At 35.1% G+C, this 72,089-nt stretch overlaps 1 protein-coding gene across 7 annotated transcripts; it reads right to left on the bottom strand.

Moving 5' to 3' along the window:
• Positions 1–22,259: 22,259 nt before the first annotated feature.
• Positions 22,260–48,226, bottom strand: LOC124890414. 7 transcript variants are annotated; one of them, XM_047402256.1, is made up of 14 exons: positions 46,944–48,225; positions 46,123–46,855; positions 44,663–45,158; positions 44,118–44,269; positions 40,704–44,015; positions 40,357–40,569; positions 37,207–37,410; positions 36,875–37,078; positions 34,816–34,965; positions 26,427–26,792; positions 24,190–24,622; positions 23,996–24,086; positions 22,798–23,005; positions 22,260–22,739 (listed from the first exon to the last, which is right to left on the bottom strand). In XM_047402256.1, the coding sequence occupies exons 1-13, from the start codon at positions 48,029–48,031 to the stop codon at positions 22,801–22,803; spliced, it is 7,647 nt and encodes a 2,548-aa protein (XP_047258212.1). In that variant the 5' UTR covers positions 48,032–48,225; the 3' UTR covers positions 22,260–22,739; positions 22,798–22,800. The 7 variants fall into 7 exon arrangements, with proteins under 7 accessions (XP_047258212.1, XP_047258211.1, XP_047258213.1 ...); XM_047402255.1 differs by lacking the exon at positions 22,260–22,739 and having other exon boundaries at positions 22,749–23,005; XM_047402257.1 differs by lacking the exon at positions 22,260–22,739 and having other exon boundaries at positions 22,749–23,005; positions 26,442–26,792.
• Positions 48,227–72,089: the final 23,863 nt, after the last annotated feature.

Below are 72,089 nucleotides of genomic sequence, written 5' to 3'. Positions count from 1 at the left end.
AATTTTGTCAACATGTTATGATATAAGAAGTCAATTTTTAAATAGGTTAGTAATTGTAAAGATGCAATGGATGGTCCATCTTTTGTATAGGGTTCTCTGAATCAATAATCCAACGCAACTTATACAATAGATGGATAATAAGTTGCAACAGAACTACTACCAGTTGCACCATAATACCTAGTTGTTGCACCAGATTTCACATCTGTTGTGTAGCTTATTCTTCTGGGGTATATTAGAATGCTAGTTTAGGAAAAGTAAACTTGCCTTGTCCTCGTACTGCATACGCATATCTTTGATAATTTGGCAGTCTTGGGGGGGGGGGGGGGGAGGGGGGGGTTGGGGTAATCTAGTGCACCTGGCTTGGCATTCTTGGCCTATCGTAGATCCCTCTTCTATTTAGCGCCAAGTTCTGGTTATATGTCCACCTTCTTGAAGTGCCCCTAAACTTCAACAGCTTTTGGAGAGGGGGAAGTTGTAATTATTTTTATTTCCGATCGGAGAGTACGTCGCTAATTGTTCTTTTCTTCCTCCTAAACAACATTATAGGAGTGTATAGGTCCATTCATAGCATTACTATACCTTCCCTATTCATTGCGGGTTGGTTATTTGTCAGCACCGATTTAGCTTACGATGTGTTTGGAAGCCCCTCCTAACCAACATTATAGGAGTGTATAGGTCCCTCACCTTCTTGGATGGTATGACACCCCTCTTGTATTTGAATTCCTTGGTATCCTTAGAGATAGCCTCTACTTTTTCAAAGAGTTTATCCTGGCTGTCCTTGCACTCTTTGCATTTGCAATAAGAACACGAGGGTGAAGAGGGGTGGGAGGCACCTGTGTAAGGGTGAAAAGGGGTGTTTTCAAACATATTTATATTTTCTAGAGCATCAACATGCTCATCATCATGATTGGTAGCAGTATCAACATACCTGCCACCAACACCAACAACTCCACCAGAAGAAGAACCCGGATCTGCCTTAGTAGGTTGGTCATAAAGAGGCTCAACATTAGGCTGACCTTGTCTAACTGCTCTTCTTATGGCTGTGGCTCCATCCAATCTCTTCTTTATTAACTCCACCGTGATGTCTACTATAGTATCAATATAACCTAGAGTAATATAAGAAGTCATCACCGACTCCTTCTCAGTAGGCACGATCCATGGATGCACAACCTATAAAAAAGACAGATACATTTAAATCATATAATATAATAATTTTCACAGTTGGGTTATACACAGTCAACTTCTGTAATAGATTAATAATATGTTGTATCAGATTACCCATTATTGCATAGTTTGTAGTAGATGGTTAAAATCCATTTGAGTAGGGTTCAGAGAACTAGAGCAACACATGAATAATCTAATGCAAAATATCAATCATCTATCACAACAAATTACCAATCTGTTGCACCAGTTGCACAAGATGGGTAATCTGTTGGGTTACATATTATGAAACAGATGATTTGTATGTCACAATAGATTAATAATATGTTACATCGGATGACACATCTATTATATAATTTACGGTAGATAGTTAATTTGTTAGGAGTCGGGTTCAGAGAACCAAAGCAACAGATGGGTAATCTGATGCAAGTTATCAATCGTCTGTCACAATAGATTATCCATCTGTTGCACCAGTTGGCACAGGACGAGTAATTTGTCATAATAGATATCTCATCCGGTGCATCAAATAAACATTTGTTGCACCAGATATAACATCTATTCAATATCTTTCATTGAGTAAAATTATTTAACTTGAAGAAGACGTACTGCATCATCCGGAGGGTTAAAGAGATCAGCCTCCTTAATTTTGGTGTTGTTCTTTGTATCCAACCACCTAAACATTCTTGGATAAGAAACCTCATTCGGTTAATCCATTACCTACTTTCGGAGGGAAGGAATGGCTTCAAATGCCCAAGCCTAAAAAATATAAACATGAAGCAAGCAAAAAAAAGTCATAATAACTATATTCAATATAAATTAATGGATAAGTAAAAACAGTGATTAATTTTACCATGAAAATCAAGGGAAAGTAGTATAATGTGGTCGTCCCTGAGGATAGCTTTGTCAATAAATATTGGACAGTCAAGTAGAAGCTGTCATATCCCCAGGGATAGTTGTTGAAATTATCAAAATCCTTAGCATGTGCTAACAAATCATCTTCTATGACCTTGTTGACGTCTCTTGCCAATATAACCGAATGGGCAAACCAAAAGAAGCACAATTTCTCCCTGTACTGCTTTGGTATGGTTTTATCCATGAGCTCTGACAACAAATCCGATGCTTTGTAGCCACGTCGAGAAATGTCAAATAACCCATCTATTTTTTCCTTGCATTTTCTTGCCTTGAATTTTTTGTGGGGTGTTCCCTTGGCGATAAGTGGTTCTTCTGGACGATGGCATCTCAAGCCCGTAACTATGCCAAACTCTTGCAAGCCAAAACAAACTGGTATGCCACAGTATTTGATCTAGATTTCATCCATCTTTTTGGCCCCCTCCTTCGAATCTTTATCATCCCCCACGTACTTGATCCTGCGCTTGATAAAATCATATAGCATCCTCATATGGAAACGGGCAAGGGGATCCTCAGAAAGCTCAAGAAAGCATCCAAAGGAGCTCTTTTTAAAAAGCCGTCTATGTTTTCATTATTCATAATTTTCCTAAAATAAATAAAATTTCTCCCCATCTGACATTTAAGTACAAGTACACTAGTTAGTTCTTCATCTGCTTTTGGGTCATTTATCGGCATCGTAACTTGAAACCTATCAATACTAAAAATTTTGACAGGATCATGCTGGGATGTCGATATTAATTCATGCCCCATTGGTGATCTATTATCATCATGTCGATGATCATTCTCTTTCTCTTTCTCATTCTCTAATTCTTTATCTTTCTTACTTTTATTTTCTTCATCACCATCTATAGACCCTTGTCCACCTCCATCAACATTGTTTTCATATCATTCCTCAGCTTCACTTTTCACTGAGTGAGATTGTTCAGAAAGCTCCTCCGAATTCCTCTGTATAGTAGCCTTTTTTTGGGGTGGTCAGAAGTTGATCCACTTTCACTTTCTTTTCTTTTGGGAGACATATTTTACCTATAAACAACAGAAAAAAATTACATTACAATTGATGTATGCATAAATTTTTAAAAAAAAACATTATAAACACCACCAATACCGACACACCAACAGTCACCACCATCACAAACACCACCAATCAATGCCACAAACACCACGAATACTGACACCACCGACAGCCGCCACAAACACTACCAACCAATTCCACTACAAACACCACCAACCAATTCCACCAACATTCACCACTAATGCCATCACAACGACCACAAATACCACCACTAACAACAAAAACACTACAAATATCATGTAATAATACCATGACAGTCAACGAAACACTACGATAGAAACTAAGGTTTTCTCGAGTTCTTTCTATGAGTTTACTATCAAAACTCAAAATTGTAAATCCATTCTCAAAGATAATACAACTAAAAGATTTTTTCATTATTAACTTAAAAGCCCTTATTTTTTAGAAAAACTAACAAATATAGAACTCTTCTCAAACTCTGTTACCTATGACGACAGAGAAAATGACTGATACAAGCAAGAACAAAGTCGAAAATAACACTTATGTGGTTGGAAATGAGAAGAAAATCAATTTGTTATGAAGGGTAGAGCAATTTTTTTAGTAGTTGTTGTCTATACTGTATAATTAAGTGAGAAAGAGAAAAGAGCGAGAACTCAAGATTTGAATTGATAAAATATTTTTCTCGCAAATGGATGATTTGTATGGGTTGATTTGTATTTTAGAAAAGAATGACAAGTTTTGAAAATGTTAATTTAGTCCGAATTAATCTTAATTATTTTTTAAATTATAAAAGATATACGTAATTTTTAACCCTCTCATCATGCAATTTCAAAAAGACTCAATTAAAGTTGTAGTTGACCCTATGAACTCACACCTGGTCAGATTAATCAATTTAGGCATTAGACTCTAACATATAAACTCAATTGAAATTGTATAAAAATAAATGTTCAACCTGTTGCATCAGATTATGCATCTGTGGTAAATTATCAATCAGATTAAGTCATTTGTTGCAACAGATTATGCATTTGTTGTAAATAATCAATCAGATTAAGTCATTTGTTGCAACAGATTATGCATTTGTTGTAAATAATCAAATGGATTTTCATATGTCGCAACAGATTACCCATCTGTTGTAAATTATCAAATAGGCGCTGCCATATGTTATAGTTGACCCTATGAGAACTCACCCCTGGTCCTAGATTAATCAATTAAGGTATTAGTTAAACATATGAGGTAGTAATAAATGGTTCAACTCAGAGTGATCAATCGACGACTCTGGTCGGGAGAAACACAATACCGTCTCATCATGCAATTGTTGTAGTTGACCCTTTAAGAACTCACCCCTGGTCCTAGATTAATCAATTAAGGTATTAGTCTAACATATGAAATCAATTGAAATTGTATAAAAACAAATGTCCAACCTGTTGTAATAAATTAACCATCTTTTGTAAATTATCAAACAGATTAAGTCATTTGTTGCAACAATTACTTATTTGTTGTAAATTATCAAATAGATTAAGTCATCTATTACGATAGATAACCCATTGGTAGTAAATTATCAAATGGATTAAGTCATATATCACAACAGATTACCCATCTATTGTAAATTATCAAATAGGCGCTGCTATCTATTGTAGTTGACCCTATAAGAACTTACTCCTGGTCCTAGATTAACCAATTAAGGTATTATTCTAACATAAGAGGTAGTAAGAATCGGTTTAGCTCAGAGTGATCGATTGATGACTCTGGTCGAGAGGAACGCAATACTGTCTCACCATACAATTTTCAAAAGACTCAACTGAAGTTATAGTTGACCCTATGAGAACTCACCCATGGACCTATATTAATAAAATAAGGTATTAGTTGAACATATTAGGTAGTAAGAATTATTTGAACATATTAGGTAGTAAGAAATAGTTCAGCTCAGAGTGATCGATCGATGACTCTGGTCGAGAGGAATGCAATACCATCTCATCATATAATTGCCAAAAGACTCAATTGAAGTTGTAATTGACCCTATGAGAACTCACCCTGGTCCTAGATTAATCAATTAAGGTATTAGTCTAACATATGAAATCAATTGAAATTGTATAAAAATAAATGTTCAACCTGTTGCAACAGATTAACCATCTGTTGTAAATTATTAAATAGATTGAGTCATTTGTTGCAATAGATTACTCATTTGTTATAAATTATCAAACAAATTAAGTCATCTGTTGTGATAGATTACCCATCTATTGTAAATTATCAAATGGATTAAGTCATATGTCGTAACAGATTACACATCTGTTGTAAATTATCAAATAGGTGCTGCCATCTATTATAGTTACCCTATGAGAACTCACTCCTGGTCCTAGATTAACCAATTATGGTATTAGTTGAACATATGAGGTAGTAAGAATTAGTTTAGCTTAGAGTGATCGATCGACGACTCTAGTCAGGAGGAATACGATAACGTCTCATCATGCAATTGCCAAATGACTCAACTGAAGTTATAGTTGACCCTATGAGAACTCACCCCTGGTCCTAGATTAATCAATTAATGTATTAGTCTAATATATGAGGTAATAAAAATTGGTTCATCTCAGAGTGATCGATCGATGACTCTGGACGGGAGGAATACGATAACGTCTCATCATGCAATTGCCAAAAGACTCAATTAAAGTTGTAGTTGACCCTATGAGAACTCACCCCTGGTCCTAGATTAATCAATTAAGGTTTTAATCTAACATATGAAATCAATTGAAATTGTATAAAAATAAATGTTCAATCTGTTGCAAAAGATGTCTTTTCTGATGGATTTAATCAAACAGATTATGTCATATATTGCAAGATATTACGCATCTATTGTAAGTTATCAAACAGGTATTGTATCTGTTGCGGTATATGAACGAAATTTGGAAATTTTAAAATAGAAATTGTCATTTGTTTCACTTAGATGCTTTAAGACTCTTTTTAATGCAATTTAGGTATTTCCTGTTCAAAATAAAAAAGTTAAAATACTAAGGCATTTAAAAATATTACTTGGATAACTCAAAAATCTCCTGATTGAGTAATCTTATCTGGTCTTTTCAATGTCACCATCTCCTCGTGCCCCTCAAAAGTTATTAATGAATATTTAAAACTCATATCTAGAAGAATACTCCCTCCTTCAGCCATAAAGTAAGATTCAACTCACCTATCACTTTTCTTTATTCTCAATTCTCTTTCTTTCCTTTTTTTCTCTCTTTTCTCTCTTCTTTTGGATGAGGATCCTTTCAGATCTCAATTGATCAATATCTTTTCTCGACTGAACTGGATGTTCTGATCCCTTTGCTTTTTTCACATTATCGGTATGGTTCACTATTGCTCTTTTCATCTCATTTTCTTCTTTGTGTGTCATTTAAATTAGATATTTACATCTGTTGCTATTAATGATTTACCCATTACCAGTATCCTATTTATTGAGAAAATTAGAGAAAAGGTAGCATTTAAGTCTTGAATGAACGAACCATTATTTTCATTAAAATATGTGAAAAAAAGTCATATGTTGGGAGAACTTAAAAAGCCTTGTTATCAGTATAGTTTGATGAATCATCTGTTGGAACAAATGGAGCAACTATTTGAAGAAATCAAACCAGTAGCAAGGCTGATTTGATTTATTCAAACAGATGAACCATCTGTTGCAATATGTCATCCATCCATTACAACAATACCTCATCAGTTGAGCAGATGGGTAATCTATTGCATCAGATTGATCATCTGTTGATTCACTCAATTTTGTGTTATCCTTTTGTACAGACGAAGAAACTGTTTGAAGAAATCAAACCAGTAGCAAGGCTGATTTGATTTATTCAATTAGATGAACGATAAGTCATCCATCTGTTGCAACAAATGCCTCATTGGTTGAGCAGACGGGTAATCTATTGCATCAGATTGGTCATCTGTCGATTCACTTAATTTTGTGTAACCCTTTTGTAATGTTCTTTTTATTCTTCTCTTGTTTGACATCAAATGTATTTCTCTTATTTGTAGATAAAAGAAAGTGAAACTGGATCCACTTTTGCCCGACCAGCATTAAAGGCTAGACTAAAGATGGGTTTGAAGAAATAAGCTGCTTGCAGATAGAACCACTTCATATATGGGAGATATGTATTACTGATCAACCTATCGTGAAAAAAAACATCCAGTACAATGATTTTGTGAATGTTTGTTCTTTACCTGTTAGGCGTTAATCCTTCAAAAAAGATATGGCATTTTACAGTTAGGATTGTTAGGTTCGAACTGGTAAGGCTGAGGGACCAAGTAGGTGGTATCGATATCCTATTATAATTTAATGACCGTTTATGCTCATATTTTTGTGTCAAGTTTGGGGAAGGGTTTAAGTTTTTAGTGGCAGTGTAAATATCCAATAGTGACTGGACCGGTTTTAATGGCTCAATAGACTTCTTGAAAGGCCTCCAAAACCTCGCACTACAGCAAACAACGATGGAACTAATAGAAATTCTCCTGGTCTAAATTTATATAGATGGGTTGCTGGAGGAGACTATTATACAGCAATAGATTCTTGGGAGAATACCTGTGCAGGAAGGGGGAGATTAAGAAGGCCATATATCATCTCAGACCTTGTTTAAGAGGAAACACGGGGTACGAAGAAAAATGTAGCAAAATTGGATGATGAAATTGACATGAAAAATAAAAAAACTGGATGAGCTGCGAATGTGAAAGTGTATCAAAAAATGAAAATCCATCATTCGTTGAAGAAAAAAAAGAACGGTCAAGGGGACTGGAGCTGGTCACTTTGCTAGAGACTGCAACTAGCGAGCGTGGCCTCAATGAAGACACACAAAATGCAGGACCAGAACTCTAAGAAAGCAGTTTTGCGAGCACGGAAGGTGGTAAGATTGTCGGTCAGAATTGAAACCTGAACCAACTACTCCTGAATTAAAAATACGGGATCAAACTAAGGTGGCAATTTCTCAAGTTAAAATTGTATCCCATGCCTCCTATTTATGGCTCTGGTCAGGTCAAATGTAGTAGAAACAACAAGGCATGGGATTTCTACCCAACTTCAAAACTTTTTATTTCTACTGCCATTGACCTGATCATAGCTACAAACAGAAGGCATGGCATGCAAGTTAGACTTCAGAAATTGACACCACGGCTTTCCATATTTTTAATTCAGGAGCTGTTGGTTCAGGTTTCAATTCTGATCGACAATCATATCAATTTACTTTGCTTGCAAAACTTCTTTCTTAGAGTTTTGGTCTTACACTTTGTGAGAGTTTTCATTGAGGCCACGCTTGCTAGTTTCATTCTCGATCAAAGTGTTCAGCTCTAGTCCTGTTGATCATTTTTCTTTTTTTCAACAACTGACGAATTTTTATATTTGGATACACTTCCACATTTGAAGCTCATCTCGTTTTTTCATTTCTCATGTCAATTTCACTGGCCAGATTCGCTAAAATTTTCTTACTTGCTTCCCTGTGCTTCCTCTTAAACAAGTTTTGAGATGATATATAGCCTTCTCCACCTCTCTCTTACCGCACATGTATTCCCCCAAGCACCTTCTGCTTATAAAATTATCCTCCAGTAATCCATCCATATAAATTTGGACCATGGGAATTTCTATTGGTTCCATCATTGTTTGCTACAGTGCGAGGCTTCGGAGACCTTTCAAGAAGTCTATTGCACCATTAAAATTGGTCCAATCACTATTGAATATTTACACTGCCGCCAAAAACTTGAACCCTTCCCTAAACTTGACACAAAAATATAAGCATAGACCGTCATTAAATTATAACAGGGTATCAAAACCACCGTCTTGGAACCCTTCGACCTTATCAGTTCGCACCTATCAAACTAAACTGTACAATGCAGAATCTTATTTGAAGGATCAGTGTCTAATCGATATAAAATTGTATTCATAAAATCATTGCACTTTATGTGTGTCTATCGCGGTATCCTGATCAATAATACATAACTCCCACTTATGAAAGTGGATCCATTGCATGCACCTTATTCTTTCTACCCCATCAAGACATATCAGACAGTTTTGTTTATTTATCTGCACGCATGTGATGACTATTAAAGAAAGAGGTATGAAGAGTCATGACTTTTTATCTTAACATATTTAAAACAGGTGATGAATCGAAATCTCCATCTGTTGCAGTTGATGAATCAGTTGTTGGAAGAAATCAAAACATCTCCTCTAATATATGATCCATCTATCACAACAGATAATCCATATGTTGCAACAGATGGTAAATTATTTATGATAGACCAAACATTATTTATTCATCTGCACACATATCATTATTAAAAAAGAGGTGAAGAGTCTTGACTTTTTATCTAACACATTCAAAACAGCTGGTGAACCAAATCCTTCATCTATTGCAACTGATGAATCAGTTGTTAGAAGAAATCAAAATATCTCCTCCAATATATGGTCCATCTATCGCAATAGATAATCGATATATTACAACAGATAGTAAATCTGTTGCGACAGACCAGATAGTGTTTAATCATCTGCACACATGTGATGACTATTAAAAAAGAGGTAGTCATGACGTTTTATCTAACACATTCAGAACAGCTGATGAATCAAATTCTACATCTGTTGCAACTAATGAATCAGCTATTAGAAGAAAATAAAATATCTCCAAAAGATGGTCCATTTGTCACAACAGATAATACATATGTTGTAATAGATGTCTCATCTATTGCACATACAAACCATCTGTTTCAACAGATGGTAAATCACTTTTGATAGACCATCTGTTACACATACAGATAATCCGTTGCAACATATGGTAAATCTATTACAACAGATGGACGATCTGTTGCAACAGCTCAATAATAATAGTTGTTATCAAGTCTGAAAACTGTTTTGAAAAGGTGAGAAGTATTAATGTAAAATAAAAAGTCACAACTTTTCACAGAAAACAAAATGCCACCAGTTTGAATGTAATTAATACAATGGAGCTTAACAGTCGTGCCTTTTGGCCTGACACATCTAGATTCAATCCTCTATAAATAGGTTCATCCTTAATCTTCATTCTACTAAACTTTATTTATTTCTTGTATTATTTCTTTTCGTGTGACATATTCAACCATTTCTCTTCAAAGAGCATATTCCTTTCTCGTTGAGGTAAGTTTTTTTTCTGGTGTAAATCTACTAGTTGGTAGTATACGTTGTATTATATTTGGACTATTTTTCTTTACATTTGTCAATTCATATGTGTTCTAGATATGGTTGATCCTGTTTGGGATATTACTATTTTGTGCGACACGGTGTGGGGATGTCAGAAGCAGGTTAATGACCTACAGAGGGAGTTGTTCGCTGTGAGAGCGATGATGTTCAGAGAGATGCAAAGGCTGATGAGGGTCCTACTGCTGCGAGTTGATTGGCCAGTTGTCATTAATGATAATGATGATAATAATAATAATTAGAATTAGAATGTGTTTTTTCTTTTAGCATATGTATTTTAATTTTTCTATATCGAATCTATACCTAATGTATTTTATTTTTCTTTTAATAAAAAAATTATTTTTAGTAGACTTTGGCTTTTAAATTCTTATTCAATTTTCATTCTGTCTATTTCTTCTAAATATACATGTTAATGTTAACATGTCGATGGTTGGAGGTAAGAAGCAATTTTGAATCTAGTAGCAATAGCAATTTTGGCTTTTGAGTTCTTTCAACTGATGGACCATGTATTGGAACAGATTGGTCATCTGCTGGGTTTCTATCAACAGATTATCCATATGTTTGACAGATTTATTATCTGTTGGAGGAAAATATTTTAGTTTGATGGAACTGTGTAGTGTTCTTCCAGCTAATGTCCATCTATTGCCACAGATGGTTAATCTATTGAGAATAATTATGGTCTGTTGTATTATTAAGGTCATGTTTTGCCTCTTTTTATTGATGCACAAGTTATTAAAAAATATATTTTATATATAATAAATGATAACATTACGTTCACAACAATGAGATAAATATATAAAAGTCCACAACAAACAACAACACAAGTTTCTGCAATTACAACGATTATGGTGGATTACGATCCGGGCATATAGTTCTTTTGTGGCCAGCGCGCTTACATACGGAGCACTTGTTTCTTCTTGATGAAAATAATTCTTCGACTCCACACCTCCTCTTATATGATTTTCTTCCCGATTTGTTAATGCTTGGATCAATATATGGAGGAGGTATTAATCTCCCCAAGATCTCTGCAGGAACAACCCAAGATTCTTCGGGAGGCACCGGAGCAATATGTCCACTATATGTCATTTCATAATCTTCCTACGAATAACTTTAAGAGGAGTGCTCGTAAACTTTAGGTCCATATTTTGGACCGTATTGAGCTCGAAGCGTTGCCATGGCATGTGGATAGGGTACTTTGTCCAAGTCAACATCACCATGACCGATGATACTAAATTTGTAATCTGCTATTTTATGAGATAATAACCTCTATTCACCAAACTGACGTTCGTTAATATTATTTTTTGATTTCGAGAACAAATCGGGTTCTTTTTGGGCCCTTGAACTGCACACGCCTTTTGTCAAAAAATCGTCCATACTTCTTATTTATTACTTCAAACATAGCCTTGATATGAAATTCTTTTTCATCGCCAAATAATGAATTCACCGATTCAGCTATGTTTGATGTCATAATATTGTATCTATAAAAAAGAATCACTTAGTACGACATCATACTAAACTTGTAACTCAAACAAGACATTAAATTCATAAGAATGTACCTATCTGTCGGACAGAATGCCCAGCTCTATCTCTCAAAACCGACACGTACGAGAAGTTCTGCTACCTTGGGATTCACATCCGTTATTTGATTGAAATAGTCTAAAAACTCCTCTCTACTAAATGCTTTAGCTGCTTTGTAAAAAAGGGTCACGACCTTTTGTGATAGTTGGTCCGAATGTTCTCTCCAAGATGCCTGATGCAACAACCAAAGTTGAAATGAAGAAAATTAAACCCATCTTCGGAATACTTGGATGCCTATCCGAAACAAAACACAACTCTTCAGTATCTTCGACGCAGCTTTGCAGTTGTTCAAAAAAAATCCATAAGAGGCATCACATTCCTTGTCCGCTATACAAAAAGTGACAGGAAAGATATGATTCTCTGCATCCTGCACCACTGCCGCTAGCAAAACTCCATTATACCTGCTCCTCAAGAAGGTACCGTTGACGGCTATGCCTTTTCTCAAATGTCAAAAACCTTGAATCCAAGCACCATAGGATACAAAAAAAGTACTTGAACCTTCCATTTTCATCAACATGCAATGCCGTCTTACTTCCGGGATTTGTGGACTCAATCATGTAACGGTAGGCCTCCATATACATATGCTCGTGTGTCCCCCTAACCAAGTCCTTGACAATCCCCATGGCCGTATATATCTTCCAATAACTGACCAGGACACCCAATTCTGTAAGGAGTTAATTGTCCATAACCCTTGTTGAAGGGCCTTTGCCATTGGGAAAACTACTCCTGAAATATTCACCGAGGACCTCTGCCGTGGCGTAAGGATTTTGTCTCAAAATGTGCTCCGAACCACATGTGTGATGCTTTTCATGTTTATGAATGACGAATCTATCAGAAATTGCGTACTTCACCGCTCTCAACCACCACTTGCAGTTCGAATTAGCACATTTGAAGCAAAAGACACTGCTCGAATTAATCACCTTCTTTATTCTAACAAAAATTTTCAAGCAAGAAATAAACAAAGTGGTAGATAGTCATTCTTGTCCTTGAATGACATTCCAATAAAAAAGTCGGTCCCATCGTCTTAAAGATTTCCAGACTGTGTCAATTGAGAAGAACTACCCATCGTATTGGTCGCATCAACGGGCTAGGTGTTTGATCATTATCTGGAATATTCATGTCTAGATCATCCAACCTATAATCAAAGATGTTTTGTTGTTGATTTTTTTCTACGTTCTGGTTCTCATTCTCTCTCGTCTTTTCAACTGCGTACACCCTTAACATCGGCCTGGATGAATCACTAAGATAGGCACGCAACCGAACCTGATTGGTTATCTTGAAAGGCAGTACCCTCTGATTTTTAAAGGAGCTGCGCATGTAGCTGATGACAAGTTCTTCCGATTGACAATTCAGTCCACAATAATTGATGATTAAGTTCATAAAATCATCATACAAAACATCACTTTGGACTGTCGTAGCTATCGTCTCTAGCATTTTACCCTCATTTCAACGCCATACATATCGATTTCTCTTCTCGATCCATTAACCATGACAATCCACCCCTATTGTTATTGATCCCTCCAGTAGTGGTACCTAAATAAAGTCATTTGTTAAAAAAAGCGAATAGTGATTTCATAGTGCCGTAAATGAATCCCAACAGATGTGTGATCAGTCGCAACAGATTACTTACCTGTTGGGATTCATGTTACGCTCTTGAAACTGATTTCAACAGACGAGTCATCTGTTGTAACAGGTGAATCATATGTTGCAACAGACTATATATCTGTTGCAACAGGTGAAGCGCCTATTGGGATTGATGTTACAGTACTGAGGCACCTTTGAAGTTGATTCCAATAGATGAGTGACATGTTGCAACAGATAATTAACCTATTGCGACAAATGACTTACCTGTTGCAACAAACGACAATCTGTCGAAATCGAGGTCAGGTTTTATCGCAACAGGTTACTAATATATTAAAACAGATATTTACCGTCTGTTGGAATCAAGTTCAGGTTCTGTTACAATAGCTATTTATCCTGTTGCAATAGACTACACGTCTGTTGGAATCGAGTTCAGGTTCTGTTGCAACAGGTTACTAATTTGTTGCAACGGATTTTTATCATGTTGCACCAAATAACTAATCTATTGCAACAGATGGATCATATGTTGCAACAGATGACCCATCTGTTCGATTCATGTTACGGCACTATAGAACCTTAAACATGAATCCAACATATGAGTCTTTCTTTGAAATAGATTTGTTTAAACAGATGGCTTTTATGTTGCATTCATGTTCGCGTGCTATCTATTGTTGAAAAAACAGCCCAATAGCAGTTACCCAGATAACAAATTCAACTAAAATCATAATTTGACTTACCAAAGTCTCCTATGAAGTAATGCCTAAGAAATTGATCAAATAGCAACAGTAGTGGTAACAACAACAACAACAACGACAATGGTCAACAAGAAGAAGATGAAGATGATAATGAAGTAGAAGATGGTGATAATGAAGCAGAAGATGGTGAATAAGCAGCAGCAACAAAGAACAATAAAAATCGCTAAGAGAGAGAAAACAACGATGGATAGAAGAGAGAGAAAGACGCCTTTTTTTCACTCCGTTTTCCGTTATATTAGGTAAACATTTGGAACAAAGTATAAATTTAAAAACTTTTGTGCTATTTTTAAACTTACCAAACTTTTTTAATCCATAAAATAATTGTCATCTTCACTCAATAATTAAAATTTGTATCACCTACACCTTATTTTAAAATTGTTTTGTCACGCTCAAAGCCCTTTCTTTCTTTACCTTTTTTCTAGGTACATTTCTCTTTGCAGCAATGACCTAAGGATATATATTCGAAGTCTATTATTGGGTACCTTACAATGATGTCATGCTTTTAACTTTTGCAACACGTGTCAACAACTGAGCCAGATTTAGTGTGCAATTTTTTGTTTTACATCAACTGTAAATTTATAAATATATGTCTAAGGTCTCATATATCGACATGTGTCTGAATACTTAATTTTAGAAAGTTGAATGAGTCAAATATCATAACTACTCCCAGCTATTTTAGTGAGAAACTGAAGCTACATACATAAAAGGGCGTTTGTTAGAGGTTTACCAATTGGCCATACTGAAAACTCAAACAAAGGGGAAAGATCAAAGAAGAGAGATGGAACTTTCTAACTGCAAAGCACATTGATGGTTGACAGGCTAACCCTCCCTTTCACACACTGATAGGACCACTTCACCATTGAAAATATACTGTACTATTTTATGAATGTATAAAGTTATATACATCGTCGGTCTAAAATAACTTTTACAAATTCTTTTTAATTAAAATTTAATTTGTACAATATTATGCCAGCCAAATGATATTTATATGTAAGTTTTCTTTAATTGTAAATTTATAATCTTACAAAATAAAATAGGTTACTAAATATTACATATAAAAATGATTTGAAGATCAAAATAGATTCAAGATTTAACCCTTTACATGTTTAAATTTCAAATTTTATGCATACTAGTTCTTGCAATTTTGAACACCAAATGAATGGTTAAATCAAAAATAGAAATTTACCCGTCCCGTAAAGTCTCGCTTCAGAAACAATCTTTTTTTACACTATGTTAAGTAATCATCGCAATTTAAGTTGTAATATTACATGTTCAAATTTAGTTCGTCAATTGAGGTTTCTTTCTTTTTTAATTCACCTTAAACATATATAATTCGTTCGCCTGAATGACTATGAATTTAAGCACCATAAAATGGACGAGTTAAAAGTCTATGGTGAAAATGAAAAAAAAAAAAAAATTATTTCGAATAAGAGATTCCTACCTTCTCCTTCTTGCTGCACTAAATAACTTGAAAGTCTACATCTAATTCTAGTACGGAAAGCTTTTAATCAAAATGAAGGTCTAGTGAATTATGAAAGGTAAGATAACCTTGGTCATATATACAGCAGGGACGGTGGAATTTATTAGGAAGGTTAATCAATTTCATAAGCATTGTTCCTTTTTTTGCGTGGCAATATTTTCCTCCTTAAAAAACACGAGGGGTAGGTTTGGAGTCCATGCTGCATCACTAACATAAATTAATTCAATAAGTACTAGTTATTATGTATCTAAAAAATCATCATTGTCATCGTCATCGTCAGCGTCATTATTATCATTATCATGATCATTATAATTATTATTAGTATTAGTAGTATTAGTATTATTAGTATTATTATTATTATTACTACTACTATTATAAGCAATTACTTTTATAGGAAAGGTTAAAACTTTTATAAGTAGTTAGCAATGAGGTAAAAATGCTCAAACTAAGACCTCCCACGACTAGCTTATAATTCCCTCAAGTCCTATCATAACCTTTACTTGCTAGCTAAGATCCTAGTCAAATTAAATACCTACTCCAGTCCTATTCCTCGCCACTTCTAAGTACCCAAAGCCTAAACCCACCCATATTTCGAGCCTAAGTTCCTACTCATTTGGTTTCACATACACAAATTACATTGATCTTCCTCGTTTTAAGAATCTTAACTAACTCTATGGATTTTCCAATCAAAGACCTTATGTCCACAACCCCAATCTCAGCCAAGACGCTTCCTTCACCCACTTATTGCGCTCTTAACCCTCGCCGCCAATCCCATTCGAAAACATGAACTTAGTCTACCATCGCACATCAGAGCCACTAAAGCAGATGAAACTAAACAATGTATATACTAAAAAATACATAGAACAATTGTAAAGTCAGAAGTAATATACGCAACGAAAGAGTAGAGACGAGAAAATACAAATAAGAGGCATGCAAACAATTTGGACAGAGATTGCACAGAGCTACATAAATAAAGGCAGCAATGAACCAATAGGCAACTTCACGTAATAACATACAATCAACCAACAAAAGGGAGACCCAATTGAACAAGATACTTGGAAACAGAACAAGAAATCAACAACAAACTAGAAAATTGAACACGAAATTAGGAAATGGGAACAGAATTGAGCAACAAATTACCACAAAGTGGTGTCTCGAGAGGATAAAATGAACACAGACCTCACTTCTACCTCTTTATTGAGCAAAAAACTAGAAAATCGCACAAGAAGACACTTCAAAAAATGTTGGATTTGTGGAGATTTAATTGTGAGGATATCTATAACCTCCGCAAAACTAAATTAAATGTAGGGGATTAATGTACCGCCCGTTAGGTTTTTTTTTTCCCTTAAAAAATTTTGGCAGAAATTACTAAGTTAAACTAAACTATAAAATTATTTTACTTTGTGGGCGCATAAAAGTCAAATCCAACTAGGTAAAGCAGTGAAATATATATTGAAAGAATGGCAAACATTAGAGTTGTGTTTTTCGTACAACGAAGTGTCAACTCCAATTGCTAAACTCTCTTTTTGCTTATTAGAAAAGGGAATGATGTAAAATCCACAAGAAAAGACAAGTGATGTACAAACATAGAATAATAGAAGTACGTTTGCTTTTCTTTGTTGAGGTACGTTCAATGTTCACTAAATCAACACAAGAATAAGAAATTTAAAAAATCCAGCACCCACAATTCTTCAAGTCTTGAAACATCATTATCATTTGCAAACATAGGCGAACATTACGTTCAATATTTAAAATACATCTAGCTAATGAGTTTTCATTCTATGTAAATATAAAAGGAGTGGCTTTGAAATAAAATGAGATGGTGGTTATTATCCTCTTCCTCTTTTTTTTTTCTTTTTTATTTTTTTGGCATCATCAATTCATGACTTTAATTTCCTTTCTTGGATACTTCCTGTCGTTATTTTATTCCCTCTTTTGGGAACATGAATGTACAAACCTTTAATTTACTACTATTTCACAGTGACCACATCTCCACTCAAGTGCCTATATACTTCAATTTTTGGTTACATGATCAAGTCTCAACCATCCAATATTAGATGAATGGTCAAATATATACTTGATAATGTCTACAATTAAGTCATCACCTTAGGAATCTTGATAATTGTGGGTTCGTCTTCCCCTTTTATATCTCATTTATTCAGCAGAATTAATCATTTCCTAGAGGAGTCTTAATTAAACTATTGTGATCATGGATTGACTGAGCGGGGTCTTTTGCTAGTTGGTCAAACATGAGCAACTTTAATTTGCTGACTTGCACACTCATTAAATAAATAGTGGTTGCTGTGTCCAAAGTTATGGTATTACCATAGGGAGGAGCTGTGTTGTTAAAATGATGGGAAATGTAAAAACTGTTTCACTGGACAGAGATGACTGTCACAAGTATATAGGATGCACATATGTAATTGGTCTCTTGTGTCTCCAGTCCAGAAACGAATACAAGATTTGGAAGTTTCGATTATAGGACAGTGACCTCAAGTTATATTTTATTCATATGTTGTACGTATTTCATATAGCATATATCTAAGTCAAGGATACTGAGTCCAACAGAATACGTATTTTACACCCTACGCACTAGAACCCATATAATATTTAGTAGACACATATCACTGTCGATGCTAAATTTATGTTTCTCTTTTGCAATTTTGGAGATGTTAGATTCTTAAAAGATAAAAAGAGAAAGAGCTATGATTTCAATTAAGAAAGTACAACTTCTCTTTACCCAATTTCCCTACACCTCTAAAAAAAAAAAAGACAATACTAATGATTTGGTGTTTGGCCACCAGAGTTTCAAATAAGTAAATTTCTTTTATTTTCATGACCAAAATGCCTACTTAAATACTCAACTTTAACTTAGTAATTTGAAGTCCAAATAAATATTTATGATAAATTCTTATGTTCTTTTTATTTCCTTTGTAGCCTAGGTACATGTTATTTGGATATTCAAACTTGTTCTACTTAAATACTTAAACATGTGATAAAACATTCCTATTAGACACTTTCATACTAAATTTCTGAAGTCATTTTGAGCATGTTTTCAAGTGCACATTACCTAAATAAACCTTAATGGTGTATCCTAATTAAGGTTGATGTATATAATTAAAGAAGATGATATGTTTATTGTGATTAAGTTTAACTACCTGATAAAAGCTTAGAATATGCACACATTTTTTTCTCATAGTGTCGACTAGGAACTTTTATCATGTATTCAGATGCTCAATTAAATAAACCGTTGTTCACTTATCTCAATAAAATTTACTGAAAAATTTTAAGGAATACTGTATCTATTAGCCTTTATTTTATTTTATTTTTAGATTTAATATAAATATATAAAAAAAATTAAATACAATATTACAAATTCACTTTTAAAAAACTAAATTAACTTTGCTAATAAATTTGATAAATTAACCAAACATAAATTCAATTTCTGTCGTATGTTAAGTTATTGATAGCAATACAACTAAATAATATTTAGATAAACAAATAATGGATAATAAAAGTTATAAGTTATTATTGTTGAAAAATACAAGGGGAAGAGATGAATAATGTATGCTAATTAAGTGGGTGGTGCAAACTTACATAAAAAAATTAAATACAATATTACAAATTACTTTTATGAAACTAAATTAATTTTGCTAATAAATTAATCAAACTTAAATTCAATTTCTGTCATATGTTAAGTTATTGATAGCAATACAACTAAATAATATTTAGATAAACAAATAATGGATAACAAAAGTTATAAGTTATTATTGTTGAAAGATTCAAGGGCAAGAGATGAATAATGTATGCTAATTGTGTGGGCGGTGCAAACTTAAATTAAAGACAAAAACTTGAAAAAGGAACCAATTTTTGAAGAGTGAGATCGGGAGCAACAGAAAAGATCATCATTCATTTCAATAATAGCACAAAAGTCCATCTAGCCAAAATATGGCAAAGCAACTAGCGTAAGCAGATTTATCCATCAATACAATTGCTCTATTTTAATTTAAATGACCAAAATATCTTTGATGTGTTAGAACTGATGTATATTGATCTCTGCCTGCTGCTTTGGCACTGAAACTCCCTTTTATTATATATATATATATGTGTGAAAATAACCACAGAGATGATGGTCGAAATACTTATCGATCAGAGGATAATTGTAAAAATCAAGAAAAAATGTGCTTATTTATGATATACATAGCTGAAGAAGAAGTTGTACTATTGCAGGAGTTCACGTCAAAACCAATTGGTTTTCCACTATTCCAGCCTCGTCCCTCCGGCCTCTGCAACTTGTTTACCTCAGCTTTTGTCCCTGGTCCTTTATTTGATTTCGTTTTCTGTGTTCATGTTCTTTGGTAAATATTACCAAGTTTTGAGACCTTTCAATTGACTAAGAAAGTCATATGATGTCAGGGGCATTGTTAATCAACGCAATACAATTATTTGCCACTTCTTTATTCCTATAATACTTTATCTGTGCTCATATATTTTCATAAATCTATGCAATATTGAACATTTTTTTAACTTCAAAGGACGTGTGCAAGTTGATAGTTTCAAAATAATCTCGTTAAAAAAATATTTATTAGAAATTTATTTTACAAATTAGTCTTATCAATTATATCTTGAAAATATAAATTTGATTAGGGTTTGATCCTGGATATGGACAAAACTCTGTTGGGAGCGCTGCCACCTTAATGGGTCCTGCAACGCACGATCCGGATTAGTCGGGGTTCCAATGCGAGCACCGGACACCGGATGGGAAACCAAATATATATATATATATAAATTTGAGTATATACACTTTGTACCGTCAGTTAATGATAGAAATAATATTATAAAATATACTCCATAAAACTCTCTTGATTTTATAAATGGAATAATTAAACTAAAAATATATATTTTAAAAAAATGGGTAAATTATTTTAAAACGAAGAAGAGTGTATAAGACAAGCTCATGAGAGAATTTGGAGTACTTTTGCCGAGCAGTTTTGTTTGTAGTATTATGAGAATTTTGTACATAATTTGATAGGAAATGTTAGAAAATTTTAAAAATTACTAGTTTTAATAAGTGGTGTTTTAGATAATAAAAAAAGATATATATATGATGCCTTGTCACTTTTATTCTTCTTTAAATAATAAGAGTTTTGCATTCTCAAGAAATTATTAAGGAGTTATATTTTTTTATGATATTTATTAAGACCGAGTTAATAAAAATATTTTTTATTTTTTATGAATGAATAATATATTAATGGGTGTGTCTAAACTAAAACAATCACTTATTTAGAGATGGAATCGGAGAGAGTAAACCATACAAAACATTGCTGAATACATAGATGTATTGCACAATTAAAAGTATACTTATTGAGATATAAATGATTAAGATTCGAATAAAAAGTTAGATAATTACTCTGTTATTTTTTACTTGATCTCTTTTGACTTGATGCACCCATTAAAAAAATATTAATTAGAGGCGAATAAACCTATCTCATTAATGATGTTTTGAAATTTTATATTTCACCATTACTATATGTTTTAATACTAAGGATAATATATGAAGAAGTAATAAAACACTCTTGATTTGCAAATATGGACAAATAAATTGAAACATTTACTTTTAATGTATAGGTCAAATACAATGAAACAGAAGAAGAAGCTAAAATCTAAATGATCAAAATTTAGATTTTTATCAGACACAAATAAATAAAATATAAAACACATAAAAATAAAATTTCCCCCCATGTAAAGATCTATAAATTTTAATTTTACTCTTTCGTCGTTTCAATTTATGCGACACTATTTAACTAGGCATGAAGCTGAAAGAATGAAAGTCTTTGAAATTCATGGTCTAAAATAAACCTTAACTATTTGTGTAACATAAATCATTTTATTAAAAATAAAATAAAAATTTTAAAATTAAATTATTTTTAAATATAAAAAAGTGATATTTTTTAAATGAATTAAAAAAATAAAATATAGATATTAAACTCATACTTAGCAGGGGCGACAAGCCACTAGTAATTAGTCCCTCAAGTAACACTATTTAGACAAGAAATTAATGCCCAAGAGAATTTTAATGCATGTGATGTTTATTCTTTGTGTCAACAACATATAATTCCAACATCATTCGATCTAATTACTCTCTATCCAAACATTTTTTAATAGTACTAAAAACCCAAAAAACAAATGAAATCTTGAATGCATTGCATTGGTCGAGATACATTATGTTGCCCAAAAATTTAAAATCTCGAATACATTAGTAAATCTCAAAGACATACGTTGATCCCAATACATAGCGTTAGTATGTTGGTTTGTATATCATGATCACAATTAATTCATGATACATGTTGTCTTCAGATATATTACTATCTCAAATACTTAAAATATAAAATGAAACATAATTAACTAAAAGAGATGAGATATTATATCGATATGATAAAATAATTAGCGTTGTGATGTAAGTTTTTCCTTTTAAAAAAAATCACAAGATTTCTCATAACCAAATTAGATAATTCAACAGTCACCAAGAGAAGGTAAAATAGGTAAAAAATATATATATACATTACCAAAAATGTTAAAACTGTTAAATCTAGATTGTTTGCTTGTCAACAGAAAATAAATAAAAATGATAGGAAAAAGGTCTATTAAACAAGAACCTTCACCTAATGATGTAAAACCACAACCATGAAAATTTCCATGGACTGATACTCTCTAAATATGATCAAATTTTTAAGCAACCAAAAGATAACAAGGACACCTGAGGTTAGAATGTTGCTCTTAATAATATCCATACTTTCTCCTAATATTAGAGGATGGTGATATCAGTCCCTACCTAACGTCATATACGAGCCAAGAGTTCGGGGAGGTTGAGGGTGCTAGGGGCAAGAGATGATCAAAATATAATGTTATTTATAACCTTGTCGCTCCTATTTTCCCTTGGAAGAAATTGAATGACATTTTTCGGTATGCTTCCTCCATATCAAATAGACCCCATGTAATCTCATTACTTTGGTGAACCAAAAAAATTAGCTATACGAGTGATGAAAAAAACAAAAAAGCCACGGATTTTAGCTAAATTATGGGTTTGAATTAATTGAATTAATAATAACAAAAATAATTACTGAGGTTTAAGGATGCGTTTTTCCCAGTCAAAGACACCCAACTTGTCCACATCCTGGAAGGAAAGGAAGTGGGAGTATAATGAATTTCTTCCTAGCAACTTTGAGATTACAACAAGAAGCATTTCACATGCCTGATTTTCTTCCAATTTCTCTGCATCACTGAGCTCAGAAGAGTGATCTTTCCATGGCTGGTAAAATGACCTGTTCAAAAAGAGTAACACCAATTATGGCACTCCATTTATGTAATTTAAAGCACCAGTTAGTTTTCAGATTGTGGTATATTGGGGAAAAGAAAATATCAGCCTGTAACTAGTTCTACAAACCATTGATGTTTCTACTCTAACTAGTTCTACCCTACGCATTATTTATAAATGACTACCAACTTGCTAACGTCAGATCATTTAAACATCTCGACCTCAACAGTTTTGAATTACTTATTATTATTTTTCAATTTTTTTTGAGCCGAGGTTGTATCGGAAACAGCCTCTACCTTACAAAGGTAGGGACTACCCTCCCAAACTCCACTTGTGGGACTACACTCGTATGTTGTTTGTTGTACTTCATTATTTGCATGTTTTGTTTATGCACCAGACCTATATTCATCCACAGATGCATGTTTTGTTTATGCACCAGACCTATATTCATCCACAGATTCTTTGGGAGGATTGGATGTATTTGTGACAACTGACAAGCACGTGTGCGAGAGCTCAGTTACGGGCACGGACGGGTCTTCTTGAGATTTGGAAACCGTAGACTCGGAAGAAAGAATTTCAACTACAGGAGAACAATTCTTGTGGCAATATATCCCAACTCGAACATCAAATGGTGGCCAAGACCGTAAAACGAACACCACATGCCTGTGGTTGAACATAAGACTAGGCTGTGCATCGGTTAATCCCTGCATAATTATCAATCAAGTCTTTCACAGGCCAATAACCGTCTCTAACCACAAGCACTAGAGCAATCCTTGAGGTGGTGTACAGAATTCTAAGCAGCGACAGTAGTTTAAACAATGAGAGGACACCTCCCAAGCACAAGCACAGAACTTCAAAAGACCAGTGGAAGTACTTCACATTGGCATTCCAGGACCCAGGGGATGTGGGGGTGGTGGTAGGGATTTTGATTTCTTTTGATTTTTTCCTAGAAACAAAGTGTGTGTCTAGAAAGTAAGGCAGAGAGTCATATATGTACCATCTCCAGGCAGGATTGGCTTCAGCGGGGCACTTAATCTTGGAGAAGAGGGTTGCCAACTGAATTGCATCACCAGCTAAGATGCCTGTTTCTGTCAAGCAGCAAAAAGCATAATAAACAAGTTAGCCATTAGTTTGGAAGACAAGATATTGTCTTAAGCGCGGAAAGCAGTACTGATAAGATTACAAGTGTACCTTCAGAGGAAAGGCTAGAGTAAAGAAGCCGACAAAGTGCAGAAACGACAGACGGAAGCACTGTATAGTTTGTGCATTGTAGTTGTTGCAGAAAAAACATCGATGAGGCTAGAGTTTCTTCACATCCAAAAGTCCTGTTGGTACCATTACATCTTTTCTCATTCCACTCCATCAGAGAGTGCAGGTTGTCGAGCTTAGATGCGTCAAAAGAATGACACAAGTCCAAATTACTGAATTTGAGGGAATGCTTTCCTACAATCACTGATGCAGCCAGCCAACGAATAAGCTTTGATATCAGAGAATCATCTGTTTCTTCCTCGGATTGCAGTCTCATATTGCAAGCAAAATCTTCCTGCCCATGGACTTTTTCAATATTTGACTGCAAAGCAGTTAAAGTCGCCCAGCTAACAAACTTGGAAACTTTTTCCGTGTCCTGGAGACAATATAAAGACAACTGTTTTACAACTGATACGAATATAGAAAATAATACATAAACATCAAAGCAAGTGATCTCCAGAAAAGCAGAACTAAAGATTGATGGGCATAACTTATGAACTCATCAATTTACTAACTAATAGCATCGCAAGTCAGGACCTCATGGTCTAAATATATCTTGAACTCATGTACCAAGATTATAGATAAAGAGTTATTATTCAGCCATAACCAAATGTTTATGAAATAAATCAGTCATGACCAAATGTTTATGAAATAAAACATTGTTCATACATCATACTCGGGAGCTTTTAAAACTTCTTTTAAGCATGTACCATCACCATTATCTGAATCATGCCAAGCTGAAGCTCTACTTCACTAACCAACATACTGTACATGGCAGCAACAACCAATATTGCTGTATTTACATGTTCACCTGACCAAAAAGATTATTTTGGTCCATCTCATTTTTAGTGCATTCCATTTATTTTTCTTCTCTTTGTCTTCTCTAGCAACTAGAAAGCTCAAGCAATTGACATGTATGAATTCCAAATCATACATCAGATATTCTAGATTTTTTAAAAAAAAAAAATTCTCACTTGCTTAAAAGGTAGAATCAGAACCTGGGAAAGCATACAGAAACACAAGAACCCATGATTTGATTAACTTAATGAATTAATTTCAATATACAAGGCTTCGCAGTGTGGTGAGGTAACAAAGGAAGTTGGAAGGAAAAGTAGAAATGAGGAAAGCAGTGTAAGAACTAGGAAGAAAATGAAAGTGATTCATCGCTTGCATAGTCGTTAGTACACAAGTTGCTCCAAAACAAATTTTTCAAATGAAGCTTAAAATATCAATAGCAGTCATTCAGATTATCAGTGCTACCCATGATCAGACAATGCTTATCAATCACACATTGCGTTCCACTGTTAGCAACCAGAATCATGATGGCCACACTTGCCTCAGAACTCACTGCCCTCCCATTTTTTGTGTAAAATAACCACATCTTCGATTTTAAAAAGAACTTTAGAAGTTCTCCATATCACCAGAAGACTCAAAACAAATTCAACATTAATCAGCTAAAACAAAACCAATGAGAAGCAGCAACTTTGTAAGTCCGAAAACTGATCAAGCCAAGTGCAAAATCAGTGGTCATTCTAATGTGAAAGACCGTATAAGCTTGTGTTGTGGAATACAAATACAACAACAGGCTCAATCCATTCTGCATGCTGATGAGTGAAACATTGGTGCCATTTCATCGACAACAAGTGCATCACACTACAGTCCTGGGCATGAATTAACAGCTAGTCAATAGATATGTTATCTGGGAGAAATCCAGCATCATCGACAAATGTGATGGAAGTCACATCGAACCAGTACAAAGTCAACACTAAGGTTTTTTATCACATGCAACTGGGAGGTGCACTTGATAAAGTGTCAGCAAAAGAGGTTCTAGTCCCGCAGTCAGTGCTCACTAAAGGGAGCATGATATGATCGTTTAGGAACTATTCTGGAATTCAAAAACAAATTGTCTACTGGTATTTCAGCAATTGGTCACCCATGTCCCCCAGGAAACAACCTCTTGCTCATACTCACAGATATTTAAGAGACGAATTATACTTCTTCCATTAAGCGGATGAACAACTTATGCCACTGGACAATGGCAGAAATGAAAAAAAAAAAAAAAAGACTATAGCAGTTCCCCCAAAAGCAGTAAGCATCTCGTCTTGCACAAAAGCATTTTTTCAAAGTTTTCAAGGTGAACTGCATGTTTAGCTTGTCCTATCAACAGATATACAGCTTACAGGAGTGAAGGGTACCATTTGCAAAATATTTACTGGAGGAGTGCTCATAAGTACAGCTTCAAGTCCAATCTGAGCAACAAGACTTTGCCTTCCATCGCAGCATTCGTCAACAACTTCACAGAACTGAAGTAAACTCTCAACGGAGAGGGTGAAATGTGGTTGATAAACTTTCCTCTTTTGTGATATCCTCAATGCTGATCTCAATATTTGTAGAATCAGTTTAAGAAGTTGAGTATTTACTTTAAGCATTTCAACACCTTCAATTAGCATCTTGTACAGATTGCAAGAGAGTTCCACAAGCTGCTCCAAGGCATATTTCTGCATCCAGTCAACAGTGTGCCTCGATAAAACAACTTCATTTAGTGCCTAGAAAGAATTTGCGTTAGGAGAATATTGTTTAGCATTAAACAGAAAAGCTTTCAGGCAAATAAAACAGCTCAAAATGTAAAACTGTAAACAGCATTCAGCTAGAGAGTAATACAACAACAACAACAAACCCAGTGTATTCCCACTTAGTGGGGTCTGGGGGGGTAAGATGTACGCAGTCCATACCTCTACCTCTGATGAAGTAGAAAGGCTGTTTCCGAAAGACCCCCGGCTCAAGGCACAAGATATCACACAAACACATAGTAAAGCACAGAAGCAGATGACATAATATAAATACGGCACCCATAAGGAATATAAAACAGAGGAAAGCAGCTAGAGAGTAATAATGACTTTAATTTGAGAAAAGTACCATAAGGATCTATTTCTTTGGAGGGGCTGAATCATTATTTGATCTATTGACGGCAAGAAGAGAAGAAATTCGAAACAAAATTGAGTATAATGTACAATGCTAACTATGGTAGAAAGTGATGCTGCATACTACTTGGAACCTAAATCTGATAAAACTCGGCAGATACCCACGGGAAATCAAGGTTGATGCTTACAAATTTTTCTTGTCAAGTAACCCACGCCAGAAGATCAGTAAGGAATCAGCAAAAACACCTTTAACCAGCCAAGATCAATTTCCCGGGAACCAAGTCTCTTGGATGTTTTTAATAGCCCAGAAATAGCCAACGCCTAGGGGTGCATGGTTAGAAGCTCAATGTAAAATGGGCCCGCTCACCCTTCTTCTTTTAAGTACCAGGTTTCTGCCAGAGGTAGTGTTTAAACCCACGAAGCATGTCACAAACTGCACCCTTACCACTAGACAAATAGAAAGCCCTGGCGGAAGTTCCTTTGATTGGTTTGCTGGCTATAGTTCAACACTTGACCCACAACTTAGTACTATGTCAGAGACTGATACACCGAACGATGAACTCATAAGCAGGTTGAATTGAAGACTTTTCTAAATGAACACGAACATAAAATTACTTGCTTGATTAATATAATTTTTGAGCAAAATATATTTGTTCTTTTGTAATGCCTAAAAATACAAATTAGAAAATAATATCCTTATAGGTGATAACTCAGACATCAATCTACCATACCCCAGAAACACTCTTTAACATGGATACATTGTCATGCATCCTAACATATAGGTCATGTGAAATGGAAGAGAAATAAAAGAGAACTCAGCTAGATTATTCCCTCAAGCTATTGGGGTTTAAATAGCTAACTTCACATGTCCTAAAAGAAAGGAAATCAATACAAATAAATACTTAATCAATACAAATCAATATCTAATTTAATACCTAATTATAATATGAGTAAATCAAGCTACCTTCTATATTTACATATGCTATAGAATATTCAGGATTCTAACACTCTCCCTTAAGCTGGTGCATACAATTTATATGTACCAAGCTTGTTACATAAATAACTCCTTCTAGGACTGGCTAGGGGTTTGCTGAATATGTCTGCAAGTTGATCACTTGACCGCACGAACCTTGTGACGATGTCTTCTGAGAATAACTTTTCCCTGACAATCAATCGCTATGTGTTTGGTCCTCTCCTGAAACACCGCATTTGATGCAATGTGAAGTGTAGCTTCATTATCGCACACGAGTTCCATTTCTTTAGTATTTCCAAATTTCAACTCCTTCCTACTTGATCTATATAAGTTCACATGTTGCCACCGCCATAGCCCGATATTCTGAATCTGCACTAGATCTAGCACTCACATTTGGTTTCTTACTTTTCCAAGATACCAAATTTCCTCAACTAGAACATAGTATCCGAAAGTGGATCGTCGGTCAGAGGGTGACCCTGCGCAATCTGCATCTGAATATCCAACAATTTTCTCATGTCGTTGGTCTTCATAAGTAGTCTTTTACTCGGAGCAAAGGAGAATTCAAGAACTGACTTACAACACTAACCGTGAAGATAATATCAGGTCGAGTGGTTGTCAGATAATTCAACTGTCCTACTAGAATTCGGCATCTTCCAGGATCGGTAAAAGGCTCCCTTGACCTGATAGAAGCTTAACATTTGAATATATTAGAGAATCAATAGGCCTACAATCTGTCATCCTTGTCTCCTCAAGAATATCTAGTGCATATTCTCTGTGAAATGGCAATTCTTGATTTGGATTGGGCAACCTCAATGCCCAAGAAGTACTTCAATCGACCAAGATCCTTAGTCTGAAAGTGCTGGAAAAGGTGATGTTTCAATTTGGTAATTCCCTCATCATCATTACCTGTGATAACTACGTCATCAACGTACACCACCGAATACAAACATAAACCTGAAGCAGAGTGGTAATAAAACACAGAATGATCAGCTCCACTTCGCACCATGCCAAACTCCTAATTAACCATACTAAACTCCCTTTTGTACCTTTGAATAAATGAGAAAGACACATTTAAAAGCACGAGGAGCCAATTTGCCTTTTCCTGGAGTGAAGATATGGACAAAGCATGTGCTTCCAAAGACGTGGTGGAAGAGAAAACAAGGTTGACTTGGGAAACAAAACAGAGTGTGAAACCTGATTTTGAATACCAAAGGAAAGCATACAGTTAATCAAATAACAAGAGGTGAGCATTGCATCTCCCTAAAACCGCAATAGAACATTTGCTTGTATGAGAAGGGTGTGTGCAGTAACAACAATATGCCTATTCTTTCTCTTCGCTGCCTCATTTTGTTGTCCGGAATAAGAATAAGATGTCTGATGAAGAATGTCATGAGAAGACTTAAATTGTTGAAATTGAGATGATAAATATACAGGTGCATTATCACTACGAAAAGTGTGAATAAGAACACCAAACTAATTTTGTATTTAAGCACAAAAAGTTTGGAATATGGAAAATAATTTAGAACGATCTTTCATTAAGAAAATCCAAGTACACCTTGAGTAGTCATCAATGAAATTAAAAAAATACTTAAAACCCAACGTAGAACTATCTCTACTAGGACCTCAAATTTCAGAATAAACTAAATGAAAAAGAGATTGCACGATTATTAGGACTGCCTGGAAAAGTAGCTTGAGTGTGCTTCCCTGATTGACACGACTCAAAATCCATCTTAGACAATTTAGACAAGCTAGGTACCATCTTATGAAGTTTGGATAAACTAGAATGTCCCAATCGTCTAAGAATTAAATCTGGAGAGTCGGAGACCGAACAAACAGTAATGGACTTGTGGCAATTAAGGTAATCAAGCCCATCAAACTCACGCCTTTCGCCAATCATCCTTCACGTACTGAGGTCCTTTATAAAAAAGACGTCACTAAAGAATGAGACAACAATTTAGAACCTTAGCAAACGACTGATTGACGAAAGGTTAAAAAGACAACTAGGGACAAAAAGAACATTATTCGGAGTCAATGGAAGTAAGGGATTCGCTTGACTAACTCCGATTGCCCTAGCCTAAGAACCATTAGCTAACGGAATAGTGGGAAGGGATTGAGAGCAAATAATATTAGTCAATAAAAATTTGTTACCAGAAATGTGGTCAGAAGTGCCGAGTCCATGACCCAAGGGCCAAATATGGTGGACTATGAGATACAAGAAACAGGATTACCAGTCTGAGCAGTGGAAGCTATTGATAGAGATGTCTGCTTACTCGCTTGATACTGAAGAAAGTCATTGTATTCTACTTCAGATAAAGATCAAAGTTGATTGGTTGGATTACCGATGGGTTAATTTGAGCAACATGAACATTCTTTAATCTACCATGGAGAGAGTAGCAAACATCATGGGTATAACCCAATTTGTTACAATAGCTAAACCTTGGTCGAGGTTTCCCAAAAAGCTTCCATGTTGATTTCAAGTTTGAGATGCTAGAACAGAAGACTCTACGGACGTCACAGGGTGACTAGAAGACAAGGTGGTGCAGTCAATCACAACTAGGGGTGTACATAGATCGGGTTGGTTCGGTTTTTTATTAAAATATAATCAAACCAATAATGTCGGTTTTCTAAATCTATAAACCAAATCAAACCAATATACAATCGGTTTTTTTATTTTGGTTTTAGTTGAATTTTTTTGTTTTTTTCGGTTTTTCGGTTTTCTCGATTTTTTTACAATTATAATGTGATTGAAGAAAAAATTAAATGTTTTCACTAAAAAGATTAAAAAAAAACAATGGTCATAGAGTAGTTTCAATAAAAATTAAGTTGACAAAGTACTAAGTTGTCTAAATTATTATCTCTCAAAGTAATATTATGTGGATACCCAAGTAGTTCAATTTCTAAGTCACTAGTCACAGTAGCTTGTCTGAAAGTTTCCTTTACATAAAATGTGAGCATACAAAAGAATGAAGAATTGGAGACAACTTATTAAAAACTTAACTCCATAAAGTAATTAATTAAAACATAATTCCATAGAGAAAAAAAAAGACCTAAATCACAACTTGATGAATGAGAAAAGTAAGATGAGAAAATAACGAGAATTCTCTGAAAACTTGAAAAGAAAAATGTAAAAAGTGAAGCAATTAAAGAGTTTTAGATTTTTATATTAATATTGAGTTTTGTATTAATTTGTTATTAATGGAAAAAAGACAAAATTCAGAAATATCATACTTATCCCCTTAATTATGAGTTTCATAGCAACAGTTTCATAATTACATAATATAGCAAGTTATATTTTGTATTTTAGCAAACTGTTGCTACAAAAATACAAATACATGTGATTTTTACTGCCCTTATGATCAATATGTATTTTGTATTTTTGCAAATTGTTTCTACAAAAATACAAATACATATGCTACAAAATATAATTTGATAAAAGTGTTATTATTTTTTGTAATTTAATACTTAAGTATGCTACTTTATGTATTTTTTTCATGAAAAAATACTATAATTAAAGGCCCAAAAATATATATCTATTTTCTGAATATAAAAAAATAATAAAAATAATTAGAAAGTAGATTATAAGTAATATTTTTTTACGTATAAAAAATTAAAATTATATATTTATTACGTCGGTTCGGTTTGGGTTCGGTTTGATTTTATTTTTTCTACTACCAAATCAAACCAAGAATGATCGATTTTATTTTACCAACACCAAACCAATCAAACCAAACCATAAGTCGGTTTTTTTCCTCGGTTTGATTTGATTCGTTGGTTCGATTTGACTTAACGGTTCGGTTTGTACACCCCTAATCACAACAATTAAGCAAATAGGTCATCCATAGCAGGAACAATGGGGCTCGCTAAAATTTGATCTCACACCGAATCAAGATCAGATGGAAGTCCAGCAAGTGTAACAACAAAAAACATCTTTGCACATTGCTCCAATTGTTTTTCAACACTTGGAGTAGTGGGCATCAACTTCGTGAACTCTTCCATAAGCGCCTGAACCTATCCACATATCTGAATCCTGCTTTTTTAAGATTGGTCAACCGAGAAATAACAGATATCATTTGTGTAAAGCTCACGAGCCTTTTTCCCAAACCAAGAAGCAAGTTTGGAATGGTCGAAACAACAACATCAACTTCGAATCAATAGATTTCCATAATAGACTACACAATTAAGCATCAATCTTCTTCATTCACCCTTATCTTTTTCATCAACATCCTTAGCACGTTTAACCAAGTGGTCCTGAACCCCTTGTCCCTTACACCATAGTTGAATAGAGGAGGACCAAGATAAGCAGTTCGCACTACCTATCAAGTAGTTCAATGGTGATGGAGTAGTTCGCTTGCTGGGTACGACAAGTTTATTGTAAATATATGAACTGAGGGACATAATGTAGTTGGTAGATGTTACCCGAATCTAGAAAAATTTGCAATCGCAGGAATCTAGAAGCAAAAAGTTGACTGAAATCCAAATGTGGGAAAAAAATCTGTTGTGGTAGGAATCTTGAAGCAAACAATTGACAGGAATTTGAAAAAAAAATGAACTACACAGTTCTGTCTACATGAATCTGAAAAAAATCATATCTGTCTATCGAAATTTTACAGCTCCGATGGGTACGTGAGATGGTTGGTGGTGGCGGAGAAGATTGGGTTTTGCTTGCGCCGGTGGTCCAAGACTCGTGGTGGTTGTGGTTTGATCACAACACCTCCGAAAATAGAGTTCTGGTCGGACAGCCAAGAAAAATAGTTGGAAAAAAAATGAGTTTGAAATTTCTCTTCCAATGTTCCTGCCCTTAACTGGGCTCTTGATAGCATGTGAAATGGAAGAGAAATAAGAGAGAAAGCTTGATTATTCCATCAAGTTATTGGGGTTTAAAAGCTAAGTTTACATGTCCTAAAAAGAAAGGAAATCTATACAAATCAATATCTAATTTGATACCTAATCATAATAGGAGTAAATCAAGTTACCTTATATATTTACACTAGTTACTCTTTATATTTTTTTTCATTATAAGTTTTTGGCAAAATATAGAGAGTGGTGGTTAGACCGGCTTTGTTGTATGGGGCGGAGTGTTGGCCTGTTAAGAAGGCCCACATCCAGAAGATGAAGGTGATGGAAATGAGAATGCTTAGGTGGATGTGTGGGTGAACTAGGAAAGATAGGATTAGAAATGAGGTTATTCGAGATAAGGCGGGAGTGGCTTCGGTGGAAGCCAAGATGAGGGAAGCGAGGTTGAGATGGTTCGGCCATGTGATGAGGAGGAGCAAGGATGCCCCAGTGTGGAGGTGTGAGAGGTTGGCTAAGGATGATTTCAAGCGAGGTAAAGATAGGCCGAAGAAATATTGGGGGAGGTGATTAGACATCATATGGAGCAGCTCCAGCTTACCGAGGACATAACCCTGGATAAGAAGTTGTGGAGAAGGCAAATTAGGGTAGAAGGTTAGCCTGAGTTTAGGATACTGTATCTTTTGATGTTTTTGATGTGTTTCTTGGAGTATCTTGCTTATGGTGTTATTGGATATGCTAATTTCTATTGTATCTTGTTCTTTTCCTATTCCTACTATTACTATACCCTATCTAGTATCTTATTCTTTTATTATTCCTACTATCACTATTTCTTATCTTAGAATGTTTTATTTTGAGTCGGGGGTCTTATCGAAAACAGCCTCTCTATCTCACATTTGAGGTAGTGATATGGACTGCGTACACTTACCCTCCCTAGACCCCACTTGGTGGGAATATACTGGGTATGTTGGGGAAAAAAAATCTAATGGCTTTCTTATTCATAATTATAGTATTTTAGTCTTGACATACTCCTTAAAAAATCATTTCCTCCATAAAACAAAAAGTAATCTTCATTACGTTATCTTAATTAAAAATTCAATTGTCTTAAATTTGATTTTTTTAGAAAAATTATTAAGACCATCATCATTATATAAAACAAATTCATTACAAAATAAGTATAAACATTAAAAATAAAATATAATATAAATCACAAAAAGTAAAGAGCTAAAAATTCATAAAAAGTTGTTACTCCATCTCAATTTAGATGTCTTAGTTCTTATGTAGTAAGTTTTTTCAATTTTAACATTCTACTTGACAAGTCTAAGACCATAAGATTTAAAAACTACATAGTCCATCCATCTCATATTAGTTGTCCACATTACCAAAAATAATAGCCCCAAATTATTTGTCAATTTGCAAACCAAAAGAGAATTAATTAATTTTTTTTTCTATTTTACCCTACAATTGAAATGCTTTTTGAAGTATATGCAAGTTTATAATTTTTTCAAAAAAAAGAAATTGTAAAACTACTATTCTTATGTATAATTACGTAAGGGCATGTGAAGAGGAAAGTGGACAACTGATATGAGATAGAGGGAGTACATCATTAATTTAAAAAGTTTTGTGAGTAATACCAAAACTTTTTAACCTCCCTTATATATAAGTATAATATGCTACAGAATATTCAGGATTCTAACAGGTCATCATTTAATGCAGACATTTATTCTCCTCAGACTTCACTCACATCCATATAGTATAGCCCTCCCGTCATTAAGAAACAAGAAATATATTTTTCTCTGACACCTTACATAGTCAAGAGATAACAAAATAAAGGGACAAAAAGCATGAGACTTTTTTATATTACTTAATAGTGGGAACAAATACCTCCAGTATAACAGTCAACTCATCAAATGAAGTTCTGCTGCATTGACTCGAAGAAAGAGATGAAATAACACAGGATGACCATGAGATCAAACCACACTGTTCAATCAAGTACCTGGTCATCTTGGGTATTTTGACAGACTTCTTCACTATCTGCCACATAAACCATACAAATGAATTCAGCTCTTGCTTAGGAGAGGCTCATCACTCTTAGAAAAGAGAAACATGATCAAGTGGAAAAACATCTTTTGGATGGAGAGTGTAAAAACAAGTTCCTACCAAGAAAAAGATCAAAAATTTTGTTCCTCATTAAACCAAAAAAATTGAAGACCACATTCTGTTTCGCATTAAAAGGAAGGGGCAGCCCAGTGCCCTAAAGCTCCGGCTATGTGCGGGGCCCGGGGAACTGCCGTACCACATTCAGTTACGCATTAAATCAACAAATTAAAAACCACATTCTTTTGACGGTCTATCTATGTGAAACAAGAACTTCATGTACACAATTTTTGACAAAAATATACTTAAAAGAGGAACAAACTTGTCAATACATGCACTTCTAGAGTGTTTAAAGTTAATACTTTTATTGTGTGTAAACTGGGAACAGTTAATACTTTTATAGTGTGTAAACTGGGAACCCCTGTATACAAGACGTACACAAAGGTTAATAGCTTTACTTGAAGGATTATCTAAAAAGTAAAGGATAAAAATACTTTCATTTAAATTTACTCACTTCTTATCTACCGCATAAAAGGATAACCTAATAAGCTGCTTAATTATGCTCTGCAAATACACTTAAAGGCAACAACTGCTTCATTTTGAAACTGGTATTGAGTTTATTTTTGATGCATGAAAGTGAAAGAAACTATTATACACACCTCAACCTCAATTAATAGAAAAAGAGAGGGAAAAAAAGGAAGAGATTTACTTGTAAACATTGACCCCCCACCAGAGGACATAAATCAGACAATACTCTGCTGCAATTATACTTCTAATTCTGAATGACTCCAGCTAATAAGACTAAACCAATAAATATTATAGCAGGTTGTTGCTTTGATTATTGTACCTCACAGTGAATATGGAGATGGTAGCGGCAATTATGGCACTGAGGTTATCAACAGAATATGCATAGCTAAAATGCAATTCATAGATCCGGTTTTCAATGGTAGAGGTGATTTGAAAGGAAGAAAATGTGCTGAGGTCAATCGTGACAGTTCACTGGTCCCTTGATTTGTTTGTCTCCCTGACTACATGCAAAATTATAAGAGTCCACTCTTATGGAGTAATTGAAATAGCTCAAAATACAGCAAAATGAGTTAAAAGGGGTGTTAAGGGGATGCGCGAGTCAGTGAGGATGATCCGGCATACAGAGCCAGCTTGTGTATGTTGAGTAATATGGAAGGAAAGAAATGTAAGATGCTTTGAAGACAAAACAGAAGCTGTATAGAAATTAAACTACACTTGCTTATGAGTTATGGCTTTTGGCTTTTTGGTTAATCTACGGTATAGGAAAAATGAATATTTGCATGCTTAGCTTAATAGACTCCCAACAGTAGTATCTTATATAGGCAAGGCCTTTTGTTTTTTGGTTGTTTGCAGGAAGGTTTCTATCTTCGTAATTCCTTGGCACTAACCTAAGTTCCATATTTCTGATTTTAATGTAATTACGACTTACCATTTTCAAAAAATAATAGTTTCTAGCTCCTAACTAAAAATAACTATGAATTTGTTTTCAGCTAAAATAATATAGTTTGGTTTCAGGTAAAATAAGATAGTCATCATCATCTAGAAGCATAAAAGACCACCAGAAAAATCAGCAAAGTAATCAAGAGACAAAATAAGGAACAAAATAAAGGAAAAACAAATAACATCAAAAAGACAAAAACCACAAGAAAACATGTGACATGGTTATCTGATAATCAAATTCTTCAGTTAAATAAAGGATCACCAAAATGCTGAAGACATTAACCATCAAAAGACAACCACGAAAACTTGGAAACCTAAGCAAGACACAAAAACTCCAAAAGGAGGAGAAAGAGACAACACAATATAGGACTTTGATTACCTGAACAATCAACTCCTTTGATTCATGATCAGAAGTAGGAGAAACATAGAAACTGAAAAGTGTCTCAAAAACGGCATTTCTAATGTATATTTGAGCATCGTCGTCCATATTCAATCCTGAGTATAATAGACGTAGCATCCACAACCTCTCTGTTATGAAATTAGTTGAGATACTCCAGAAAAAAGTCTGGAACAATGGAATACCCTGTAAAAAATCAGACAGGAAGAGAGGAAAAGTGCTGTTAGGCTACTCAGTGAGATAATTATCACATGACTGAACAGTTAATCTTTAGGATAAATGGCAGTTATAAATCTTCCATATTAAGGATATACCTTCATATTTGCACTTGGAGAGCTCATCAGATATTTACTTATTGCTGAATAATGGTCATGTGAAGGATCCAAAAGTACATAAGAAGCCTCTGCAACAAATATGGCAGTTACGGATGAAATCTTCTGCCAAGGCTCTTCTATACCATTTTGCAAGTACGACATCAGGAGACGAAGTCGCATCACATCCTTCCTCTTCTGACATTTCTACAGGCAACAATAGAACTTTATAAAATTATGAGCTGATACTTATACTAAAGAGTCATTAAAGCAGCTCTGGCGAGATATCAACATCTTTTCCAGGAATATAACCAACCAACATGACTGTCACTGATAATAATGATTAGCAGTTGCTCATTACAGATTACCCTATTTATCCTATACAGGTAGGGATCTTTAATCATACAACAACGGATGATACAATTTTGTTACAAAGTTCTATCTCAGATGATATGCACGCACAGTCATATCATTTGACACTGGCCTCTCTTTACAGCCTTTGTTTGAGATGCACCAGAAATATACATAGGCTAGTAACTGTTTAAATCCATGGTTCCCAATGCTTCGCCATAGTTTTAGTAGATAATATAAGTTTAGCTTAGATCTCCTACAACTGCTCAACACTGTTACTAAGATGAGAGTCGAAGCTTTGTTGTGTTTAACTAGAAAAGAGTCTAAAGTTACTTTGGAAGAATTTCAATTTTCTTTAACATAAAAGTATATCCAACGGTACTTTTTGATGAAAAGATGCTGGGAAACTCCTTTCCTTTAAGGGAAGTGGACTCTACTTCAAGAAAGTTCAAAATAAAGTAAGAACGAAATTCTGGGATGCAGGGAACACCGAGAAAGGGAACACCGAGAAAGGTATTTCACTAGCATCGACTCATGAACCCTTTGTACAAAAGAAAACTCATGGTTCAACCACAACTCATAAGGGTCTAATTGCCTGCCTTATGTAAATGGATTGCCTATTCACTAAGTCGATCGTACATATACTCTTAATGCTAAGGATTTTCAAGAACCCCCTTAATAAACAGTGTCAAGCCCAGGACAACTCCATTTCCTGACATTAGTTTTAGTTCGCTGTTCACTTATACTTCACTTTCTTTGGTTTTTGTGCGAACACAAATCCAACACACTTCTCCGGTCAAATGTCCACTAGTGGCACCACCATCACTTCCATAGTTGCCAAACCAACCACACAACACCATCTTAGTGTTGCTAACAGCATGTCAATTGTCACTTTACCTTTCTAAAAAAAAAAAAAGCAGCATGTCAATTGTACAACCCTAAAAAAATTTATGCAATCTTTGAGTAATGAAATCACACCAACACATTCTCACTCACCAATTCCACTCATCAACAACTCCACCACCGATTTCCCTTCTGACTAAGCCCTCTATTTATATATACGTTTTGAAATTCTAAAGGGTTTATTAATTAACGTATCAAGATGGTACGAACAGTACAGGACAACAGAAGTTCAGAACAAAAACTTCTATGACCTAAGTCCTCTAATTTCTTATTCGTCACAAGAAAACTCCCCGGCTTCGATTTGACCCAAAAGCACAACACCACCTTGACCCTGTAACTACAGACGCGGACCTCTCGTTTCATCCATCAGCTCTTCATGCTCCTTTTCTCCATTAACATCACTCTTCAGACACCTCTTACACCAGTGGAACTCTGCATCCCAAAATCAACACAAATTTCTTCATCCAAGACCACCATGTAAGCATCCATCACTCACCGTGGCAAAACCTAAGAATTTCCTTTACACATTTATCTACACCAATGGCACATAGATCAAAGAATGACTGCAGTGATTCCACCTTCCTCTACGTGAAACCAACCACTACAAATACACACACACGGTCACGCCACCACTAAAAGAGCTTCAGATTTCCCACTGAGAGCTCTGTAGAGAAGATTCCCAAGAATTATGTTATATGAAGAAGGGAAGAAGCAGGGAATGAGGGAGGATCCCTCTACTATTTTTCTTCTTCTGTTCTTTTGCTTAGTACATGTGCCAGGTTTTTGGTCCAAATTACACGTGTCACTTATTGATTCGTTCGATTGAAACATCAAACACATGTCTTTCACGTGTTTGGTTTATGGACAGCGGTATACACGAGACACATTTCTACCAAGTTTAGGAGTTCATCTAGTTACTAGCGAAATCAGAGTGCCTAACTAATATTCCATGCTAAGTTTGGGTGGCCATTCTCTGTCAAATACATTTTGTCTATAGGTTTTTCCCATCACATCAATGATTTATTAACTTTGTCAAAAAATAAACTAAAGAGAACGCTATTGATTACACATATAGAATTTAAACTGCTAGAGGAGCACTTGAACAAATTGGGTCAAAGATACTTTGTTAGACTCCTGAATTAAGACTACAAATAAGAAGCCTATGAATCACTCCACCTATTCCTTGGTGACTTGGTACCATGTCTTAATTAGTCCCTCTATCCTAAGTGGATGTCATTTATGCTTCCAAAGTAAGCAAAGAATGTTTTAATAAAATAATTTAATATACCTTTTACTCTATTTTGATATAAAGTATTGCTACTTATAGTACTTTCAGTTATTTTCTGAATATAAAAAATTTATTTAACGAAGGAATTAATTTGTATTCGATTTAGCACTAAAAATAAATAGAAATTTAATAGGGGTACAAATCCTATAGAGTAGTAAACAAAGAAGGGTATAGATTTCAGTTTCCATAGCTGGTATAAGTGGATTAGACATTAGTCTAGACATATTAGAGTTCTGGAGAGATTCAGACTCACCCCAAAGAAAGGTAACTAGGTTAATCAATTTTCACATGCTTTTTTTGTAAATGTGAAAGGAGAGATGAGAACCCTGAAAAACTATGTATTGTTTAATGCCATTAGCCACATAAACTAAATAATCATTGTGACAAATTTGACTTTGAAGTCTGCAAATCATGCTTCGACTTGCAATAATTCTTATAACGACTTCTGAAGTTTGAAACAATCCATCGGGATTGAGTTCCAAAGAATAAAAGGTCCTCCCTCCAAGGCCTTGACAGATACACATAGTTCCATCTTTCATTAGTAGAAACTTACCATTACCACAAATTATTCAGGAAACTAAAGAGAGAAAAGTTATGACAACGATCGATACCTCCAGTACACTTTTGAATCTTCCAAGAACCTCGTAACCTAGTTTCCTTGTGTCATCATCAAGTGAAGATATACTAACAACAGTAATCCCAAGCAAGCCTAAGCTTGCAAACTCCAACGGCTCAATAAAACCCATAGAAAGACAGTGAACTGAGAAGTGCAGAATAAAAATGGGATCGTACATGTGGAGTTTCTTGACATCTGCATTATGTACCTGCAGAAAATTTCATAGTTTTGAATTTTACAGAGTTGGGAGAAACTGCAGAAATATCCCTTAGTCCTTGTCCACCAAAAATTGAAGGAACAATCAAAGATTATGGAAAAAAGAATTATCATTAATAGGACTACCTCATATCTAAAGTCAGTATAATCCTTTTTAGGTTCTTTGAGAATGCCTGGACCAACTGTTCTATCATGTGGAAAATAAAGCATGGTAGTTGCACAAACTTTGGGGTCTATGGGAATGTTTTCTCTGAAGTAGATTCTGCGGTCGTCATCAATTGCTTCAGCTTCACTCAAATTACTTGAGATAGTCTCCCCCAGTTCATTTTCTTTTCTGACTTTCAGCAGAGCACTACCCCATAGGTAATCCAATTTAGCCATACTTCCTTCGCCCAAGTCATTAATCGAATTGATTTCATCCATTAAGCTATATATCTCCAAGTCAATTGCACTCATACTAGCACCATAAGAAGATAGTAGCAAGAAGACCAGTTCCCTCAAATTTATTCCAATGTCTTTTACATTATTCATATCACATTGTCGAGCCCTGATTTGGAAAAGCAACCTAAGCAACTTCACAAGTTCCAAATGCCGAGCACATTCCTCAGATAGTTTACAATTATCTTTTAAATTAAAGGCATCCTGATCAGCAAATTGAACATATGACCTCATGATGCTAGGCAAAGGAGTAAATATCATCCCAAAGTGAGAATGACCAGCAGTGATGTGTGAAGAACGGATGGTAGCTGCAAATTGAGAATGTGCAAGCAATAGTTGAATAATTGAAATGCAAGAGAACTTCCCCTCAGATACTGATGAGATAATAGCTCGGAGCATCCCCAGTGTCATAGGATCGTTAAACCTATGCAGAAGAGATGACTTACCAAGTTGCTCTACAAATGGAAGAGAATCCAAATTTAGAAGACAATCATGCATCTCCCTTGTTATTTCCATTACATTTCTTAGAATATATACTTCCAAATATCTAAATAAGGAATGGTTTCCAACTTCCATTTGCATGAAGTCAACAGCATTCAAAGAGCATCTCTTGACAATAAGCTGCCAGGATTGAACGAGCAAGTTCAAAAGCCGGATTCTTGCCAAGTCTAAAATGGAGCTGTCTTCTGAAGCAGTCACTTCTGCGTTTTTCTTCAGTAGAGACGGAAACTTCCTCTTCTCGGGGAATAGAAGTGTCCTACACAAACGTACTTTTGCAACAGTCCTGTTGACAACATTCAAAGACTCCTCAACTGGATAAGCACCATCTTGAGTGAGATCAAACTCCAGCAGATCAATAAAATCACTTGAGCAAACAGAATTGAATATACTCAAGCGTTTTTTCACTTTCACCAAATCGCCTCTTAATTCAAAGAACGATTGCACTGCAAGAACAGTATCAACGAGAAGACTACCTGAGACAAGATTCAGAAAATCATCCATTGACTGGTTCTCAAGATATTCCACCACAAATATCTCCCTGGAAACATAACTTTTCCAGATAGAGAAACCTTGCTTGAGTATTTTCCAATAAAAAGAAGCTATATGCTCATGAAACATGCAAAGCTGGCCCCCAAATTTTGCAGGAATTGAGTTTAAGTACAGGATGACAGTGGGAAGAAGCATTAGTGCCTCTTCATCAGAAAAATCACAAGTTGGCGGTACTGTACAAGGCTTGTCTGCCACATATTTGTTCATCCTGTCTGAAAATAACTTTCCGAATATAGATAGATGCAGGGGGCTTATATCAGCAACAAGAAACAAGATTTCAGCTTTTCTTTTGGTCATTTTGAGCATGCAATGAGAAAGGATATTTACATGAGTATTAGCCACAACTCTACACATATCCTTAAGAAAAGGATGGCTTTGCTTCTGCATAGCTTTATGTACTTTCACAATTTTTACAGTTTTGAGCAAACAGGCATCGGCAACATCAAGTTTAAATCGAATGGCAATATCATATACTTGCAAAAGGATTTTCTCATAGAGAGTGACATCATATTGTTCCTGCTGAATTCCCCAAAACAAATAAAGAGGCATCTTTTCAGGTGGCTGAGACATGTATGCCGCCAGATGATCAAATGCAGAACCAGCAATATGTAATCCAACAGAGAGAGCTGAAGTACGCCAAACAGAACAATCCTCGAGGTCAACTACAGACAGCATCCAATGGACCAATTCAAGCACCTCAAAGGGAGATATGAAATGAATCAATCTATGTAGAGCATATAATATAGGAACTAACGGTATTAAGTTCTTGGACTTCATGCATTCATTCATCTTGAGCTTAAATGTCAGAACCAGTTTCTTTACCACATTTTTGAATGAACTTACAACATGTATATTGGCATGGTAAGCTTCAGATGAAGAGCTTTGGCCATAGCAGAAAGACAACCAGAACTCAGAAGTAGCTTTTACCAAATTAAGCACATGATGATCCATCTTGCAAATTTTCGGTTTAGCTGATTCAACAAACTGGTCTACGTTGTCCTTAATTGTTTTATATGCAAAATCACTACTAATAGGGGATGGGTACTCCAGCACTGCTGCCACAGCAGGGTGATCAAGGATAGTTACAACCAACTCCTCAATAAAGTAAGTTGTGAAAGGAATAAAGGTGTCTGGACCACAAGAATTAGATTTTTCAGCCAACAATTTTTCTAACATGCCACTTAGGAGAAGGAAGCAAGCTGCGGAAAGCTTTTCAAGTCCCTCGAATTGCTCATTTCTATAAGATAACTGAGCTTGATTCAACCAAAACAGTAAATAGCGGAAACAGGAAAGAAGATGATCAGATGTCTTCTCTGAAAGCTTTGCCAGAAGCAAGTTTTGCAATCCTGATTGATCAGACAAATTCAGTCCATCAATATCCAGAACAGCTGGAAAGAGAACATAAAAAGGTGCATGCTCCAAAAATAGAGAAAATGCATCAGACTCATAGTCCATTGTTCTCCCACCACTTAATCTAGTTAAGGCCCTTTCCAGACCCGTGAAGAAGATTTCTGGCCATCTCTTAGAAGCATCATTCAGAAAACCAGGTTCTGAAAAAAACAGTTGCATCAACAGTGACAGAGGAACCCCAAGCAATTTATTCGAGACAGACACCATTAAAGGGAAATTTTGTATTATCTCAGCAGGTGTTGTGCAAGCAATTGAACAGCAAAACCCAATGGTTAATCCAACCAGACTATCATCGAACTCACTCTTAAGCAATCTTTGGACTTCACTAACAGTACGGGTAAAAGAACTGTCAGTATACACGACTTCCTTGATGTTGGAAGATATCGTGTAAGTTCCCTGCAAAATTTTCCGTGACAAATGTAGCAATCTATTGAACGGCCTCCACTCGCATGGACATTGAGAATCATCCAAGTCATATGGAGCATCAAGTCTCTCAGACAACTTCCAATCAATTATTGAAGATAAAAGTAATGGATCCACCTAACAAAGTTCAGGAAAGATATAAGCTGTCAAGCGGGGAAAGCAACTCAAGTGCTACCAATTCAAATCAAAAGAAGTACTTAAATGAAGGAAAGATCCTACCTGAGTCTCCAATAGATACTTTAAGGTATTGCACACGTATGAAGAAACCATCGACTTCTCAGAAGCAGAAATAGCACCAGATTCAGCAGTTACCAATGTTAGGCACTTATCCAAGATGCAGATAGTGAAAGGACTGAAATTAGGAGATATATCTGCAAGAAGTGTCAATAACTGTCAGAAAATTGAAAGTAATCTTTTTAAGCTACTGCTAAGTTCTTTTCACTTTTGCAGTATTTTGGCAAAGAAATTTACAAGCCATTTGATTAAATCAGAAATTTACAATCCAATTGAAGCCAGTCATGATGCACTGTGAATCCAATAGAAACTGAAGTACTAGATCAGAAACAGAAAAAACTAGAAGTGTTTTAACCAGTGAACAAGTAGAATAACAGTCAGGGCCCAGGAAAAAATTTAACGGAAGCACAAAATAATGGGAAATATTCAATAGTGTCAACTGAACAGAAAATATTCAATATATGAAGAAAAAGTAAAACCCATTTTAAACTATTTACAAAGACCAAAACACTGTATGAAACTTCAATTACCTTTGGTGCCCGGTATGCTACTTAAAGAAGACCTTAAAAGGTCCAAATAATAGAATAACTTATTGCCAGACTCAATTACAGCATCACGTAGGAAAAGAAGAACAGGTGAGGCCAATTTTCTGTAGACATCACACCCTATTGCTCCTCCAAGCATGTTCTCTTTGTTGTACCCAGGAATAAAGAAGAACCATAAACAAACTTCCTTTGGGTTTTTGTCAAATGCACCAGTACTATACATTGATGTCTTTGCTAGAATGTATGCTTGATCTTTAATGTCTCTGTTAGGTGAAAACATTAACAAGTCCAGAAATGGAAACAAATACTTGTACATTTGTGAGTGAGCTCTTGTTGCTATCTCACATTTAGAAGACCAACCAACATGTTCTTGGAGCAGAGATAATAGAGTTTGCTGCAACACAATTGGTAATGACAGTGGGTTGTTTGGCAGAATTTTGAAGAAATCAAACAATCCTTCCAACATATTAGGCATTGTTTTCTGCAAGAAAGAAAAATAATATCCAAAAAGTAAGCATTAAATATCAGGATTTCTCCATTTTGGTTTTTTCTATTTCAATTAGGAACTATTAACTTTGCCTGCACAAATTTATCCTCATAAATCAGATTACTACATATACAACAACACCACATACCCAGTGTAATACCACAATTGAGAGTCTGGGAGGGTAAGATGTATGCCGACCTTAGTACTACCTTTGCGGGGCAGATTACTACATATATACCATCTTAAACACCAGAGAAATTCCAGCTTCAGGGAACATACGAGAAGAAGAAGAAAGGAAAATTCAACAAAAGAATTCCAAATATAAATGGGCTTAATAACATGGATGTCTGAAGTTCTACCTAGGAACGTGAGGTGAAGTTAAAAGTTTATGAGACTGGCATCCTTAAATTCAAACCACATGCTCCAAAATCACTGATTGATCCACCAAGAAAATGACATAGTTTAAATGAGAACATATAGATAGAGGACCAGTGGATCTACACTTCTACAGTCATGCAACACGCAAGTGAAATATCAACACCCATGCTTTCTTTAAAAGCAGTATTCCTTAGGGAGTAAATAATATATGGAATCATATACAGTAAAGAAATCAACCTTGATAATACAATGTTAGCCCACATAACCATTTCATGAAAAGTGTGCTTTTGAGGTCCCGGCGAACATTGTTGAACAAGTAATACGACTGTGCAAAAAGCAGTAGACCTAACTTGGTCACTCACAGCATCAATTGGCTTATGTAGGCATCAACTTAATATGATACAGCTACAGTTAATACAGTCAAACCAAAGGGTTACTGCAGATAAGCAAAAAAAAAAAAAACAGTTTTTAGATGCAAAATTTTAAATTTCCTCAATGCAATTAAAAGCTTCCTCTTTGATTACACAAAGTATTTTTCCCACACGCCAGCACAACTAGGACTCATGAGGTTGAAGCTTACATAATATATTGTTAAAGCATTAAGCAACTTGGCATAGAATAGCACTTCTGCGTCTTCTATGGTAGAGTCCAGCAAGGGAGAAGAATGAGAACTCCAGAGTTCTGTTACAAGCTTTACAAAATATGCTTCATCTTTAGAATCATCCATGTCATCTCCAATTGTGATTGCTTCATCACCCAGGGGCAGAGCTGCATCAGGGGAGTAACTAAACCCCCCTATAATAATATCTGTATCCTCATTTGCAACATCAATTTTCAGCTTCTTCCTACAGCTCATCTTATCTCCTATTTCAGAATTTGCTGGTCTTTTCAAGCATTTCTCAAGACCTTTGTAAAATTTGTTCAGTGAAGAGAGTAACGAGAACAGAACTTGAGGATCAGGGAGCAAAATCCTAACTGCATTCCAGATATCTTGCTTGAGGGATTCACATTTGTGGATCATTTGACCCTGGGAAGACAGCACACTGTTTAAAGCACCAATTAGTAATTCCAACAATTTCAGAACCTCCAACACAAGCTTCAAAGTTCCATGTTTCACTAGAGGATCCGAATGAAGTAAACCTTTATTAATCACCAGTCGAGAGAAGGATCGTGGTCCAATGCACTTCATGATATTTTGCACTTCTGGGCTGTTAAAAGTTAGCGGCTCTTGCGTTTGAGAATCAAGAAAATCAAAGACAAGTCCATCACCAACAGAGGAGAGCACATTTGCTGCCAAAGAAACTGAAGCAAACCTGCAAGTAACTGAGTCACAATGGACAAACAACAAAAATACCAATACTAATATTCAAAGATAAACTCAAATTAGTAATATTATCTAACCAGTTCCGGGATGAAGGGTCTTCAAGACAGTATGGGAACTCATCCAGATAAGCTGAACCAAAAGATGGCTTCCCCTTAACAATTGCCAAAAGCAGGTTTCTGTGATTCTCAATCTCTCCAGCTTTTAACTTCTTCATAAGGCCCAATAATCTTTTCGGGTTTCCTCTCAATGGACTGGGTACCCTCTTCAAATCTGGCATCAACCCATTCGAAGGATCAGTACATACCATATTTAACACTTCATGAGCTAACTCTGCATCCAATCCACCACCCACTCGTCCCGAAATGCTAGCAAGCTGCTCCAAAGTTACACTCCCAAAGAGCACACTTCTAAGCCCAGTGGGCACCAATGAATCAGGAACGAGAACCCTATCACGCAAAGTGGACAACACATAAACCACGGTATCCTCATCATCATTTCCCAACCCACGAAGCACTCCAGAGTACATATCCTTCTGCTGCAACACTCCTCTCAACAACCTAGCATTTCCAACCTCCAAAAACGATAGAGCAAAACCAACAAAAGCCTTCCTCGTTGAATGATGCTTCTTCTTCCCTTCAATTTTCTTGGCTTTCCACTCAGCTAATCTCCCAAATACAGGCATTTTAAAATCAAAACTCTTCGCCACTTCCCACGCCATCCACGAACTACGCCTCACTATAGAAGCCAGCAAAGAAAGCACAGCACGTTGGCGCTTCGCCTCTTTACTATTCAATTCTTTATACAAATCATTCATTCTCTTTTCCACAATTAATTTCGCAAACTTATCTAACGCACTCACTATTACATGGTCTTTATCTGCTCTGTTTTTACCGTATTCATGATTGAAAAATAAAGCAATCAAATTGAGAACAAAGTAAAGTCCAGTTTTGCTTTTTCGAAGATCCCAAGCTTGTTCAAGCTCGATACACTTGGATGAATTCCGAATGTATGAACTGAGATACTCGGGTCCTGTTTCGGACTTGAGAAGTTTGATGAACTCTTTTGAAGCATCGGAAGAGAGTTGGAAATCTGTAGAGGTTAAGTTACGAAGAAGCTCTTTCAGTTTATTCTCCAACTGTAGAGGTATTTTTGCTGCTTCTTCCATTGTTCCAGCAATTCAAACACAATGCGAAAGCCCTCAATTGGAATAAACACTAGAAAAGCATAAATTTGCTTTTGTTCAACTGAGATGAATGAAGAATTTTTCCATTAAAAGTGGATTTAGCTTGGGGTTTTAGAATTAGGGCTTTGTTATTATTACAGTATGAATTGGAAGTGGCCGCGAACAAGATTTTAGAGTTTTTGGCTAAAAATACCCTTTTAAGTATGATTATAATTTAAAAGGCATCCTTAGAGTTTTCTTCTGGACAAAAAGTAGCCTTCTTGTTTGCTAAAGTGACCAATTTACGTACCCAACGTTAATAAACTACAGAACCTAAGTACTTGTGGAAAAAACTTTAGTTAAAAGAGAACAAAAATAATAGTTTTAATATGAAATACTTGATTGATATAAATTTATATATTAAAGTAAAAGAACAACAAGGAGTAATGTAATAATAGTAGTTTCTCTATCATTTCTTTATTTTCAAAAGTGGATATGTCTATTTATAGCGAAAGAAAAATTATATCCAATTTACAAGAGGTGGAGTATGATATTTATTGTTATCAAGACACATGGCATTCACTTCATGACACATGGACTTTTATGTGCCCTGATAACACTCCCTTTTGGATGTCCATGTAAAAAAAAAGAAACTTTCTGAATATGCATTTGAGTGTTGCCCATTAAAAACCTTACCAGGAAAAATTAGTAGGATAAAAACCTTGGTTGAGAAAAAAAAGTACAGCGCGTAATCTTACTCCCCCTGATGAAGATCCCGATTCAACTTATTCAATCTTCGCATTCTAATCTTATGTACCATCTTCTCGAAGGTTGAAGTTGGTAAAGATTTGGTGAACAAATCTGTTGGATTGTCACTGGAGCGGATCTGTTGCACATCAATATCACCATTCTTCAATCATGCGTGAAGAATAACTTTCGCGAAATGTGCTTCGTTCTATCTCCTTTTATAAAGCCTTCTTTTAATTGAGCTATGCATATTGCATTATCTTCAAATATGACTTTAGGAACCTTGATATCGAGCTTCAGGGCGCATCTCTCTTTGATGGAATGTATCACCGATCTCAACCATATGCATTCTCTACTTGCCTCGTGGATCGCTATTATCTCAGCATGATTAGAAGAAGTCACAATGGACTGTTTTATCGATCGCTATGATATTGCAGTATCTCCATATGTAAACACATAGCCTATTTGAGATCGCACTTTATGTGGGTCAGATAAATAACCTGTATCTGCATGACCAACAAGATATGGACTAGCTCTATTAGTATAAAACAAAGCCATATCAATAGTCCCTTTTAGGTACCTCAATATATGCTTAACTCCGTTCCAATGTCTTCGCGTAGGAGAAGAACTATACCTCACTAGCAAATTAACAGAAAATGCTATATCCGGCCTTGTAGCATTAGCGAGGTACATAAGTGCACCAATAGCACTGAGATATGGTACTTCGGGACCAAGAATCTCTCCACCCTCTTCCAAAGGTCGGAATGGATCTTTACTTACATTAAGTGATCGAACAACTATTGGAGTACTTAATGGATATGTTTTGTCCATGTAAAAACGTTTTAAAACCTTCTGGGTTATAGGCAGTTTGGTGAATGAAAACCCCGTCTGTTAAATGTTCAATTTGCAAACCAAGACAAAGTTTTGTCTTTTCAAGATGTTTCATTTTGAATTCTTTCTTTAGATATTTAATTGCCTTTTGGACCTCTTCTGGAGTCCCAATGAGATTTATATCATCCACATAAACAGCGAGTATAACAAACCCTGACGTCGTTTTCTTAATGAAAATACAAGGACAAATAATCTCATTTATGTAACCTTCGCTTTTCAAGTACTCACTTAGGCGATTATACCACAAACACCTTAATAATTTTAGACTGTACAACGATCTTTGTAATCTGATCGAAAATAATTCTCGAGATTTTGAACTATATGCTTCAGGTATTTTTAATCTTTCTGGAATTCTCATGTAAATATCATTATCAAGTGAACCATAAAGATAAACTGTAACCACATCCATTAGATGAATTTAGGGATTCATTCACAGCAAGACCAATGAGGTGTCGAAATGTTATTGCATCCATAACAGGTGAATATGTTTCTTCATAGTCGACACTGGTCTTTGAGAAAATCCTTGTACAACAAGGCGCGCCTTGTATCTTACAATTTCATTTTTCTTATTTCTTTTACGTACGAAGATCCATTTATAACCAACTGGTTTTACACCATCATCCTGACGTCGAGCTATTTTTCGTAGGACCCCCTACAGTATTGTCACCGCAGTAGAGTTTAACCACTAAGTTCGGGATAGATTGGTGTGGTTCCTTAGTAGTTTCCACCGCATGTCCAGGGTTGAGCCCTGGGATTTGACGGCAGACTTAAAAATCCACCTACAGACGCTTTACGCCCAATCATTCCAGATAACGCTTGCATCCTCTGTATTACCGCGGCCGCTGGCACAGAGTTAGCCGATGCTTATTCCCCAGATATCGTCATTGCTTCTTCCTTCTGGAACTTGCCATTTTGGCCAATCTTTTCTTCGTCGGTATTCTTCGACAGATAGAGGTTCAAGGTCCTCATTATCTTGCATAATATTTAGTGCAACATTATATGCAAAAACATTATCCACCGTAATTTTTATCGATCTAAATTTACCTCATCACTAGTAGAACTTATTGAAAGTTCTTCATTCACTTGAGTCTTGGGATCGTTGATTTCTTCAAGAATATCAGAATTAATCAGATTTTAAGTCTCTTCAGAAGAATCTTGTATAATATTATCTTTATCATTCTTCGTGTTTTTTTTTCTAGGATTTTTATCTTTTGAACCCAATGGCGTTTTAGGCATGCTTGGGATTCAGAAGCTATGACATTAGTAGATGGTCCTTTTGGGACTTCAATTCTGACAGGCACATTCACTGCAGGGATATGTGACTTAGTTATCCTTTTCGAATCAGTGAATGCATCTGACATTTGATTTGCTAGTTTCTGTAAGTGAATGATCTTCTGGACCTCATTTTCACATATGGGGATACGTGGATCAAAACAAGATAATGATGAAACTATCCGCTCAATTTCTCTTTTCAGTTCACATTTTTCTCTCCCTAATTGCGGTAAATTTATTTCATCAAATCGACAATCTGCAAATCGAGCAATAAATAAATCTCCCGTCAATAGTTCAAGATAGCGAATTATAGAGGGTGACTTGAACCCAACATATATTCCTAATCTTCGTTAAGGGCCCATCTTAGTGCGCTGAGGTGGTGCAACTGGCACAAATACAACACATCCAAAAATTCGTAGATGAGCAATATTTGGCTCATGACCGAGGACCAACTGTAACGGGGAGTACTTATTATAATGAGTTGATCTGAGACGAACAAGTAATGTCGTATGTAAGATAGCATGACCCCAAATAGTAGTGGGCAATTTCATTTTTATAAGTAGTGGTCTTGCTATCAATTGTAGATGCTTAATAAATGACTCAGTGTAATACCCGTACTTTTTCTAGCTTAAATTTTTTTTCCAAGAATGTTAGAAGCTTTATTTGAAAGATGAATCCACTTTTGAACATGTGGTATTTTTAAGATTTTCACTTTTTGTCATGTGAGAAATTCAATAAGTCTTCTATCGATACCAAATTCGCCCAAATCCGACACCTGGGCAAAGAGTTAGAGCCTTTTTAGTGAGACAGTGAATCACCTGAGCCTTTAGCACGTCGCGGAGATAGCTCAAATGGAAATTGTATATATCCAGTATTGCTCCGCGATAGTAGGGCGTCGCGCCAAACTTTTAGGTCGTCGATAAGGTAGCAACGGGATAGCTCCGCGTCGCGCCACCATGCAATTTCCCATTTGTCACTTTTCAGTGACTTGGCGCGATAGTGGCGCATCGCGCCAAGGATGAAAATCAAAAAAAATTCTCAAAAATTAAAGACGTGTCCTAGGGTTAAAAGGGTCAATTTCCCACCCTATATAAGCCTTACAACACGAGATTTGGCCATAATTCAGCAGCTTATACTCAAATACTCTCAAAAACTCTCAAGAACAAGCCCTAGGATTTTCATAGAAAGTTCAATTCCAAGGGAATTCACCGTCAAATTTCAAGAATTTCTCCGTCAATCTTCGTAGAATCACAAGCTAAGGTATGCATAGTGTTCATTCATGGAATCCTTTCGTCCATGAAGTCCAAGAATCTCTTTTCTAAATTCAAGTTATGGATTTTCTTTATGAATTTCATGATTGGATTGCTCTTGTTCATGTTGATATTGACTAATTGCATTATAATCCATGTTTGATGATAAATTGCATATGTAATCGATTAGTAATGATGTAGATTCATGTAAACCTAGGATTAAAACCCTTGGATGATGAAATTAGAGATGAATCATGATGTTTGATTGTTGTATAATATTGTTTACACATTCTATGCCTATTATGTGATTGATTAAATGCCTAGATGAAGGAAACATGCCCAACTAGTATGATATCGTAAAATCCCCAATCATGTACAAGTTTATGCTTGTCACATGTTTGACAAAATGCTTCAATATATGAATTATGAATTGTGTTGTTGGTCGTGTGTTCGCGTAAGTCATGTTATGTCAGTTTCTTCTCATCGAGTCCTGGGGGCACTTGTACCCGAAACATTAGTTGTGTACCTAGAGCCATGTCATGTTTTCACGATACTCTCACTCAAGTCATGATCCATAGAACTCAGTCAGTCATGTGACTCAGGAAAACCCAGAAATCTCAGTAATCTCAGTAGTTCAGTAATATCAGTAACCACAATATTCCTAGTCAAAAATCAGTAAATTTAGTATCCTAGTCAGTCCTCAGAACTTAGTACATTCCGTCAGTCAACAGAACTCAGTAAATTCAGTTTAGCTCCGCTAGACAATACCACTAGTATCAGTTTAATTCAGTTAATCAGCTCAGTTCAGTTCAGTGTCTTTCAGATGAGAGTAGGATTCAGCACCGAGCGAGCCTAGGGATGGGGACTTACCCGCTAGATAGGACTGAGATCCCTAGAAGCAATCCCTAAGTTTCAGAACTACGTAGCTAGCGTAGGTACAGATGTCACCCGATAGATAGGACTGACATACTCAGAGATCACCCGTTAGCATATTTAAATATATAGGACTGATCCCAGGGGTCACCCGCTAGATTAGGACTGACTCCACAGCAGTTGTCTTTACCAGTGGTGCGGTATTGATACCCTTCCAGCTGGGGTTACAGGTTGGACCCCAGTTAGCTTAAGTATGGGGCATGTCGGTTAGATGAATATATCCCATAATTATAGTCTTAGTCTCAGTAAAAAAATATTTGATAGTTCTTCAGATTCTAGGACTGTCAGATATAGTCAATCCTTGTTATTATAAATAGACTACGGGATCACCCATTAGATAGGACTAATCTCAACTATGGTCAATCAGTAGCAGCATAATCAGATTCAGAGATCACCCGCTAGGTAGGACTGATCTCAGACTAAGTCAAATCATCTTGATTATTATCAGTATATTAAGAGATCACCCACTAGATAGGACTGATCTTAAATTCAGTTACTCAGATACAGTACGGAACTCAGCTAGTTCCATCAGAACTCATGTAATTCAGTCTTCAGCCTCAAGACTGTCAGATACAATCAACCAGACCAGTTCTTCATAATCAAAATTATCAAACACAATTATCCATGTATCAGTACCATAGTATCAGTCCCTCATTATTCAGTAATACAATATTCAGTCCCAACACGATCTCAGTTGCAGTTACGTAGTCATTCATGTATTCTCACGTTCATGTTAGTCAGTCAGTTATATTTGTTCATGCATATGAACCCCATGCATTTAGCCTACCTCACTTGCATACCAGTATATTCAAAGTACTAACATATTCGCGCTATGGTGTCTTATACCATAGGTTTAGAGACACGAGCTCCAGATCAGCAGTAGATTTCAGTCTCAGCAGTCATAGTTAGAAGTGAGTCCTCATCTTTCGAGGACATGATGATTATATTAATATTTTAGTTTCCAGTTTATTTTAGTAGATGGAGTTAGTTGGGGACATGTCTCATCAACTCCTTATTCAGACAGTTTAGAGGCTTTCAGACTACAGCATGTCAGACAGTTATTTTAGTTTGTTTTGGTATTGTCATACTATTTTCAAACATTGTGTTATCAGATGTTTGTTCAGTATTGAACCTTATGGCCTTTCAGTTCATGTTTTCATATTATCATGTTATATTATGCAGTGTACAGGTACATATATCAGTCGTGGGTTAGCTTGTGGTCCTTCGAGGTCATGAGCACTGTGTAGTGTTCCGATTTAGAAAATCAAGGCGTTACACTCAGCAAGGCTATTTTGAGTATGAACATAAGCTACTGGATGTTCAACTCGTATCCCAACTGATATACAATAATTATCAAAAGCTTGGGATGTAAATTCTCCCACATTATCGAGATGGATAGCCTTAATGGGATAATCTGGGTATTGCATCCTTAATCGTATTGTTTGTGCCAATAATTTCACAAACGCTAGGTTACGAGATGACAAGAGGCACACATGCAACCATCTTGAAGATGCATCTATTAGGACCATAAAATATTTAAATGACCCACTAGGTGGGTGAATAGGCCCACATATGTCCCCATATATACGTTCTAGAAATAGAGGGAATTCGACGACAACTTTTAGTGGCGATGACCTAGTTATCAGTTTGCTTCAATATCGTTTTCTACTTTCTTAAGGAACGCCTGATAAAGTTTTACTAGATGCTTTGACATACGACAGGTATGCGACCAATGCCCTTTTCCTCTACATTGATAATATTTACTTTCAGAGTTCATCTTTTACGCTGCTTCAGGAGTTTTCCCCTTCTTTTTGCACTGCTGGTGCTGAGGGTTATTATTTATTGCAAGGCGATCACCCTGATTAAAATACCTTCCACGACCACGACCACGATCAAGACTGGGGTCAGGACTTCTTTCACGCCTCGTTGGGCTAAAATTTATAGCATTCATTTTTGGGAATGGAGCAGTACCGGTAGGTTGACTTTCATGATTTTTCATTCAAAGATCATTATGTTGATCAGCAATAAGAAGATGAGAAATCAGTTCAAAATATTTTTTAAATCCCATTCTCGGTACTGCTGCTGCAGGAGCATACTCGAGGTGGAAAAAATAGAGAATATTTTTCTAACATGTCATGATCTGTGATATCTTTCCTCATAAACTAAACTGTGATTTAATTCTAAACATCGTAAAATTATAATAGTAATATTCTTAAAATCTTGCAACCTCAGATGGGTTCATTCATAACGAGCTTGTGGAAGAATGACCATCTTAAGGTGGTCGTATCTTTCTTTTAAATTGTTCCACAATACAAGGGGATCCTTAATCGTGAGGTATTCCATTTTTAAACCTTTGTCAAGATGATGACGAAGAAATATCATGGCATTGGCCTTGTCTTGATTTGATGTCTTATTGTTGTTTTTTAAGGTGTCTGCCAGACCCATCGCATTTAAATGTATTTCGGTATCCAGTGCTCAGGACATATAAGTTTTACCCGATATATCCAGGACACTAAATTCACGTTTGAAAATATTAGACATTATTTAAGAAAATTAAATACTAACTTTTAAATATCGTTGAAAAGTTTTTGCAGAGGCTCGTGCTGATAACGTGATATAAATTTATATATTAAAGTAAAAGAACAACAAGGAGTAATGTAATAATAGTAGTTTCTCTATCATTCCTTTATTTTCAAAAGTGGATATGACTATTTATAGCCAAAGAAAAATTGTAAATTTTATCCAATTTACAAGAGGTGGAGTATGACATTTATTGTTATCAAGACACTTGGCATCCACTTTATGGCACATAAAATTTTATGTGTCCTCATAACATTGATTAAATTTAACGTGATTATTATAAATAAAATATCATATTAAGGTGCTACGATTAATTCTTTTATAATATTGACATTACTAGTTAAATCTTGAAGTATAGTTTTTCTTTTTTATTGCTTTTTTATTTCTCATCCAATACTTGTATTGGAGTCCAATTAAATTCTCTCTAAAAAGGACAATTTCATATTCAAAGGGACTCAAATTCGAGACATTTGATCGACTAAATTCTCTCTAACAAAGGCAACTTCATATTCAAAGAGACTCAAACCAGAAAACTGTGGTTAAAATGAAGGTACTTACCCCTATATTACAATCTTTGTTGGTAAATCTTAAAAGTACCTTACACAAATAAAGATTCGAATATTAAATGTTTGTTAATTTATTTGTCTTACTTTCCTCTTTTTTCGTTTGAAGAATAATATGTGTTTCATTTGTAGTAACTCATCAATTATAACATTTTTCAAAGTATATTTTAATATTTTTTATATATATTTTTAGCTTAAGATCATAAAATTTTAAAATCTTTTTCACTTTCTTAATTCTATATTGAATCAAAACTATACATGAAGCCCAAAAAGGCTAGAACCTATGCTCAATAATTCAACAAATAGTTGTATAGATTATCCTTTTTTTGGGTGAAACAGGCAGAGTTCTATTTATAACACAAAAACATTTACAAGCCTAGTTGTGATCGAGTCACAAGCGTAGTAGTAAAAGTAGGAGTCCTATTTACATCCTGTATGGGACTAATATAATACACACTTAGGTGAACAGTTAAAGTGCTCACCCGCCTAACTAACAATACTCCATTCATATCAGCATACAAAATGTCACTGAGTGACTGTGGTAGAGTCCAAAACAACATAGTAGTAGAGGTTGTACTAGGTAATCTTTCCAATCCGTCAACTAGCCTATTCTACTCCCTGAAAAACTAGTGCAATTGAGGATTATCCAGTGCGTCCAGGAGGTACCTGTAATCAGATATTAAAGTTGAGTTAGATATCAAAGTTGAATTAAGATATGTATTAGAATGTAGCTGGACTAATTGTAGAGAGTTTATCCCAATTTCTAGTAGAAAAATGTTTTTCTGATAAGCAAGCTGGAGTCCTAATAACAGAGCGTGAGTTTCTCATTCCAGGACATCTGTAGCAGCGCAGGTTCCATGAAAGCCTAATACCCATTCCCCTTTATAGTTCCTGAACATATCACCTAGGCCGAGTTGATACTGATTTATAGATGAGGTCTCAGAAGCACAATCAGAATTTAACATGTATTTTTCTTGCGCGGGTGGTTTCTACTTAGTATACATCGCAGTCCTAGTTTTTCCAGGGCCCGTAGGGCCTGCTAGGAACCAAAATTCTTCGATCATTTGTGATACGTCCTTTAGAGATGGTAAAAAAAGAATGCCTTTAAAAATAAATTTATTTCGCGCAAGCCAGATATGCCAAATGCAAAAAGTCATGTAGATCTTAGAGGGTGTGCGTAACCACATCCCTTCAAAGGGGTTTAAATGGAGGTGAATTAGATCATGCAACCATCGGGACGGATGAGTATCAGCTGAGAGGAGAGTACTCAGCTGATGTATGACACCTAACCCAGTCCATATTGGTGCAACCTTTAGACAAAGGACGAATAGGTGAGCATTTATTTCTTCAGCCATAGTATTGCAAAGCCTACACTTAGGAGAATCTATAACTTTACTATGGTATAGCAATCTAAAGTTAATTATTCATCCATGATTCAGTAGCCACAGGAAATATTTTAATTTTGGAGGGACCTAAAGTTTCCAAATTGAAGTAAAGGAGATTAGGTTCTGAGGTATGAGATTGTTCTGATAATTTGTTTCGTGTACATTTTCTAGGGTTGTGCTACATGATTTTACAAAAAAAGCCTCAGTGGTAGTCAAGCCCCAAGTGAAATGATCAAAGGAGCTGGTAAATCTGGGAAAGTATACTTGTTGAATTCGGGAGATCATCGAGTCAGGTAATTGGATTGATAATCTGGAGAAATCCCATGTGTCTTCCCTTCTTACACCTGAGATATGGTAGGATTTCTCTCGACTCCAAAGAGGCCCATGGATTTGGTTGCGAATAAGGAAGTTTGGCTCAACCTATGCGCCGTTAAAAAAGCTAATGAATTGTCCGTTGGCAGGTTGCGAACGGAGGCCCACCTGACAGTGGCTCCAGCCCATTTTTAGAACTTTTCAGGTAGTTGAAAACGCTACAGAGGATGGGGTACGGTCCGAGTTGGGCGAGTAATTACCTTTTAAGAGGCTATCCCAGAGAGTATTCGAGTGGAAAACTCGCCAAGCCGTAGCTGCCAGAAGTGCATTATTTTTTATTTGAAGATCTTGAATACCCAATCCCCCAATATCCTTAGGTTTTGTAAGAGTCGACCATTTCAGGAGGTGAATCTTCTTCCTGGTTGTGGTGGATCCCAAAAAGAAGTTTCACTCACAACGTTCTAAGCATTTGATAATGTATGTTGGGATCTTGAGGAGTTGCATGAGGTGATTAGGGATCCTGTTAAGGGTGGATTTGATTAAGGTACCTCTACCCACAGGAGATAGAAAAGTAGTTTTCTAGTTACTCAGACGCATTCGGAAGTTGTCAATGAGAAATTGGTAATCTGCTCTGGTTAGCTTGGTGTTTAAGATTGGGAAGCCTAGGTATTTCCCAAAAGCTGACCCTTCCAAGATATTTAAGGAGTTCACAACATGATTTCTTTTAGCAGCAGGAGTATTTCCCGAGAAAAATATTTTGGATTTAAAGTAGTTAATTCTTTGACCCCGAGACTGCTCAAAAGTGTGTCATAATAGTTTGGATTGTATTTATAGTCTCATCATTTAATTCTCCACATAAAATAATGTCATCTGCGAAAAGAAGGTGAGAGAGTTGAATTCCACGTGGGGAGAGAGTAATGGGTTTCATAAAAACTGGTCTAGATATTGTAGGAGTACAAATACATGACATTATAAGTTTGATGATATTTAGAGAAAAGTTAAAGAACAGGAGGGTGTCGCGTATAAAGGACCATTCAAGTCGGTTGAAAGCCTTTTCTAGGTCAATTTTTAACATCATGTAGTGTTTTCGACCTTTGTTTTTTTTAAAGAAATGCAGCAATCCATGGACAACTATTACCTTGTCTGAAGCCCTTCTTCCATCCAGGAAGCTAGATTGAGTTGGCCCAATCAGGTCTTGTAGGAAAGGGTTGACTCTATTCACTAAAATTTTTGTCATTACCTTATAGATTGTATTGTAAAGGCTTATTGGCTGGAACTGAGTGATAGTTGCTACACTAGTAGGTTTTGGTACTAAGCATATATAAGTCTAATTTACTCCTTCCGGTATGGTCCAGCTGGTAAAGGCTGTGGAGCAGAATTGTTGTACTAAGCTCCGCACAATCAACCAATACTTTTGAAAGAAGAAAGGGTGCAACCTGTCCGGTCCCGGAGACTTAAAAGGTTTGAAGGAATTGATGGCTGCCACAACTTCACTCGGATGCACGGGGAGCTCTAGATGGTCACATGCCGATGAAGGAAGAAGCAGGTTGGAGTACGTAGGTACTTGTTAGAACAGACAGTAAGGTCGGACGAGTAGAGTTCATGAAAAAAATTTTGAATATATTTTTCCAGGTTTTGGTAACCCTCTACCCAGTTCCCTACCTCATCTCTAAGTGCCATAATTCGGTTTCTACGCCTTCGATTCAGGGCTGACAAATGAAAAAACTTTGTATTTGCATCTCCCTCGTTAAGCCAAGACACTCTTGACATAATTTTCCAAAATTCATGTTCAAGGAGGAGAAGATCTTTGTAGCCCTTAGTAAGTTGAATTTCTAGATTTTGAAAGAAAGAACTATTAGGGTAGAAAGGCGATTCCTGGATTCCTGCTAGCCTAGTGACGAGGCGTCTTTTCTTATGAAATATATTTACAAACACATTGTTGTTCCAATTTAGGATATCCTCTTGAAAACAAAGAATGAATGGCATGAAGATATTATTGGAAGCATCCCAAGAGTGGGAGACTACAAGCGGGAATTGAGGGTGGGACGTCCACATTGACTCTAACCAAAACGGTTTGTTCAGTATTGTTTGTGGATTGGATAATTGAAGAAGTATAGGGTAGTGGTCTGAGTGGATGCGAGAAAAGTGCTTGACATGGGCTTTCGGGAAAGCTTGTACCCAAGCAGCGTTACTATTAAATCTATCAAGGCGCTCTAGGATAAAATGATTGCTATGCCTCCGATTCGTCCAAGTAAACTTGCTACCACTAAAGCCTAAATCTATTATTTTGCAGAAGTTGAGGCATTGTATGAACCTATCAGTCCTATTTATTCCAATAGTCTACCCCCCAAATTTCTCAGTTGATGTAGTGACTTCGTTAAAATCTCCACCCAGTAACCAAGGTCCCGAGTGACTATCCGACACCATTTGTAGGTTTTCCCATAGGTTGACCTTGCTAGCCGTATTATTACAAGCATAAACAGCGGAAAATAACCATTCAAAAGGTGAAGGTATTACCTGAACCATGCAGTGAATCTCTTGATGCATTAGGGACACACTTGAGATATTGAGTAAGTCATCATGCCAGAGGAGTGCCATGCCTCCAGCTCGTCCTCCAGCTCGTCCCTTAGCCGGGACTGCTAGGACATTGGAAAATCTAAACTCGTGCGGCAGAGACTGGTGACTTGTTCTATGCGTCTCAAGTAACACCACAAGAGCAGGCTTATGATTGGCTATAAGTTCCTTAAAAGCTGGCCTAAAATCCTTAGATATAGAGCCTCTACATTTCCAGATTATAAAATTCATAGGCTTATAAAGACGGTACTGAGCATTAGCACGACATGCAAAATCAGAGTCATGGTCCCTCTCTCTTAGAAAGGGACTCATTATCACAACATATTTCCCCACTGTCGGGTTCATTGTGGGCCTTACATGGACCGAGCATTTGAACATATTTTGGTGACCGTTTACATTTATTTTTCTTGCATGGTGCTCTTTGAGCAGGAATACGCGTACCTGACCCAGGTGGGTAGAGATCATAGTTCCCGCTTTAGTTATTTTTGTGTCGGCTTAACTTTTGCTTCTCAAATTAGTTCTTTAATTTTTTACCTCTAGTGTTTATTTAATGAAAAATTATAACTTTATCTATGACCTATTTTGCAAATCAAACCTTTTTAGAGAATATTTGTCTTGGGGTAAATGTTTAGTATCATCAAAACTCGCAAGATAATTCTTTTAGAATATTTTATTTGAGGCATAAATTTAATAGGAGTAATAAAAAAGGGTCAAAAATATTCCTAAATTGTCGAAATTGAGCAAAAATATCATTCATTATTTTTTTGGCTCAAAAATATCTCTCCATTAAATTTTTGACACAAAAATATTCCCATATTAATTTTTTGACTCAAAAATATCCCTCTCTAATGGAATGACTCTAAACACATCTCGTGGACGAAAAAAGCCATATGACTAATCCATGTCAGCGACCACGTGAATAATCACCCCATTAATTATTAACTTATTTTTTATCCATTTAAAACCCACCATCAAACTCAATTTTCATGTACAATTCGACCAAAGTAAGCAACAATAGTTATATAGAAAAACACCCCAAGAATAAAAGGAGCACAAAAAAAAAATTTCTTTTGAACAAACCTATATCAAAATAAGCAACAACAGTTTGAATTAAAATGGATATATCCTTGTTTAACACAACTTATGCTCTTAAAAAGTAGGAAAAACCCACAAAAAAGAGAGCTCAAAATAGCATTCTTTAAACAATGAAACACCACTGAAGTAAGCAGAAATTTAGTATGCATGATTCAATAATAGAAATTCAAAAGTAAAAAAATAAAAAAGAACAGACACATTTTGAGTTTCTACCATGAAAGGCTCGCTAAAAAATAATGCATATATTGCTACAAAATACTTCATAGCTAAATACGAAAATTTTTGTGGCTAAACACTTTAACCACAAATTTTTTTTCGTAGCATTCGTAGCTAGATGTAGCATGGTTAAAAGTGAGCTACAGACTTTACATGATCCATGGCTAAGGACTAATACTTATAGCTACGAGATATTTTGTGTTGTAGCCGTGACGATGAAAAGTTTTTGCCACGAAAAATATACTGTTCTTTTGCCACCATGAGAAAATTTTGTAGCTATCTTTATCTTATAGCCACAAGATATGTATTTACAGCAAAAGTAATTTTCATGCAACTTCAAATTGCGTGGCTATTTTTATAACTTAGTCCCGTGAAAATACTTATATTTAGCTTTAATTTAAAAAAACATAGCTGTTATTTGAAATATTTGTCACAAAAATTTGAATTGTAGCTATGCTTTTAAAACCCAAGTTTAGCTACAAATTTAAATTTTCATAGCAATAAGCGACACAACAATTGGAGCTAAAAATTTGTATTGCATTGCATTTTGATAACAAGAAATTTGATTTATTAGTTACTAGTGAAACTATCTGCGCTTCGGGCGGTTATAAACAAAATTCAATATAATAAGTAATTAATTTTATAAAATAACAAAATTAATTCCTACTAATCAAATATACAGTTTTAAAAAGAAGGAGAATATAATTGTTAAAAATCATGTTTTGCCATAGCTCATGATTCCTCTTGTATTTGAATATTCGAGATTCTTTTAAAAAATAATATTAATTTTAGGAATTTGTTTTTAAAAGTTTATAAGGTTATTAAGTTTATTCTTTTATTAATATTTTACTTCATTTTGAAAGAAAAGACAACATTAAAAATAACAATTTTTTCTTTTAATTTATTATAATTTCAGCTTCTTGAATTCTATCAAATTATTTTGGAAGGGTAATTCATCTTTATTCATTTGCCATTAGAAATATATGTCAACACGTATTTCATTTTAACAAATATAATAGTTAGTTTATCTCTCCCTTCTTTTTTTAACTTACTTAATTAGAAAGTTCAATTGTCATATTCAAAAGTTTTCTCCTCTTGTTAAATTTTAAAAAAATGAAGATAGAGAGATTAATCTAATTTTAAAAGAATAGACGCAGCAAATTAAATTATACTAAATTATTGCCTTTGAAGACAAATTCAAACTGAAGAAATAAATATTGGGTGCCATTTTATTCATTTCTTCCTTTTTTCTTATTTTACACCCAATAAGCATTATCACTTTAGACCTTTGGCAATTGGATTCCTATTTAAATAAATCAGGCCAATTTCTTCTTGTTATTTCAGACAGCTCTTATCATTAAATATATATATATATATATATATATAAACTTGTGCCAATTTTTTATAAATTTATTTTTTGAGCAAAAACTTTACAAAAGCAACTAATTTTATTGAATTTTGAACTTGATTTATTGGTCATGTACTCGTGGCAGCAATGTGGTTTCACTCTTTTGATACTACTATCCAAATTATTGAAAGAAAAAATGTTTTCTTGATGAGAGGTGCTTGATGTGCTGCAAATAAAATTGGATGACATGCTTCTAAAGCTACCATTCTCATTTATCTTTTTTGTGAATTTTTTGAGCCTTTTCTTTCATTTTAATTATTTTGTTGAGCTATAATTAAACATAAATTTCATAAATAATAAAAAAAACTTTGTCGATAATGGCTATTATTGACATTAAAGTTCAACGTTTATGACTCAACATTTATGGTATCATAATCATTAAAAACTCTATCTAACTTATTGTAAATTGTAATCTCTTCTATATGGCTCAAGTATTTCGACGAATAGAACTATAGCCTGTAATCTTCTTTTTCTCTTTTTTTTTTTCCTTTTATTTATGTGCTGTTTGATTAACTTACAAATAGTAGATGATGAGAAACAGTTGTTTTGCAATCTATTTCTTTAAGGTTTAATGATTTAATATGAAAGTGTAGGTTTTCTGATAGTATATGGATAACAAACAATAGAGAAATGAATAATATTCAACAAACATCTCATTTTTTCCTACTTCTCATTCAGTATTTTGTTTATAATTTCATTTTCAAATAATCAGTCTGATGGTTTTTAGGCTATACACTAAAATTTACAAAAGTAAAATAAAATGAGACGTTTGCTAAGCATTTCAGGGAGAAACGGCGGAGGCAGAGGCGGAGGTGGAGGAGAAGCAAAAACGAAAGAAACAGGATGAGGAAACATAGAGAAGTAGAAAAAGAAGGTAGACCTATTCTTTAAGAAGATTTTAAGTTATGATTTTTAATAAAATCCATAAGCTTAAGATTTATTTTAGTTGTGGGTCAACTTGTTGCAAATTTTTAGGAATTAGTTTTATTTATAGTCTCTATTTATTTGGAGAGATTTTCTTTAATAATATTGAAGCAAGTTTCAAATATTATTGTTTACGGACTTTCAACATAATTTGATTTAACGAAATTTGAACTATTGTATTAGATTATTTTGTCTATTATAATAAAAGAATATACTCCCTCTGTCTTATTTTTGTTGGCCTTCTTTCTAAAAATATTTGTTTCAATTTAGTTGTTCCATTGATAAAAACAAGATGATTTTAATATGTTCTTCCAATAACACCCTTATATTAAATGACTATACAAGTTGTATATATTCAAATTTATATTTTCAAAGCATAATTAATAAGACTAATTTGGTAAAATAGACCCCTAATAAATATTTTTTTAATGAGTGTGTCAAGTCTATAGGGGCCAACTAATATGAAACGGAGTAAGTATATAATGAAATCACAAAGTTATATTGATTAGTAAGGAAAATATAATAATAAATAAAATTATTTATCAATATTTTGATTATCATTTTTAATCGCGCGAAGCGCGAATAATTTCACTAATAATTACATCAAATTTCAATTAACAGCTGACTCTTCAACAGAGCCTTAAAATTTATGTGAAGTAAAACACACTAATATTTGTTTATAGGGCCACAAAGACACGTACTCCAAATCTGGTGAAGCAGCCCAAATATGCATTTTCCGTCAGCAACTGATTTCTGCACTCAATATTTTCTGTACTCCATTACTCGGTAAGAATTGTATTCTTTCTCTTTTCTACCTTCTGACAAACCCTAAATTCTTTTATCTTTCTGCCTAAAATGCATTATTTAAAAATTAATTTTTTTTTTAAAAAGCCCTAAATTATACAGTAATTGAGTATCATTTGTACTGTATTAACTACACTGATCATACATGCAAGAGTAATATATAGACTATAAATTTGTTCAGTGAATAAAATTGAGTTTCTTTTGGAGTAGAATTTGGAATTGATTTTGTACTGTGTACTTGTGTTGATACAGTGGTGGAGTAACTTGAGGAATTTGAAACATAAACGGGAGACGAAAAGGACATTTTTTATGTTGTGCGTAAAGGGGATGTAATCGCGGTGTATAAGAATCTGAGTGATTTACAGGCGGTGTATAAGAATTTGAGTGATTTACAGACTTTGCTATGATCTTTTATATGTTTACTTTACTTTTTGTGTAAATTTTGAAACTTGATTGATTGAGTACAATTAATAGTGTTAGCAGGTATCTGTTTATAGATATTTCTGGTTGGTGAAGCAGCTATAAATGTTTATAAAATGTATCACCTGGCTAAGCAATCTGAAGAGTATTTGGCTTCTCATGGACTAAAAAATGCAATTTATTCTATGGATTTCAATGATTTTCGAGAGGATCTCTTTGGGATACCCATGCCATGCCCTTTTCGGGTTAGAATGTTGATCCCTTTACTGTTATTAAACTCCCAGTTAATGTAATTATTTTATCTATTTGATAATATTGTTTACTACTTGTAACTGTTTTATGATATTTGGGTCGAATTTTGGCTAACATGGATGCTAAATTGTCTGATTTTTAAAGTTTAATACCTATTCTTCTGGTATTATGATTTAGACACATAGTAGTGTGCTGCTAACCTTAACTGACTGAATGATTCTTCTCGGTCAGGCTGAACTAATTTTTCATTGATTTTCCAACTATGTTATCGACAATTGAGTAGGAGTGATTCACATATTGTATTTACTCCAGATAGTGGCTTTTTACTGGCAACAAAGTGATAGTGATAAACATGTTGTGTCTACTATATTTGGTGGCTTTTTCTGTCTTTAGGTGTATGTCTTTTGGCTAGCCTTGATGATATCTTTTTTTGTGTGGCATTGGTGTTTCCATGTATCTCTTTTTTCTAAAGAAAATGGACAATTGTAATGATGAATGCAACTTTATTGATCGTTTTGACATGATGTCCATCTCATTGTTCCTCTTTGCTTCACTTTTATCTCATCATTAAAATAAGTAAAAATTTACATTGAGGACCATTTCATGCATGTAAATTTTTAATTTTTCCCTGTTTTTGCAACAACCTGGCTCTTTGAAAGATAAAATTATCAAGAAGAATTTTCAAGAAAAGAGGATGCAGGTAATCTCTTAATGGTCAATCCAGATTATTCTTGCCTTGATTAGATGGGGTATGTCTTTCTTTCTTGTCCAATTCTTTCCAAGTGATTTCTATAGTAGCAGCACCTAACTTTTAAGAACACTAACTTTGCCTACACATTTTGATAGTCGGAATTAATGTCCTTGGTGGCCAGTGGCCAGCCTCCGATGACGGAGACTAGTCAAGTCAATACAACAACAACAAAACTCACGTTTGCAAATATTTTACAATCATCTAATATTTCTAACATGCAGCTTCCATTGAAAGAAATTTCTTACTTGCATGGAGAACCACGTATCATTTGGGAAGAAGAGGAAGTGAATCAAATGATTATTAAGGAAGATCTACAATACGCAGTAATTGGAAAATTCTCATATGGCTGGCTAGATATACAAGATCTACAACGTTTAATCCCATAGCAATGTGAGTTGAAGGGAGAAGTCAATATTGGTTTATTGAGTAATCGACATGTTTTGATAAGAGCAACAAAGATTGAGGATTATGTGCATCTTTTATCCAAACCCCTATTCTATATTACAAAGAATTTCTGGTCATATCCATGAGAACACTAAAATGGGATCCAATGTTCAACCCCGAGGAAGAAACCACCACTGCAGTCGCATGGATTGCCCGAGGAAGAAACCACCACTACAGTCGCATGGATATCATTCCCATCTCTACCACCGAACTTCTTTGTAAGAGAAGCAGTTTTCTCTTTGGCAGCTGCTGTTGGGAAGCCTTTACAGGTAGATCTAGCTACATAGAACAAGACCAGACCAAGTTGTGCAAGAGTGAAGGTTGAAGTTGATCTGTTAGGAGAATTTCCCAAAAGGATTAATATTAGGATGAGAAAAAAGACAGGAGAAATTTTAGAGAAGTGGATTCATATCAAATATGATTATGTGCCAAAGTACTGTAAGGAATGCAAACTACAAGGACATAATGAAAAGGAATGTTCTATCATTTATCCTGAACTATATCCAAAGGAGGACAACGCAGAGGGGGAAGAACAAGAAGATATGAAAACACTGAAGGAAGAAGAGAAAAACAAGGAAAATGTGGCAAATACTGAAGACAATAGTAAAGTCAAAGACATAGAAACAGAAAAGTTTCAAAAGCAAAAAAGAAAACAAGTTAACAGAAGATGGAACAGTAGAAGAAGGAGAGATAGAAGATGGAACCAGAAGGAACACACTTCAATAGAGGTAGTTGTAGCACTAAATAATAAGTTCGATGCACTGGAGGAGAAAGATACTGGTGATGAGAATAACGAAGAGAAAATAGATGAGAATAACAAAAAGAAAATAGTGGAAAAGAAGGATGAAAAAACTGACAAGGAACTTAACAATCAGGTTGAACAATTCACTCAGAATAAGAAGAATGACAACATGGCTTCAACTCCTCAACATACCAGTGCAGCTAGCAAAAAGGGGTTGATACAAGAAGAATCACAAAGCTCAGTTAGAGATCAGAAAAAATACAGTGTTCACCAAGAGACAATAGACTCACCTGGAAGTCAAGCAGAAGAAGAGAATGTTGATTATGTTGTGGAGGTGGAAGACAATGATTTGGAAATTATAACAGAGTTTGAAGCTGAGATTCCTAAAATTAAGAGACTCACACAGTAGGAAAAACAACAAAATCAAGATCAGGAAGAAGATGAAGACATGGATGCTAACATTGAGCAAATAGGGAGGGATGGAGATTTATCTCCAAGACAAATTGGCCAATTAAACGGAAAGAACAGAAAAGATTACAAGAAGATTGTTAACAAGTCACAAATCAAAGCCCATCACTGCTGGAGAATTACAGAAGAATGCTAGGTGTAACAAATGCTAAAGTTAATTGTTCTGATAAGATCTGAATTTTTTGGGATGATGATTGGGAAGAAATTGGTACCACCGATTCTTCACAACACTTAAAAATGGATTATAAGCTTAGAGGAGCAACTGATTCTTTTAAAGTAACTACCGTATATGCTTGATGCAGTCATTTAGAAAGATTGGAGTTGTGGGAAAATTTAGAGGAAGTTGCCTCTAATACTAATATCCCTTGGCTTGTTGGGGGTGATTTTAATGTTATATTGGATGATTATAAAAAACTTGGAGGTCTTCCATTGACACAACAGGAGACTCTTGATTTTGCACAATGTATGAATAATTGTGCATTGAATGAACTAAGATATACAAGCAGCAGATTCACTTGGTGGGATGGTAGAATCCAAGAAGATTGCATTTTTAAGAGGCTAGATAGGGTGTTTGGTAATTATGAGCTTTTCCAGGCAATGCCTAATTGTGAAGTGAATCATCTTATTAGACAAGGTTCTGACCATGCACCTTTTCATGTCATGGGAAATACTATACATGTACAACGGAAAAAATCCTTTAAGTTCTTAAACTTATGGACCAAGCATAAAGATTTTCAAGGAACAGTGTAACAAGCTTGGTGTGAAAATTTTCTAGGTTCTCCGTTCCATATAGTTATGAGAAGTTAAAAAGGTTGAAATCTTTTCTAGCTGTTTGGAGTAGGGACATGTTTGGGGATATTTTCCAAAAAGTAGCAATTTTGGAGGATGTAATAAAAACAAAGGAAACACAGTTTGAGATACAACCATCTGCAGAAAATAGAGAAGATTTGAGCAAAGCGGAGGCAGATTTAAAAAGATTAAGAAAGATAGAGGAAGAGTATTGGAAACAAAAGGCAGGGATGAAATGGTTCACTGATGGGGACAAAAATACTAAATTCTTTCATTCTTATGTGAAAGGGAGGAGGAGAAGGCTACAAGTTACAAAAATTCAGACAAGACAGGGTGATATCATCACATCAGCACAGAACATTGGAGAAGAGGCAGTGCAGGTTTTCATGGAACAATTTAAGGAAAACCAGGTAACTGATAATTATGAGATGTTGGGTTATATCAAGAAAAGTATCACTGAGGAACAAAATAATAGAATGGAAAGATTGCCATACATAGAAGAAGTCAAGCATGTTGTATTTTCTTTAAATGGGGAAAGTGCAGGTGGATCAGATGGTTACACAGGTCATTTTTTTAGTGAACACTATTGGGGAGGATATTACAAATATGGTTAAGGCATTCTTTTGTGGAAGTGAATTACCCAGGTACACCACTCACACTAATTTTGTGTTGATTCCAAATAAAGAAGTCATGAATACTTTTGGTGATCTTAGACCCATCAGTTTGAACACTTTTGTTAATAAAATCATATCCAAGTTAATTCATATGATAATTGTGGAGATGCTTCCTAACATTATCTCTACTAATCAGGCTGGTTTTGTTAAAGAGAGAAGCATTACAAAAAATGTATTGCTAGCTCAAGAGATTATTAGAGACATAAATAAAAGGAATAAACTTCACAATGTGGTGGTGAAGTTGGATATGGCAAAGGCATATGATAGAGTATCATAGAAGTACTTGATGGAAATATTGAGAAGGTTTGTTTTTTCTGAAAGGATAATTGACATGGTGGTCAGAGTGATTAGTAACAATTGGTATTCAGTGCTTTTGAATGGCCAGTCAGATGGTTTCTTTCAATCCTCAAGAGGTTTAAAACAGGGGGATCCTTTATCGCCTACTTTGTTCATTATTTCAGCTGAAGTACTAGCAAGGAGGTTAAATGAGTTGTTTGAGAATCCACATTTTAGAGGATATGGAATGCCTAAGTGGATCCCTGATATCAACCATTTATCATATGCAGATGATACAATTCTTTTTTGTTCTGGACATGCAGAATCAATGAAGAAAATGATGGCAGTTTTGAGACAATATGAATTCACTTCTGTCCAAATGATTAATCTTGATAAAAATTTCTTTTATTTGCATGATAAGACTCTGGTGAGTGTGGCCAACAGTATAAATAGGATAACTAGGATAAACCAAGGAAAGTTACCATTCACTTACTTGGGTTATCCTATTTTCTATGGTAGAAAGAATAAGGCACATTATAAAGAGTTGATGAAGAAGGTGATGAAAAGGTTAAACTCATGGCAAAATAGACCATTGTCGTATAAGAGAAGGTACATTCTTATTGCACATGTCTTGCAGTCTATGCCCATATATACTTTATCTGCTATGAACCCTCCTGTGAGTATAATTAATCAATTACAGAAGATTTTTACCAAGTTTTTTTTGGGGTAATGCTACTGGATCAAAAAATAAGCATTGGGTGTCTTGGGACCTCATATGTTACCCAAAAAATGAGGGGGGATTGTGTTTTAGATCTTTAAATGATATGTCCAAGGCTCTTTTTGCAAAACTGTGGTGGAGTTTCAGAACTTCAACATCCTCCATGTGGAGTTCATATATGTGGAATAAATATTGCAAAAACTTCCATACTTTACTCACTAGAGCAATTGGAGCATCACATGTATGGAGGAAAATGGTTGTTATAAGAGAAGAGGTAGATCACCTCATATGGTGGCAGGTGACAATGGGTAATTCAAGTTTTTGGTATGATAATTGGACCAAACAGGGTGCCTTATATTATGTTGAAGGAGAGACTTTTCAAGATAAGAAAATAGAGGTGAAGACCTTTATCAGAAATAGAGAGTGGGATAGGCAGAAGTTGTTATCAGTTTTATCTGAAGATATGGTAGAGTTGATACTTTAAATAATAAAGCCTCAGGTTGAAGGACATAATAATGACAGGCTATAGTGGATGAGAAATACAAATGGCCAATTTACAGTGAAATCTACTTGGGAAGTAGTTAGGATGAAAAAAGAAAAAAGAAGAGATTTTGATTTTATTTGGAATAAAGGTTTACCTTTCAAATATAATTTCTTCTTATGGAGAGTGTGGCTCAGAAGGATCCCTACTGATGATAATTTAAGGAGAATGATGATTCACATGGTGTCAAGATGCTGGTGTTGTGAGGACAAAAAGAAGGAAACTATAGGACATGTTTTACTAATAGCTCCCATAGCCTTAAAGCATTGGGGGCAGTTTGCTCATTTTGCAGGGATTAGGATGGACAATGTGCAACTTCAACAAATGGTGGTGTCATGGTGGACAAAAAAGTTAACACCAAAACTCAACAACATCTGTAAAGTTGTACCAGCCATAATCATGTGGACCTTATGGAAACGGAGAAACTCTATTAAACATGGAGGGTCCATTTCTTTTAAGGGGATGGTGTTACAGATTCAAGATGTGCTAAAGAAAATAATCAAGAATCTTTATCCTTGGATACAGTTAAAGAATTGGACATGGCCAGAGGTGGTGGACACTATGAGTACATATAAACCAATACTTCATTATCATAAAGTGGTATGGAAAAAGCTGAAACACCTACAGTTAAAATGCAATATGGATGGAGCTTGTAGAGGGAATCCGGGGATGAGTTCATATGGTTTCTGTATAAAGGATGAAAGAGAGGATCTTGTATATGCAATAGCTAAAGGGTTGGGTATTGGTACTAACATAGAAGCTGAATCTATTGTTATTAAAGAAGCCTTAGAGTACTGTCATGAGAAACTTTTTACAAAGTGTATCATAGAGACAGATTTGCTAAGTCTTAAGCACATGATTCTGAGGTAATGGAAAATTCCCTGGGAACAAGTTGGAATCATTGAGGATATAAGGTTTCTACTTCAAAAAATACAAGCTAATGTTACTCATACATTTAGAGAAGGCAACTCAGTCGCCGATTCTCTGGCAAATGAAATAATAGAGACACAAGGCATGAAAGAATACTACTCA

Source organism: Capsicum annuum, unplaced genomic scaffold, assembly GCF_002878395.1.
Source record: "Capsicum annuum cultivar UCD-10X-F1 unplaced genomic scaffold, UCD10Xv1.1 ctg1715, whole genome shotgun sequence".
NCBI lineage: Eukaryota > Viridiplantae > Streptophyta > Magnoliopsida > Solanales > Solanaceae > Capsicum > Capsicum annuum.
Note: the sequence above shows the minus strand (reverse complement) of the source record. Positions and strands in the feature narration are given on the sequence as shown.

Bases quoted from the DNA above. Each gene is read 5' to 3' on its own strand.
- LOC124890414 (XM_047402256.1), bottom strand. From the start codon at position 48,031: ATGGAAGAAGCAGCAAAAATACCTCTACAGTTGGAGAATAAACTGAAA. The intron at 37,079-37,206 runs GTATATCCTTAA...GATTTTTTACAG, and splicing joins CTCCAAGTGCAAATATGAAG to GGTATTCCATTGTTCCAGAC. The intron at 23,006-23,995 runs GTACATATATGA...CTTTTTGAACAG, and splicing joins GCCAATCCTGCCTGGAGATG to GTCATTTTACCAGCCATGGA.